Source organism: Amblyomma mixtum, chromosome 10 (genome assembly GCF_055824585.1).
Source record: "Amblyomma mixtum isolate Tamu chromosome 10, ASM5582458v1, whole genome shotgun sequence".
Taxonomy (NCBI): Eukaryota; Metazoa; Arthropoda; class Arachnida; order Ixodida; family Ixodidae; genus Amblyomma; species Amblyomma mixtum.
Genome location: NC_143021.1, coordinates 55,002,867 through 55,074,698, shown reverse-complemented (window position 1 = coordinate 55,074,698; position 71,832 = coordinate 55,002,867). Strand labels below are relative to the sequence as shown.

At 46.5% G+C, this 71,832-nt stretch overlaps 2 protein-coding genes and 1 long non-coding RNA gene across 3 annotated transcripts; 2 read left to right on the top strand and 1 right to left on the bottom strand.

Annotated features, from left to right (window-relative positions):
- Positions 1–42,424: 42,424 nt before the first annotated feature.
- Positions 42,425–43,856, top strand: LOC149325831 (uncharacterized). The gene is made up of 2 exons (XM_089565085.1): positions 42,425–42,750; positions 43,280–43,856. The coding sequence occupies exons 1-2, from the start codon at positions 42,425–42,427 to the stop codon at positions 43,854–43,856; spliced, it is 903 nt and encodes a 300-aa protein (XP_089421211.1).
- A 14,962-nt stretch (positions 43,857–58,818) lies between these two features.
- On the top strand, positions 58,819–65,600 carry LOC149325830 (uncharacterized). The gene is made up of 2 exons (XR_016285945.1): positions 58,819–59,162; positions 65,474–65,600. It is a non-coding gene; the product is annotated as an uncharacterized LOC149325830 (long non-coding RNA).
- A 1,018-nt stretch (positions 65,601–66,618) lies between these two features.
- On the bottom strand, positions 66,619–68,704 carry LOC149325829 (uncharacterized). Its single transcript, XM_089563552.1, has 3 exons — positions 68,234–68,704; positions 67,213–67,348; positions 66,619–67,006 (listed from the first exon to the last, which is right to left on the bottom strand). The coding sequence occupies exons 1-3, from the start codon at positions 68,485–68,487 to the stop codon at positions 66,704–66,706; spliced, it is 693 nt and encodes a 230-aa protein (XP_089419678.1). The 5' UTR covers positions 68,488–68,704; the 3' UTR covers positions 66,619–66,703.
- Between the last annotated feature and the right edge of the window lie 3,128 nt (positions 68,705–71,832).

Here is a 71,832-nt window from a genome sequence, read left to right as displayed (position 1 = left end):
ACTTTCTGCATATATGGCCACGAATCTTTGCATTTTTGGTTTGTTCAAGCTCAAAGCCGATAGCAATCGGATTTGTCATTTTGGTTGTGAAGCGAGATGCGGCGAGACTTTTCTCGAGTAATCGTAGCCAGACGCGACAGCTTCCACATTGTTACATATTTTTATATAGTGGGTTTAGTACGTATCTGGGTGCTTCCTTGACAGTTTGAAGTTGAGCCTGGCCGAGAGTGGCAGGCATTCTGTTCGAAGACCGCCGAACACGCTTGTTGCTAACGCCGTTGCAAAGTTATTCAGTTCTTTTCGGGTGGAGTCAGCCCAGTATTAAGTTCCTTTTGGGAGCACTTTTCACTGTTTTGCTCACTTCTGGACTGCCGTCATCGCTAAGTGAAAATATATTCTAGCATATTTACATATGGAACCTATGTAGAGCATGTGCTTCCTGGCAGTGGTTGTTTCAACCAAATAATATGCTTTTCATTGGTCTCTAAAAGCCATACACAACCGCACTTTTAGCACACAGCATGTGTGCTAAAAGGTTAGCTTTTCACTACTGCCACTACAAAAAGAGTCTGTTCTCCAGAGTGATTGAAAAAAAAAGAACTGCGCTTATTCTGTTAGAAATTATCCGAGTATTTTGACTGTAGTAATCGGGCAGCTGGCCCATAGCTCTTGCGTTTATTTTGTATGCGCACAATTAAGGAGGAGTTATATAAAATCTGTTCGCAGCCCTGCTGCGCGTTGAATCTGAAAAAGGTTTTGCCTTGTACGCGGAGCTTTATATTAAGCTAGATATATCTACCGTCTTTCAGCAGACCTTTTGTCACTTGACTGCCTGTGAAATTCACAACGTGCATGATGCCAAACGTTTCCGTATCCCTTCTTTGGTTAGGTCAGTAATTTGTTTGTTGGACTCATATATGTATCTGTAGATTTCTCTCGTTGGCCTCATATCAATGTAGTCTGGTGAACCAATCTTCGTTCTCTTTATTTGGCTTCGCCATGCCATTATTGATAGAGACTTCTTTCTATTTTACTGCGTAAGCCTGCCTAAATGTGTCTGCTAAAAAGCGGACTCTGTCCTTATTGCATTCTGGGTTCCACTAGCCGTTCTTGCTTCCAAATGCTTTTATTTAATTTGGTTAACAACTTAGTCAACAGTGTAGATTGCCTTTTACTTAAGAATTCACCTTAATAATTCGCTTCTGAGTCTACATCCCGTAATAGTTCAAGTTGTTTACATTTGAGGATCTTTAGTAAAGATCCTGTGTGTTATAGGAGCCCGGCATCCCGCCAAGCTCCCTTATCATCTACTTCTGCCGTGCACTATCGTATCACCTTGCCATGATAGCGATCATTTGCTCCTAGGTCCCTTCTTCCTCCTTGGATAAGGCAGAATAATTTTTACAGCTCAGTTCTTGGGCGCACACTCCTGGTTTGAAGGGTTTCCTGCGTGTCTTGTAAGCGAATGGGGAGGAGAGAGGCGAGGAGGTAATGAAGAGGAGCGCATGAGCGAGTGGAGGCGGTTAAATTTACGGCAACCAAGTCAAGTCAAGTCAACTTTATTCCAGACATGTAAAGAAAATCACATGGCTGAGGAGGAGGGAAAAAAAAGAAAAAGATGGCGTAGGAAAGTGTGGAAGTGGGCGCAGTGATCCCCTGCTCATGCGAGAACATGTGCTGCATTCCTCGCGTTCGTAAATCTACATCGCTCACTTCTATGAAAGTTTATCAACAGTATAAAGAATTATAAAGAATACAAAATTGATTGAGCAACTTCTTGGACCATAAGGGCACGTTCCCTGCCATTAAGGGACTAAAGGAAAACTGGCTGATATTCGCGGAATATAAAGGAAACCTCTCTGCACCCAATGCCTCCTGCAATTTCTTTGCCTCAACAACTCTGCAAATAGACCGATTTCACAAAGCCTACTGCGCATGCGCGCCTTTAGCGGAAGTAGCCAGCCGCCATCTTGGTTGTAGTCCTTCGTGTTGTCGTCTGCACGACAGCCCACATTACTTTGCGCCTTGATTGGCAATATACCCGGCCACAGTAGCTTTGCGCTGCTTTGTTTATTGCGTTGAGCTCTATAAAGGAAACAGAGACGCCAGGACGGAGTTTCGGGGGGTGCAATGCTAATCGCGGTAGGAGCAGCGCAGAGAGGATGGTCAGTTGCCGCATGAAAGGGAGTGACTGCGGTGGCGACGGTGCGCTTCTTACTCGAACCTTGTTTAGGAAAATGCTGCAGGTGACGATGAAAACGAGCTTGACCGCAACTTTCGTTAATTTTGTCAGCAGAACATTTCGACGCATAGCGATGCACGTGGTTGGACGTCTTCAGACAGTGCTTATATTTCTTGCCACCTCGTTTTGCTTTTTCTGTATTCGCTGAATTCGTCTAGGCATTCGCTATAGGCGTGTCACACAGCGTTTGTTGTCTTTATTTTTTCATCATAGCCCTTGTGCAAAACTGGCCACGCGATTGTTTTTTTTCTTTATTCACGTAAACACATAAATGTACTCACGACGTACTCGGCGGGTAACCAGCTGGAAAGGTGAGCGGTTCGAGCGAGCTATGCCATTTTTCTAAATGGAGTTGTGAGAAATGCTTGTGTTCAGTGCAAAATCAGAAAAGGAGAAGCCAATCGGGGAGGTTTGGAGTACGCCAAATTGGGGTTTAGGGGTTTTTAATTTCGTGACCAATAGTTTTATTTTGATTATTGCTACAATAATTACTTTTTGATTTAGGTTAATGTAACCTTCTGCCAGGGCGTCTCCCGTACGACTCACTCTCGCTATTTTCGCAGTACGTGTCTGAACACGTTGACTGATGGATAAGCACTGGATGGCCTTTTTTTTCGAAAACAGCGAGCAAAATGTGGTTGATATGCCGGCATAAATGGCATGTGGCTGAAACTAGAATACTATGTATGCTCAACGACTAGTGTGCAACAAAACGTTAGGAATTATTTCACATTTCCACGGCTTTATGGCCTCGCTTTCTCTTTCCGTGAAATAGAGAAAGCACTACCGCTAGTATGACAGCTCTGGATATCAGGAGTTAATACACGCATCAAACGCACATTGTGGACTCCTGAATATGGCGATAAAACTGAGCACACTTGTTCGTTTGCAAACTTACATTGTGCAGAAATCGTTTCAAAGATGGCTTGACGACGCAGCATGAAGGTAAATCCGATCGCCTTATTTCTAATAATTTAAGGGACTGCCTCAAAGCTGAGGGGAGCGTAAAAGGCATTTCATACAGTTTTGGAACTTTGAAATTTGTGATTTGCCAATGTCCACTGATCAACAGGAATAAGACGGCTAAATATGCTGAACAGCACTTAGCTGCCTCACGTGAACAGCTTCTACGCAATGCCTTGGGGACTTTTTCTCTTCTAAAAAAAGGAAAATCCGGGACTCTCTGCATCGCACAGTTGTCGGAGCTCATGACACCCCTCAGGCGAACACACCTGTCCCGCAAACCCAGCATTCATGCAAAGAACCATTGTGGCGACGCAAACAGGACTATACATGGCTGGCGGCTGGGGTACCACAACTCCCAGAGTGCGTCGAGGCGGCGGTGGTCTAGCGCAACTGCCGGTGAAATCGGTCTATTCTAAATTGAAAAAAATATCGCAAAATTGCAACAACCGGCACTTGCGCTGTAACTCTCCGTAGCTGCAAGCGTAACCGTCCAGAAGCTTTTTCTACTCCGTCTTCGCAGCGCTCTATCATACCTGAGGAAATTTAGACCTCACAATCCTTCTGCCAGAATAAAGGCCCCTCCTCAATAAGTGGCAGATTTAGTGTTGACGATGTAAAAAATAGCGCACAGGGAACACACGGGACGGAAAGTAAACGACGCGGACAAGCGCTTGTCCGCGTCGTTTACTTTCCGTCCCGTGTGTTCCCTGTGCGCTATTTTTTACATCATGAACGTTATCCAACTTGCCCAACTTTCAGCTTTGTTGGATTTAGTGTTGACGTTTCGAGAAGAGCTTGGCCAGTTCTTGGCGCTTAAAAAAGTACTCCGTACTTCCCTTTTAGAGTTTTTTTGGCCGACACAATACATTCGAAAGGACTGGTGCGTATAGAAGGTAAACTTCTGCGAAGCGGGTCTGCAAACGCAATGCAGTTACAAGGGTACTAGCCGTGTCATATTCACTTGTTTTGAGTGCATAGTCTCGTATATGCAGACTATGAGCAATAGCGGTGAATAGGATGCGTTGATGATCGAGTTGGTGCCCGCAGCTACCACGACGCTTCCTGCGATGACCGACGATGAATGGCACAGGTTCCCGCGTGTGCGTGAAAGAAATACACTAGCCATTATATGCGCTGTAACTAGGACCGATAATTTTGGCTGTTTTTAATTCAAAGCCGATAAGCGCTGATGTAACCCCTTTGGAAGTTTCATGAAGCTAAAAAACAGCGCGAAGAAGATACGAAACCTCACATGACGACAGAGACAAGCGCTTTCTTAATTCTTTTGCACTATTTTACTTAGCCTCGTGAAGCTTTCCTAGTGGCAGCGGGCACAGCACTTGCGCTGTATACCTGACCCATTCACTCTGCACATCGCAGGTTGTTTGGATTCCTGATAGCGAAGCATCACCGTATCACGGAACTATCCCACGGAACGCCGACTGTTTCTGCCCGTGGCCAGCGGTAGCTCTCAACCGTCCTGCGGCGCTGCCAGCCGGCAGCTGAAACGCCCATTGGCCCTTGCAGTGGGTGGCATCTTGGACTGCCGCTATATAACCGGAAAATCTACCGTCAACGCTTCTTGGCAGCAGTGGCAGCGGGCACAGCACTTGCGCTGTATACCTGACCCATTCACTCTGCACATCGCAGGTTTGTGACCTTATATTTACTCTGTCTGTTTTAGTGCACCTTCGCCACTGCTGCTGCTGCTGCTGCCTGATTGTGGTTCCCTGTTACTTTCTGTGCATAGCCTTTAGCAGCCTCCACGCACATCAAACTCTTGACAGTGTTGTGTGAAACTTTCTTACCTGCTGTAGACCTCTAATATTTCGAAGGCTGCTATTGCAGAGTTAAGGCTTGAATTCGAGGAAAACCTTAAACAGGAAATGGAAGATAATATAGCGGAGCTTAAAGCAACAGTGGAATTCCTCAGTGAAAAGTGCGAGGAAAGTAAAACATTGCTGGAGTCTACGCAAGCAGAAGACGAAAAACCGCGAGAAGAAAATGAATCCCTGAACGCAAAGCATGAGGCCTTCGAAACGAAACTGGAAACTGATGAGGACAGGCTGACTCAGTGTGAGCAATACTCCCGAAATTGCAACTTAGAGATCAAAGGTGTCCCTGTGCGACAAAGGGAAAATCTTGCAGACATTCTTTGCAAGATTGGCGAAAAGGCCGGAGAGCCAATCGATGCATCAGACATCGAAATTGTGCACCGTGTGCCAGTTGCCAAAAAGTCTAGCCATGAAAACATTGTTGTCCAGTTTGTACACCGCAAGAAACGTGACGCAGTCTTGGAAAAGGCTTGTAAAGCTAACATTGTGGGAACTGACCTTGGTCTAGACACTTCTGACACCGTCTATGTCAATGAGCATCTGTGTCCTCAGCTGAAAAGGCTCCTCGGAAGCGCGGTGGCGCGAAAACGCGAGGTTGGGTGGAAATTTGTTTGGGTTAGAAATGGCCGCATTTTTGTACGAAAAGCTGAAAACTCGCCATTGCTTAAAATTTTTCGTATGTCTGACCTGTCCAAGATCATTTAAACAACTTCCGGGTGCCACAAAGCGATTTCAGAGTTCAGTCTTATCAGTCATGGAAACATTTCTTTCTTGTTACCCTTGTTATCATGGTCTCATGACGGGAAGGCCACTTCTTGTCCGAAGAGCAGATACAGTTATCACTCCCAAAGTTACATGCGCAAGCTTGTCCGCCAACGTCACTCTTTTGATTCATGAATACCATTCAGCCCATCCTAATCATTCAGGCTTTCACTCAATAGAAGCCATTTTTGGCAACCTGAATACGCCCCCCAAAATTGATCACAGGATGAAAAGTGTTCGTGTGCCCGATATTTCTACCACCGTATATCAGTTCTTTCTCGCGGCAACAAAACGTGCATTATTCCTAAGCCCGCCATGATTGAACCACATGACGTTGTTTTTCCCCAGGTAGGGGGGAACTTTGGTTTTTTCCATTGTAATGTACAATCAGCAAGGAATAAGCACGATGACATATCGCAATTTCTTAATGAATTCTTTTTTAAATTTCAGGTTGTAATGTTAACTGAAACTTGGTTTACAACTGAATATGATGTCTTGACCCTACCTGGGTACACTACCTATTATTTAAATAGGCAAAGCAAACGCGGTGGAGGAGTACTACAACTAGTGGAAGCCGGCTTGCCCGCAAGCTTACTATCAGATTTTTCAATCTCAAATGAAAATTATGAGGCACTTTCTGTCGTTTGTGGCTGCAATATGTTTACAGTTATATACCACCCACCTTCTGGAAATCTAGATGCCTTTTACCAGTTCCTGGAAAACATGTTCTCTTTTGTCAATAGCAGTCAATTAAAACTAGTTATAGGTGGTGACCTAAATATTAATCTCCTTAAACATAGTACGGCATCACAGGATTTCACATTACTCCTTGAGTCACACGACTTCAAGAACGTCATTACAGAGCCAACACGCATCACAGTAGAATCAGAATCACTAGTAGATATGTTCATCACCCAACGTTACATAGACGATATAAAGGCTGGTGTTATTGCGACTAGTATAAGCGACCACTTGCCAATATATATGTTTTGGAATGCTAATACTCAGAATAAAAGAAAAGCTATTCTAGAAACGGTCACAGTTGAGGACATATCTCCTAATGCGCTTGATAATTTTCGGACTCAAATTTCCTTAACAAACTGGGACGCCGTGTTCGAATCTCGCCAAGCAAATGAGGCATATGATATTTTCCTCGATATTTTCAAACGCGTTTACAGGGATTGCTTCAAAATTAAAAAGGTTAAAAAACCTAAAAAAGTACGGAAGCCTTGGATTACGGCCAAATGCTTTGCTATGATCCGTAAGAAGACGTCCATGTATGCGCAATTCATAAAAAATAGGAACCCAGCAGACCTCGCTAATTTTAAAAAGTACAGAAATTTCGTGACGCGCTTTCTTCGGAATGCAAAACAGGCTTATTTTAACATCTTACTTGGCAGGGCAAATAATCGCACCGATGAGCTATGGCGCGCTCTAAATACCATCATGAACCGCAATAAATATTCATATTCAAGTAACACAAAACGGAAAAACTCTCGAGGGCCTTCAACTCGCAGACGCATTTAACTCCTATTTTGTTAACTTAGTAAAAAGTGGTCATGATGAACGTGTGACGAGCTACTTGCGTAATCGTAACGAACATACCGCTTTTTTTTATCCAAAATCTGAGAATGAAATACGTTCGCTCTTTACATCACTAAGCAATAGCAACACAAGAGATATTGATGGTCTTAGAATTACACCGATAAAGTTTGTCTTAGACTACATTTTGCCTGTGCTCAATCACATATACAACTTATGTTTGTCATCAGGTGTATTTCCCGATAGCATGAAACGTGCTAAAGTGACTGTTATTTATAAATCAGGCGATAAAAACGCATTTTCAAACTATCGCCCCATATCTGTCCTTCCCGTTCTCTCAAAACCGCCTGAGAAGTTAGTATTGCTGAGGCTGGACTCATTCTGCAATCAGCATTCATTAATTTCCGCTTTCCAGTTTGGCTTCCGAAAAGGTATGTCCACAGAGTTAGCCTTACTAACACAAAAAGAAATCATCCTTAATTCATTTTTGGATAAGAAATTAATAATGGGCATTTTCGTAGATTTCACAAAAGCATTCGACAGTTTAAATCGCCAAACGCTGAGAGCAAAATTAGAATTTTATGGGTTTCGAGGCATTGCCTTGGAATTTCTCAAATCATATCTTTCAAACCGAAAACAATGCGTTGCTATAAATAACAATTTTTCTTCTCTGAGGAACTTGAATGCAGGCGTTCCTCAGGGCAGCATATTGGGGCCACAGCTTTTTAACTTGTATATAAATGATATAGGGAATATAGCCGAGGAATCACAACTTATTGTTTATGCCGATGACAAGTATTTTTGTTCAGTCAGATAATCCCAGTTATTTGTGCAATAACGTAAATTTGACACTACAAAACCTATACGAATGGAGCAATAGAAATTCCCTGCAGATCAACAGTGCAAAAACCAAAGCTGTCCTGTTTACACCCTATCAAAAGCCAATTATCTACAACTTTAACATTCATATCGGCAATAATCCTATTGAAGTGGTTTCAGAAGCAAAGACACTTGGTGTGACATTTCATCAGCACTTATCATGGAACTCACACGTGCAGCATATATTAACCAATCTTGCCAAAATATCAGCAGTACTCTGGAGGCTTCGTTACATTTTACCACTGAAATTTAAGCTATTAATATATAACGCGTTGTTCTATGCTCAACTAAATTACTGCGGACTTGTATGGGGCACAACATCAAAAGAAAACATAAATAAGATTTTTTCTCTGCAGAAGAAAGCCCTTCGTCACGTAGTCAACATTCTAAGTGAAAGCCCATTACATAATACCTATTATGAATACAATGTTATACCCTTTTCAAAATTGTATGACTCTAACCTGTCGATGAGATATAAACATAGCTTAAAAACTAATAACAATGCATTTTTGTCTTTATGTAGTTTAAAAAGCCTTCCTGACAGGGGGTATGTATTTCGGAATAAGGGAACATGGCACGTACCATTCACCAGGCTAACACACGGGCTAGATAGCGTCGAAAATCGCCTTCCGAGATTATTGAACAATTTATTAATGATGGAAATCGACCTGCAAACAGCCACTAAATGTAATATAAAACTTCATTTCATCAACCAGTTTCATGGCGTTTAACAGTGTCAACCATCTTCATAACCAAAAACAGAGCTTTTGTAACACGTCATTTCATCCCAGAGTACTGTAGTTGTGTCCATTTGTCTTTACTATTTCTTTTCCCTTATATTCAGGCGAGTTTGTTTATTAACATTGTCATTTTTCAGGTCTGCTATCACGTGAGCGTTTGTTGCATTTTGTTGTATTTTTTATATTGTAAAAGGCTGCATTTGTAACATTATTCATTTCCTGCTCGAAAATCGCATGTGCTGTAAATTGTTCTCTTTTAAACATTTAACATTTCATGCATAACTGCTGCACAAACTGCCATGTAAAGCGGCTGGGGACCCAGTCAAGCTTGCCTCAGAGCAGCTTTTTCTCCCCACTCCCTGCATTTTTATTTGTACTAAAAATGCAAAATAAAGATTGATTGATTGATTGATTGATTGATTGATTGATTGATAATTAAGTCTATTTGAAACAAATGCTATCTTTTGTGCAGTTCTTTCGGCAAAAAAAAGTGTTGTACTCCCGCCACAGAGAAATCTGTTCTCGGGGCAAATAAGTACAACAGGAGCTATTCGCCCAACGACTAGCGCGATGCGAACAGAAAACTGAAAGGCAACCAACCACTTTATTTCTTTATGGAATGCGGACACGAACATTGTTTCCTTATTCACAATCACAATCATTACGAGAAAGACCACTCTATGTACATATAATAACTGCAGTAGTTCAACTCAGCCGAACCGATCTGCACGTAACGAAAGCTACATAAGCATGACTAAACATGGTTTATCTTTGGTACACCTTTTATTGTTTCTTAATTCCCCCAACACTTCACAGCCGCGTATTCGTCTTCATTGATTGGCTTGATGGACACCAAAGCTGATCAGCCGCCGCGGTGGCTCAGTGGCTATGGTGCTCGGCTGCTGGCCCGAAAGACACGGGTTCGATACCGGCCGCGGCGGTTGAATTTCTTTGGAGGAGAAATTCTAGAGGCCCCTGTACTGTGCAATGATGTCAGTGCACGTTAAAGAACCCCAGGTGGTCGAAATTTCCGGAGCCCTCCACTACGGCGTCTCTCATAGCCTTAGTCGCTTTGGGACGTTAAACCCCATAAACCAAACCATAGACCAACAAAAGCTGATCGAAGGTCAGGCCCATACCAAGGACTAAGATCTTGACGCCGTTACAAGAACCTGGCCAAGGGAACGTGAATGGTGGCACGCGCAGAAGGATTCTTAAGCGCGCTCTCCTTCCTCCATAGCGGTCAATTAAGTCAAGTGAACAGCTATGGTTATACCCCATACCTGAAGTCACAACTGTGAACTGAATCACGTCACACAGCGTGATTACCGCGCGGTTTTCTTACCACATCTGCCGACAAATTGCAAGGTCAAAATTCAATGCTAAAGTGTAAGCTCTAAGTTGAAGTTCAGAGTTCAAGATGAAATATGCAAGGTCAAGGTCAAAGTTGAAGCCCAAAGTTCAAGATCAAAGGTGGCCTGCTAAGTGGACCACACATGGTTAGTATCATGTGCATACCACTACTACAGCCGTGACTTATCTCAAGGTCGTTTCAAGGTCATTCTAAAGCTCACGGCGAAATGCGTCCCAGCTGTAGTAGTGTAGCTTTCGCTACAAAACCCTGCTTTAACCAAAGCGTGCGAGCCACCATGCGTGGAATAGCGTTGGTGTGTCTGACTAGCAACACGATGGCCATGCATACGAACCCTGTATTGCCTACATAGGGGCGCTTTCTAGGAATACAGCGATCGGTCTTAAGGTTAGTCGCCATCTGTTCCGTGTATATGTGGGGGTGAGGAGCAACACCCCGGCCGAGGGCCTGTGCGCTTGGCGCACCGCGCCAAGCGCAAGGTCCGGTGCTGTGCACCGCTGGTGTCGCTGGCGCCATCCATGGGAACCTCCTGTAAAAATCGCCTGTTCGACGAACCCGGAATTTTCCGTCACACTGATGGCATGCGACACCGGACTGTCCGTGACGCAGGGCCCTTAGCTTTGGCATTATATGCAGAAAGCGGCTTTCTCTGTAGCCTGCAGATCGGAAGCATGCTCAGCGCACTGGAAACGATGTCGGTTCGCACTTCCGTGCATGACATAAAGCACCGGAAGCTTGTGCGGGGAGGATGTTTCCAACGTGCAAGGTTGCGTTTGCACAGCCTTACTACATTTTACGATTTATTGAGATTTATTGAGGTTGATATTTGTTGTACAAGCAGTAGAACGTATTGCGAGTTTCACATTCGAAGATTTTTGGGTTTTCAGCATGCGGCTGCTTTGCACTTTAGCCAAAGCTCTTACCAGTACTTGAGTTCCCAGGGCCTAGATTTTTGGGCCTTAATCATAAATAACTTCCTGCACTATTCTTCACTCCATAGCGAGCGATTTTCGTAGTTTCCACGAGGTTTGTTGTTTTTTTTTTGCCTCGACTATTTTTAGGTGGCTGCCTAGCGTTTTCTATCCTAATTTCCGTCATTTTATTTATTTGTACAAGTCCCTGCAGCACCTCAAGGTCATCATTGCGGGGGGGGGGGGGAGGGACTGGTTGAAAATCAACATGTGACAAAAGCTTAAACCAGCTATGCACAGGTGGTAAAAGCAAAAAAGTAACAAAATACGTAACAACGATCAGTCATCTCGACAGCAAACGGTCTTCAGGGCACCCCGGTACAAAGTTCACAACACAGAAATGGAGAGGGCACACTATCGCATGAAGCGCAATGCTATCCAAAAGACATGAAGTGAATGGGATGATATTAATCTACGGCAGACTTCGTGACAATTAAGACAGAAACTAGGAACACGTTTTACCTTCACCAATGCTCTTGGGAAGCCCATGCCAGTGTGCGGAAGCACGCGGAAAGAATGAAATGCGGTAGACGTCAGTAGGACACCGCATTTCAAAAACTTTCAGCTCGTGATCACACCGTTTAGAGATGAAGTGTTGAGGGAAAATGTGCAAGTTATTATTTGTTCCTTTGAGATCAGAGTAAATTCGGGAAAAATGTCCTAATTGCGCAGTTAATCGGCTGCGTGGTACTGTTTTTTAACCATGGTTCTCTTTAACCTATTTAATAACGCTAGGGAAGTTATAATTACCGGGAACAAATCTTGCAGCGCTGTTTTGGATGCGTTCAAGCTTTTTCATAAGATTAGAGCTTTGAGGGTCGCATACCACGCAAGCGTATTCGAGTACCGGATGAGCATTCTTTATGTAAACCAGTTTTTTAACGTTCTCGGGGGCTTAAAAAAATTACGTCTGACGAGGTTTAGCATAGGAGATATCTTTAGAGTTAAGTATTTAATATGTCTGTTCCATGTGAAATTTTCTGAAAAATAGACCCCGAGATATTTGTAATGGACCTTTTCAAGAAGTAGTCTGTACAATTTATAGACTGATCTCACAGGAAAGCGTTTACGGGTGAATGACAAAAGCTGACATTTAGCACAAAAGCTGACTGTTCAAAGACATGCACCATTTAGTGCACCAAGCCGGAATTTTGTTCCGATCATTATGCAAACTGCTAACATCACAATCATTTGCTACATTCCTGTATATGGCACAACCATCAGCATAAAACCTCACTTTGAATTCCAGATTGTGGACAATGTCATTTATGAAGAGTAAAAATAACAAAGGCACCAAAACGGAACCTTTGGGCACTCGAGTGGTTAGGGTGACATGTGTTTAGTTCCGCTTATTAAAACATGCTGTGTTAGCCTAGACAAGTATTATCTAATCCAACCTGCTGAAGGATGGTGAAATTAATCTGTGGATGGTGAGAGTCAGTCTCTCCACAATCCTTCCGCAGATAATCCACCGTAAATTTCTCTCCATTGCTCTCTTTTTTACAGTGTTCTTGCGTGCCAGGAATGTGCGTCGAGTGAATGGTCGAAAGCAGGATTAGCTTTATAGGGCCTTTGCCATCGAAGCTTGGAAGGGTCCTGGTGGCGAAGCACTTCCGAGCCGTGCGTCACATCTGGCACCAAGAAACTCTATGAAGTAAAACACTGACTATGGAGTCTCAAGAATATTGTGTTTGGTACGCATTCAATAGCGGTCAACAAGTCTTAGCTCATCTCTTTGTTAAAAGGAGAAGAATGCAGTCATGGGAAGACCGATGGCACACGGACGTACGCTGGTTTAGCGGCGGAAAAGAGCTGAAGAGATTTTTTGACCTCCGGAAGAGAATAGACAGCTTATTGAAAGAGAAAGACAACACAGTTACAGAGGCTTCAACTTCGAAGCTACTTCGTTCCCTTACATTTCTCATAGACATATCTGATCACGAATGCTATCACCTGAACACAAAACTTCATTATATCATAAAGAAGTTAGTGTGTAGATTGATTAACCTCGAAACAAATTACAACTCTTGAAGCGCGACATTAGAGCGAATAGGCAGAACCACTTTTCAGCTTTCAAGTGACGAAGCACGTTTGCCAAGACTCTTGCGATTTGGTACGCAGTTTGCAGAAAGAATTTGAAATTCGGATTCAAGAGATGCCAAATTTTCTCTACCCTTCGTTGTGCGAGTGAACAATGTTCAAACCATAGTTCTGACAAGCACGACATGACGACAAAACGTTTAAGATGTAGGTGTCCTGAAATTTGTCTATTTTTTTGGATAAGACAATTTTTAAAGCTCTGCTGCAGCAACCGCTACAAATCATTGCTTTGTTCGGGAGAACATATTTGCGCGAACATCTACTCCTTTTAATGGAAGTGAATGAGTCCAATCTGTGTTCAACGATGACAAACAACCAGCTCACAGCCATTATGCTCATCTTCTCAAAACGTAACCTACCGCCTGATACTGAGTTCCTTGTCGCTGCTAAGCTTTGTCGAACCTGGAGCCCTCGCAGGTTTCGAAACGAAGGTCATTTCCTGCGATTAAAATATACAACCACTTCTTCATCCTATCAATGGTCTTTGTTGTTGATTTTATTTATTACAGTGAAAAATTACAGGGTACGCTTCATATCCACCTTAAGAATATGACGAGACAATTTTGATGGGTTAAGGCCCGCATATGCTAAATTGATCATTCTCGACTTTACATTCATATATCCATCGGAGTCCTCGTGCCACTCCTGGTGCAGTGGAGTACGGTTAAGTGATTTGCCTGCGATGGCAGGCGCTGGTTTCGGCGGGACTTGTGCGGTGGGGTTGCTCCTCCCGCGCAACCTCTGACGACCGATCACTGCACTTGACTGGCACCTGCCACGGTGGTCGGTAAACTCACAATCCAGTGGGCGTGTTGTGATGAGTGCAAAAGGTCACGTGACCTAGGCTGCTACTCAGGGGATCTTTCGCTCACAGTGGCGTCACCGACTGCGACGACGACGATGCCTGATTTTCTACACAGCGAGAGCTTTACCGCTTTCTTGTTAAATGCTTAATCTTGCGACAAGATTCCCCATCCTCCTTCACCACCTCCCCCAACTTTATTGTCCGGCTCCACACCCACGGGAGACGAAATTTGCTGAAAATAGTCGCACAGCAGTAGGAGTGTGAGCCCGCAGCTTTGAGTTTAAGCTCTATTTCCGTCAGCAGTCCTGGACGCTCATATCAGCGCCCACTGGAACGTTCTACAGGAATAGTAGAGCGCTAGCTGCAAATCCAGCGTGATGAAGCAAGCCGTGAAGTGTTCGCATTTGATTTTTGTTCCACTGCCACCTGATTTTCGAGAGGCTCGAATACCAGTAGTTCAAGTGTGGGGGTTCCTAAGGCACTCCGTGGTAGAGTTGGTTCACACCGCCCGCATATAGTTTTGAGCGTCGCTGCTGTCATAGCAGTGGATGTCCGTACAGACATTGCCGCAATCCTTTGGTTTGCGCGTCCACCTCGTGTCCCTATCCGCAATTTAGTTCTACGGCAGGTCGGGGCTATTGTAAGCGGATTTAAACCTCTCACAGCACAGGGTCAAAGTGTCTTCCATACGAACGCGAAGTTGCGCCTGACCTCTTTTGGTGCTGGTTTTCATGTGTGGTTGGTTAACTTTATCGGTGCGATTTCACTACCGAAATCAAAATATGAATTTACGGCATCAGATTTGTGAAGCTCACTAGAGATATCATCGCGATTGTGGCTACAGCGCACAATCGCGCTGTAGCCACAGTAGAGCCGACGTCGCAAAACTACCCGAGTTTGAAGCCGAGCCTGCAGTCAGAATTTTGCGAGCCATTCCAAAATGGCCAAACAGAGCGCGATCGTGGGTCTGTTGGGGCATCTTGAAATAAGGATTCAATGACGCGAACAAAATAAAAGAGGCGTTAGACGCGAACGGGCGCCCGTCCGTGTCTAACGTATTTTTTTTCTGTACCCGTCTTTGCATCCGCTGGTGCCGCTTTTTTTCCTAAATGGTTTGTCCGAGCGGTATGCAGGAGATTTGTTTTTATTGCATCTCACAGCCCCAGGGAAATTCGATCAAAGAAGAGTGCAAACGGAGCATCACTGTTTCCCGGCTCACCATACTGCTCAGGCACCGTCCCTGCGTCTTGCAATGTGGGCTCTAATGCATGTAGTGTACTTGGAAGCAAATAAATCTTCGTCGTCGTAATGCGTGATTTTTAGAGCGAAAGCTCTACTTCTCCCGTTCAAAGCTGAAGGTCATGTGGCTATGAAATGTGACCTTAAAACAGCTGGGCGCGTTCAGCTGAAGGCGCTCGCCGCCTCGCTGCTATCGAATCCCGTGACCCCTCGCCACAGTTGCGTGTGCGGAGCTGGTGGCACTTGCAGCAACGGGACATCACTCACAACTATCGGAAATCGAATGACGCGCAGTTCGCTATATAAAAATGTGTGACCTATGCCGTCGTCATCAAGCGGAATCTAATGATCTTTACGACATGAAAAGTCGTCAGGTCGGATAACCACGCTTAAGAGAGGTTTCACTCATCTTTTACTACGTTCTGCCGGGTTAAACCACAGCTATTTTTTTCCTCTGCTCTTCCAGATGCTCGATGAGAGCAGCGCTGTGTTCGTAGCCTTCTGGCGGAGCCGCATGAGTGAAGAGGTGGGAAGGCTCGCCTGTGTAGCCAACGGTTGGTTCAAGAAGCTGCACACAAAGTCGGGAAGGTGGCAACTCCTACTGAACTGGTCCATACAAAACGACAGAACAAGTGCTCGGGAGCGTACTGCGCGTCAGGCATCGAAAGCAGCGAGGGGAGCGCAGCGTGCTAGCCAGAAAGCAAGACGAAGACGGGTGAAATCGAAGGTAGCAAATTTCTGAAATCGGCAAAGTAACCCGAGTGCCTTCTCCAGGTGAAAGAGAAACGACCAACGGCGGCAGCTTCTGCTGCCGAAAAACCAAAGTGAAAGAAAGCACGGCCGTGAGGGTGCCCTGCTCGAACAAAATGCGGTAAAGCGGACCGTTCAGAAGAGACCTACCTAATAATGCAGTGCGGCTGACACCATCTCTGTAAAATTCTTTGAGATCCGTTGCTGCAATGCCTTTAATGCTTTCAAGTAATCTTGAGAAAGGTATTATTAGACGCTTTTTACTTTTACCCTGTTTCACAATGCGGTGACCTCGGCGGAAAAACCACATTCGTGATAGGACTGGTAATAAAACAACCGCCAGTTCACTTTACATTTCTTCAGGTAAGTTCACGAAGACCGCAATTTAGACACAATTCGCGCCTAATCTAGTTCCCAACGAAATTATTTCAACGGCATGTGAAACTAAATGCGTACGCAAAAGCCGACCTGCCAGGTAAACGAGCCGACTCCGACGGACCTCCATAAGTTTCCTCCCAAATTGGTGCATTTATAATAACGTCACTGGTCACACTGGGGGCTTCTGCTCGAGCCTTAGTTGATGGAAAGATGCCATGCACGGTTGCTCTTTAGTCGCTGCAGCAAGAACGCAGGGCTGCTTTTCGTTTCGGTTCAGCCATGTTCGTATATGCGTGTCAAGTGAAAAGAAGCTGCGATCATTCACTGTTCCGGTCCTATGGCAATGCGAAATAGCTTTCCGGTTGATTTGCGCACTCAATAAAGCCTGCTTAGATTGTTTTCCTTTTGTTTGTGTATGGTCGAGGTTTTCTGCTGGTCTGCCTTGCAGACAAGGAACTCTTCGCATTGCTGGAATGCCACCTAGAGCTCGTTTGAAGAGGACTCAGTTGAGACGCCGTGTAGACGAGAGACTGCAATAAATGAATTCCAGTTCCGTTTGTCGGGTGATAGAGATCAAGCACTGGGAGAACACGTAATCAGTACCTTTCGGAAGAGTATAGATTCGTCTTGCTTCGCAGACAGCTCAATGAAGCCGGGTTGTGTGCCCCCCTTTGTTTTTCCAACTATCGGGTTTTCAGCGCAGGTACCTGTCCAATAAAGATCGACTCAGCTTCCTCAGAAGTAATGTTTTGCTAACTGAGCACTACTTGTGGTATTTTTATTGTTTGGCCTTAATGCATTCAACCAGAAATACAAAGAAGGAACACACGCAGTACGCACACAGGATGTAAGCCTTGACAACACAGGGGCTTCAGATTCTGTTCTGGGCAGAGGCCGAGACACAGTAGAAGGTGCGTTTTGGGGGATCATGCTCTATAGTGAAAGGGAGAAAAGAGGAACAGAAAGCTGGGCGAGTTGGTGGTTACCCATTTTTTGACAGCGCGAAAAGCGCTCGTGTTGTTGTGTCCGTAAACTTCGTCATCTTTTCGTGTTGTTAAAAAATAGAAAAGAGGGGCGAAGGGGTATGACGAAGAGGCATGGGTCACCTCCGTCACCCTTGCGCCGACTTTCCCGCTGGGCTTTGCAGGTACAAGAGTTCAACTTCACTGTCGTGCACAAAAGTGGTCGTCAATACGCCGACGCTGTCTCTCGCGCTTGCCGCTTCTGACGACGGGTTGTGACGGCGACAACTTCGACGACTACCTCGCTTCTGCATCACCAATGTTTCTTGATCCTAACCAGTTCAAGACTGAACAGCGCAAGGACGCGACGTTAACGGCGCTCTTCGACGCCGTCAGTCATTCCTTGCCGCCGGTGTCTGTATTCGTGCCGATTCACTTTGCAAGAAGAATTACACGCGCGCATCACGTTTTCTACTCGTCGTGCCGGAAAGCCATCGCATCACTGTCCTTCAACTGATGCACTCCGATTCCACGTCTGGGCACTTGGGAGTTGCCCGGACCTTTCGCCGAACACAAGAACGTTTTTACTCGCCCAAAATGCGTCAAACGATTAAACAATACGTAGCCAGTGTCCATCGTTTTAAGCTTCCTACGCCGTGTTCGCCAGGGCAGCTGCACCCTATCACACCTCTGACCACACCGTTCGAGCCAGTGGGCATCGACCTGTTCGGCCCTGCTCCCCGGTCTGCGAATCGTAACCGCTAGGTTATCGTGCGTGTTGACCACCTAACACGATACTGTGAAACGGCCGCCACACCGTCCGCCACTGCTTCCGATGTGTCTATTTTTCTCCTGCGCTTTCTCATTCTCCGTCACGGACCTCCTCGCGTTCTCATCAGTAATCGTCGGCGCCATTGTGTACCGCGGGTGTTGTCGAAGAACTACTTCGTCACTGCAAATGCAATTTTCGCCAGTCAACACCGTATCACCCACAAACGAACGGTCTTGTCGAACGCACAAACCGCACGCTCACCGCTATGCTATGGCAATGTACATTCTGGCCACAAGAACTGGGATGGCATCCTCCCTTTTATTACGTATGCGTACAAGACTGCAGAACATGAAACACTTGGTTGCAGCCCATTTTACCGTGTGTACGCTCGCGTTCCACGCCGCTGTATCGACACTATTATTCCTTGTTCTATCTACGACCAGCCTTCCATCGCCGCCACGCTCTGCCGATCCCAAGAAGCACATCGAATTGCCAGCCTCCGCATTTTGCACTCACAGCAGCGCTCTAAACACTGCTACGGCTCCGTCGTCAGCCCATCTCCTATGACCCTGGCAATCGAGTGCGGTTGTGGACGCCGCTCCGGAATCGTGGCTTGGGTCACAAGCTTCTGGCCCAGTACATACACTGGTCCCTTTGTAGTGCTTAAGCCCACCACTGATTTGAACTACGTTGTCTCGCGCCTTACTGATAGTAGCCGATGGTCACGAAAGCCCCAGGTGGTGCATATTGCTCGCTCAAACGATTCAGCTCTCGGGACACTGCTTAACTCGCCGAGGGAGGCTTCGTCTGCGGAGGGAGATGTGTAACGTGCTTTGTGTTGACGGGGAAGCGGAAGAAATGGAGGTTAGAGGAAAAAGAAGCTGGTCGACTTGGCCGGGTTGAGCTCTGTGCCCCGTCAATAAATCTCTTAAATAGACGCCCCAGACGTGCTCAGTTCGAGGTGCGCACGTGTGTGTGTATACCGGGTGTTTTTTTTAGAAGGTCCAAAATTTTTAAAAAAAGGTAAATTGCTTCAGATTTATTTTAGCACTGGGGCTATACTGGAGGCTACAGCGTACGCCAGGCAAGAGGCAAACTGCTTTAATTAGTTCGCTGATTAACTAAATATGTTAATTAACTTTTCTAATTTTTGTTTTAGGGGATATGTTGTATTCGCAGAATTGGAGATCGTCCTCTAAACAGTCCAACCGAGAAAAAAGCAATTTCAATTAAAAATTTTTCACGCGCGTTACGAGGCGCGAAAAATTCACCCTGGTAGGCATCTTCACACCGTAACGCAGCGGCGGGAGCGCCTCTGACGTAGTTCACTCCGCCCTGCGCTTTGCGTCACGCGTCCCGGACAGGCGGCCTGCGCTATCGCTGCTTATCTCGATTCGCTCCGCGGCCTCACGGAATGCCGCGCTGGAACAAGAACGCATTGACACAAAGTGCAGGGCGGAGCGAGCAACGTCACAGGCGCTCACTGGGCGCATTTGTTTTTCAGTCCGGAGTGTCCGGGACTACTTGCGGACTCGAGTCCGGTATTTGTTTTTCTCGGGCAGCCCGAAAGCTCCGCCCACCTGCCTGCATCGCCATAGCAACGCGTTCGTTTTTAGCCTATGGCAGTCCACGGGCTGCTGAGAAGGCAGCAGACGACAGCTGCGCGCCGCGCTGGCAGCCATATTGAGTTAGACTCCGTGTGCATTTTGAGTGCTTTTCGTGTTCCTGGAGGTCGATATCATGCGTTAAACCTTCAAATGAGCTCCGTAGCTGCTCTCTGAGCCATCGCAAGACTTTTTGTTCTTGCATCTTCGTTTATTTTCTTGAAATCCACCGCATACGGACGCGCGTTCGAAGCTGCGAGCGCGTATTGTTTGCTCGCGTCGTCAAGAGGTTCTCGTTCGCTTGTTTTGCGACATGCTGTCTGTACGCTTACCTGAAAGCATCGCAGGTGAACCACTCGTATACTGGAACAGCTATAGAGCTTGTTGTCAACATTTTTGCGAAGGCTTTCGTCTATGTGCCTATCCGCAACGAGTTGGGCTACTTTGTGCGAACTTCGCCGCAAGCAGTAGCGGCGAGCATACCTCCGAAGCTGAGTTCTGTAATGCACCTACGCTAAGCTGACAGTACAGTCTTTAAATCGACTCAGTATCATTATCGAGCGCACGGCGTTGCTTCGGCGTCGTGGTGGCCGTGGCTTGCATCGTCTGCTAGCAGATGACAGCGTCCTTGTACGGTAACCGAGGGGGAGCCCGGCTCTGGCGGCGAGTTCGAAAGCAGCCTATGGCATGCCTATGGCAAGTAGGTCATGTGACCATGATGCTTTTCCTGTCCGGGCGGAAGCCGAGACCTGCCAGCAAGTAGTCCGGGACTGGAAAAACAAATGCGGCCGACGCTGTGTTACAGTGTGAAGATGCCTACCAGGGTGAGTTTTTCTAGCTTCGTTACGCGCGCAAAAATTTTTTTCATTAAAATCTTTTTTCTTGGCTGCACTGTTTGGAAGACGATCTCCAATTCTGCTAATACAACATATCCCCTAAAATAAAAATTATAAAAGTTAATTAACGTATTCAGTTAATCAGCGAACTAATTAAAAGAGTTTGCCTCTTACCTGGTGTCCGCCGTAGCCCTCAGTATAGCCCGAGGGTTAAAGTAAATCTAAAGGAATTTACCTTTCTTTAAAAATTTTGGACCTTCTAAAAAAAACACCCGGTATATATATATGTATATATATATATATATATATATATATATATATATATATATATATATATATTGGCTGTTGGCTTCTGTCATATTTATAACGAGCCCCTCATTCCCCTTCTCTAGTTTGCTTAATTGCTTAGCGAGGGCCTCGGTTCTGGCAGCCTTGACGCCATAGGAAGCATAAGAGGGTTCTCACGCAGCTTCCACCCTCGTCGTTCGATGACGTTCTACGTCACACCTGCGGTAACTCAGGACGTTCCACGTCCGCCGCTTATGAACGTGGGTGGCGCTGATGAACACTCTCAAGGTTAGGTTACTTGTAAACATAAATACCCCCGAAAGCAGAAGATTTGACAGCCGTCGCCGTAGCTCAGAGGTAGAGCACCGGACGCGTAATTCGGAGGTCGTGGGTTCGGATCCCACCGGCGGCATGTGGTTGTTTTTTCTTCTGCTTTTCTAATCAATTAGCATTAAGCGATAACATATTCAGTAATATTCTAAATTGATCAACACCACAAATTAAACACATAAATTAAAAAAAAATCCCCTTTGCCCCTTGGTTTCTGTGGCTGTTGGCTTCTGTCATATTTATAACGAGCCCCTCATTCCCCTTCTCTAGTTTGCTTAATTGCTTAGCGAGGGCCTCGGTTCTGGCAGCCTTGACGCCATAGGAAGCATAAGAGGGTTCTCACGCAGCTTCCACCCTCGTCGTTCGATGACGTTCTACGTCACACCTGCGGTAACTCAGGACGTTCCACGTCCGCCGCTTATGAACGTGGGTGGCGCTGATGAACACTCTCAAGGTTAGGTTACTTGTAAACATAAATACCCCCGAAAGCAGAAGATTTGACAGCCGTCGCCGTAGCTCAGAGGTAGAGCACCGGACGCGTAATTCGGAGGTCGTGGGTTCGGATCCCACCGGCGGCATGTGGTTGTTTTTTCTTCTGCTTTTTTTTTCTTCTGCTTTTCTAATCAATTAGCATTAAGCGATAACATATTCAGTAATATTCTAAATTGATCAACACCACAAATTAAACACATAAATTAAAAAAAAAAAAAATCCCCTTTGCCCCTTGGTTTCTGTGGCTGTTGGCTTCTGTCATATATATATATATATATATATATATATGTATATATATATATATATGCGAAATTAAGAAACGCTTCTTTTAAGTGAACATTTATTGGGAGTCGACGTTTCGGACAGAGCCTGTCCTTTTTCAAGACTGAAGTTACATGGTTCTTGCTTCTCTTCTTAAAGGGTCTTCATCTGTACAGGTGTTCGACACATGAGCCAAAACAAGCAGACGATGCAGGAGGAAGAATGGCTCAAGGGACAGAAAAAAAGAAAAAATTAACAAAAGTACACAAACGGAGCAGGGAGGGGGAAGAGGAAATGTCGTCGCCCGCCACCCACGTATGCGGTCGCGGGGAGAAAAGACGAAAAAAAAAGAAGAAAAGGAGAGAAAAATCTCTGCCTCTCCCAACCGAGAGTAGAGTAAGCATGAAATGTTTACGGGCCTAATGTCATCTCGGTGGACACCCGAACCGCACCGTACAGGAAGGGAGGAACGCCACCACCCGTTCGGCGCGATGCATTGCCCTTTGAACGCAGCGCTTCTCCCCCGGGCCCCTGTGCGCCTGCGCGGCTTTGCTTCGATGCGCGAAGCCCCTAAGAGATCACGTATGACAACGAAGTGTATCGTGGCATTTATGTGCTTTTTGCACGCGTTATTAGAAATTGGAAATTATAATTCCGTGCATTATCAAACGCACAGCTCGACTGATATCTTGATACGTATAGAGAAGGCACTGGCAGCAGTTATTTTTTGTGACTCGTTTGGAGACCAACCGGCGCTTGCATGCCGGTCGCGTAGGAGGGCTTAGAGAGTCTCATTAAATCTCGTTAAGTCTCGTACGGTGCCCGGATGTTCTCGTTTCATACATTTGTTTTGCCCTCAGTCATGAGTGTGTTTCCAATGTTTTGTTTGTTTGCACTGTTGAATAAACTTCCCTTTTATTCAGAGCTCGGATGACTGGAATTCAGTGCCCGTATGATGGCTCTCGGTCTCCGCGTGACGTCACCGCACTACCGACAACGGGAGCTAAAAGCATTTCATGCTTAAAAAAAAGCGGGACGGCAGAATGGACGGCGAACCTGAGTCCCAACACAGCGGGCAGCTAGTAAAATGTATGGAGACAGACAGTGCCCGAAGCATAGATTTGAGATGCACTCAAATGTTGTCCACTTAAGCGAGTAAACAAAATACAAAGAAGCAAAGAGGGGGGCGGGGGAACTTCCGCCATGTGTAACTCCTTTGGCAGGATGAGTCAAGGCGGGCAGAGTGGAATTTAACTAGACACAAGTGGGGTGTAGATACGCTCACATGCGCACACCCATAGAAGCAACAACAACAAAAAAAAGAAAAAGAAAGGAAAAGAAAAGGCCGGAAACGGAGGCGACTTTGGGCAAGAATAGACCTTTCCACAAATTGCAGCGCCGCGCCATCCCCTAGCGGATCCGCGCAAAGCATGATGGGAGAAAGGAGCGGTCGCCGCCCGCGTCGTCTGCTGTCAAGCGTGTTGCTGTGTTGTGCCGCCGTGTTCAGGCGTTGTGCGTCTTCTCGTGCGCGTTGTAAATGTTGCAGCGCACTGCTGTGGTGGTTCTCTTAGTCTTTCTGCAATTATGTGGGGATTTTTTTAGACATTCGACATGTCTGCAGATTAGAATCGCGGTGGCGGTCAAAGGTGCTGCGTGCCCGGCTGTAGTAACAACACGAGAAAGGACAACATTTCATACCACGCATTCCCCAAGGACAAGAAGCTGAAGCTAGAATGGGTGCGCAGGATAAATCGGCAAGGTTCGCAAGGGCGATTTACCCTGTGGAAGCCTTCGAAACACCACAAAATATATGGTACGCATTTCAACCCTAGCGGGCGCAAAGGATACATGGATCGTCTCTCCACGATCTTCCACACCGAGTGTATGCGGAACGGACGCCTGCTGTGATTACGCAGAGCAATGGGCACATGCGAATCTCCAACTTCGGCTGGTGACCGGGGCAGAGGGCGTCGCGACTAGGTACGGCGGAAGCCACAACCGGCAGCCTGAAGGCCGCCCGCAATGCTGCTGCATAATTTTCGTTTTTTTTTTTTTTTTTTTTTTTGGGGGGGGGGGGGCTTTTATGAATAAAGTTATTCATCACCACCATGGGCACATGAGCGGCGAGGGCTCTGTGTATACATGCATTGGGAGAACGCCGGTCTGCGTCTGGTGGTGCTCGGCTGTTGATCCGCGCCGCGGAACGCAACATCCGACTGTGCCACGCTTACTGTGTCAACCAACTGTGTCATGTTTAGCAAATAGCTCGTGTTCTGTCTAAGGGAGTGCTTGAAGATTATATATTACAGCAGTGAACATTTACCGCGTCAGCATGAAATTTCCCCAGGAGTGCGCCGATGAGGACAACTGCACTCATACTGTTGTTTACATCGCTGCGTACGAACAGTTAGTACGCGTTTTTATGACATAAAACGCAATCGGCGCTTTAGTTCTATTAATCAACCTGTTTTCTTTTTTACCGGCTGTAGCCGTGCTTGTTTACGCAGTGCGATAATGTGTGGGAAGCGATGGTGCGATCGCACGCCTGAAAAACACTTAAATATCGCGCAGGACCGGCGCTTCTCGTTTTTTGTCCCGGCTTCCTCCGACGTGATCAGTACTTTATTTTAAACTACTTTATCCAGAAGTATGTTTGGCGACCGTTCGCTTTAACTGAAACGGCCTGACTTGTCATCCACAAGCTAGCGACGGCGACGACTGCTGCTGGCCGTAAAGCACGGCTTGGCAGTCTGGGTCACACCGGCGTTTCACGTTCATCATATGCGTGCCCAGCGATGTAAGCAATAATTAATTTCAGGTCACTATTGCCAAAACTACACTCGGTGACCATTTTCATTCGCTAAAGCTAGTGATTCGCTCATCACAACCGCCGCAATCACAGATCATATCCCACGGACCCGCTAGGCCTATAGTCGTCGCGGAAGGGAAGGGAGTCGTCGTCGACTGAAATTAATTTGGCAAGCGCTTATCGCTGGTGACTGTTCAGGTGTGCACATGTGAAATGTGGCCGTTCGTTTCGCTCATTTAGAAGCGCGAACATATTTGCACCGCCGCCTCATCACCGTGCTTTCGCTCAGCCGCTGACAAGGCTGACCGTCCGCCGATCGGATACGTCGGTGTCGTTGGCCTGAAAAACGTGTCCCACTGCAATCATATTATAGTAAACTAGATATTTCACTATAATCACATGCTGCTGTTGACCGTGATAGTGTCGTTGTCGGAGCTGTGTGACCACCGCCGTCGTCATCGTTGTACACTGAAAACGAGCTGAGGCTTTCGAATGCGCTTGGAAGGTTTCGTCCGTCGAGTCCGAATGTCATTCCAGTTTTCGAATGTCATTCGAACGTTCCCGTGTAGCACAGGTATAAGAAACAGCGATGGCGACGAGATGGCAGAGGAAGGCTTTCCGGTGATCAGGCGCAGTCGCAGAGACGGAACGAAAAGACGCGAGAGCGGCGCCGCGGGCGCCGCGGCGCTCCGTTTTCCCAGAGTGCTTTGCGCGGCCGCTTGGTGGCGCGGCGGAATTTGTGGAAAGGTCTATTGTCTCCTGGGTCCACTGTGAATGACGGGAGTGCTTAAGGTTCTTTTTTTTGCGCCGCTCTCGTCAAGATGGTTTAACGGGGGAAGGTAAGAGCGCGGTGTGCGATGAAGACATCGGTGTAAGCGTATGGGGGAAAGGAACGGCCGAGGTTTGTCAAGCCGGTACTGCAAGGTCAGCGCTGGATTTGCAAGGGGCGTATTGAAGACAAAGCGCCCAGGTTAGCTAGAGACAGGGCATGAGCGCGGTGGTTATTAAAGGGCAACTCCGGCGTTTTTCAGCCATTTTAAGTTAATGGCTGTTTTGTGTTCCTAAGAACCTCCTGTAATATGTACGATACAAGGTTTTCAAAAGCAACCGTAAACTAATTTTTAAACAGCAAAAAACGCAAACCTCGAAACCGAAACCTTAAAACCGAAACCGGGGAGGTGCCTTCGTGCGGTATTGACTGTGACGTCACGAGCGGGTTCGCCCGCGCTGTGAAGTCCCCGAAGATATCACAACTACCCTGAGCCGCGCTGTCGACACGACTGAAAGCGTGGAGGACAGCTTTTCCGAGACCAGCGAGTCTTTAAAAGACGACTCATTCGACGATTTTGGACTGGACGAGTCGCCTTTCAGGTATGATCCACAGCCGCGCGAGCCAGCCGAGTCACACCACAGGCCGCGTCACCTGCAGCACGGAGACGGTCTGAACTCGAAGTGATTACTTGAGTCATTTCTCGTGCATGCATTTGTGACAGAGTCGTCAGAACAAAAGGTAACGTGATGCTCCCGCGGAAGGCTGTTCGTGTGGCGAGTGCCGGCCGACCCAGCCTGATGAAAGAATGTGCTGCCGGAACGTTGCCGCGGTGCACAACGTCCTTACAGGGGCATGCATCACCAACAGTCCTCTCTTTGCGAAGCTTTGTCTCGACGGCGAGCTTTTGGAAGTGAGTTCACGCCAGCTACAGTTCTACAAACCAACTTCCCTCTTCTTCTTGATGGCCGAGCTTCGTTCAGCTGGCCGCTGCTATAGACGGTTGTACTAGAATAACGCTGGCACAGAATCTGCCTTCAAGCGCCAGTTGAACGAAGCCTTAGCGAGTCCAAAGCTCTCTTTGAAGTACACGCTGTCTTCATAGCAATCTGGCGCGAAATGTTCCGAGCACAAGCGGGAATGCTTCCTCGGAGACCAGTTTACACGGCGGACAGCTCTCACCAACTTGTCGCGAAGGTTCTTATCGCTAGGAAACCTATGCTAGATAGACAGACAGACAGACAGACAGATTTATTTGACATCATGTGTACACAATGTCGGGAACATGGGCAAAAAGCCGGAAAAAGCGCGGCTTGACAGGGCCCATGTTCCCTATTAATAAAGGCTACATATGTTATGAATTCTGGTAACAAACACAATTTGACAACAGCAACGATTAGGAAATGGTACAAAGATCACCTTTAAAAAAACACAGTTTAGTATTCAATTCGACATAGGAGTATGAAGTAGCAATGAGGGTTATTAAGAAAGTCAATTTGGAATACAAGTGATTAAGATATTTTACAATAACAATGCTTAGTAATAGTTTACTATACAATTCAACATAGCAATACGAAGTAGTAATCAAAAATGCAAAACAGAATTTGGAAAATACAAAACTATCACAAATTACAACAGTTCAAATCAAACAGTATGAAAAAGTTTACCACACAGACATTTATCGCTGGACACAAATGATCACGTAATGTTGCCGAGTGAGTTGAGTAATGATGGCAGTCTGTAACTTAGTGCCTGGGTTCCGTAGTTAGTTCGTGTTTTTGGAATGTACCATGTTTCGTTATGCCGGGTATCGTAAACGTTAGTATTTCTTGTGAGGTTAGATAGCTCTTGAAATAAATTGTTACCCTGTTTTTTGCTTCCTATAAATCGCCTAAGGAGTAAGTCATTGTATATGGAATTCATGGTGGCTATGGAAAGTCTGTTAAAAAGTGGTTCTGTGTGAGCGAGGCGTGGTGCGTTAGCAATTGCACGGACAGCTTTCTTTTGTAATAATAACAGCTTAGTAATGTTAGTTGCGTTGGTGGTACCCCAGACCAGGTGGCAATAGTTAATATGCGATAAAAATAGTGAATTATATATTAGCACCTTAATGGCCTGTGGTAAGAAAAAGCGTAATCTTGTTAATATGCCAACACCTTTCGCAAGTTTTTTAAGAATGAGTTGGACGTGATTATTCCATGTTAGGTGTGCGTCAAATATAATTCCAAGACTTTTTATGTACGGAACAAGTTCAATGGTCGATGTACCTATAACGAGGTCACTGTTAATGAAGTTGTTTTTATTTTTCGCTTGAAATAACAAGCCTTAGGTTTAGTGCTATTAATAGAAAGTGAGTTGAATGTGCTCCATTCGTGTAATTTACTTAGGAAATTATTGCAGCGTGGCACAAGATCAATAGGATCGGAAGAAGTAAAAAACAGGCTAGCATCGTCAGCATATGCAATTAATTTCGCAGTATTATCAATGTTTGTGATGCCGTTAATGTACAGATTAAACAGTAAGGGCCCAAGAATACTTCCTTGTGGTATCCCAGAATTAATTTCCATGATGTCAGAGGTGTAAGTGTTGATGATAACCCGCTGGCTGCGATGCTGTAGGTATGATTTCAGTAGATCTAGAAATACTCCTCTAAACCCATAAAGCTCAAGTTTCTTCAATAACGTTTTATGATTAATGCTATTGAATGCTTTTGAAAAGTCAACAAAAATACCTAGAGTTAAAAGTTTGTTTTCTATTGCCTTCAAAATTAGTTCTTTTTGGGTTAAAAGTGCCAACTCTGCTGAACGACCTTTGCGGAATCCAAATTGAGAATTCGTCAGTATGTTATGTTTATCACAAAATGTAGTCATCCTGTCATTAATTATCTTTTCTATGCCTTTTGAGAATACTGGAAGGATACATATTGGTCTGTAGTTGGACATTACTTTTTTATCGCCACCTTCAAAAAGAACGCTTACTTTTGCTAGCTGCATTGCTTCAGGAAATATGCCTTGCGTAAAGCAGATATTATAGATATGCGTAAGGACGGGAGCTAGGATATGTATGACGTACTTGACTGGTCCGATTTGTAAATCATCGGAATCTCGGGACCTGCTGTTACGGAACTTTAGGAACGTGTTTTGGATTTCATCGGCACAGGTAGGTTCCAAAAATGCACTATCACAAGTTGTATCTCTGATATATCTTAGGCTATGTGAATCATGTCGACTGTCAATTGATGTTGTGAAAAAGGAATTAAACGAGTTAGCTATAGATGTTCCTGATTTTAAGATACCATTCACAGCTATATCCGGAATGTGGTCTTGGTTTGTGTTATTCCTGCGGAGTACTGTGTTAAGTCTCTTCCAAAGGATGTCGCTACGTTTTACTACTTCCGTGTTAAAAAGATTGTGAAGGTAATGCGTTTTCGCTTGCCTAATAACTGCAATCAGTTTATTTCTAAATTTTTTAAACGTCTTAAAATCATCTAGTTCCCGCGTTTGCAAGAAATGCCTGTAAAGTGAGTCTTTCCGTTTGATCATTTTTAACATGCTTTTGGTAATCCAGGGCTTTCTCGATTTCTTGGTCTGTATCTTTTTGTGTTTAAAGCATTTGTTGTAGCAAGATTTGACCAAAGTTATGAAGGCGGCATAAGCGTGATCAGGGTCACATATTTCGTATACCACTCCCCGATCAATCTGCATCAATTCCTTCTGAAATTCTTCTAACGTAAATGGGTTTATATCTTGAAATACTACAGACTGACGATCATTAAAAGGTTTGGTTTCAATACCTGCCTCAGTAAAAAGAAAAATTGGCAAGTGGTCGCTTATTTGTGCACCAATAACTCCTGAGGTAGTATTGTCAGGGCACAGATTAGTGATAAAAACATCTATCAGTGTACTAGAATCATTTTGTATTCGAGTAGGTGCAGTAATTAGATTAGTACAGGCATTTGACTCCAAGAGTGTTAATAACTCACACTGGTACCCTGATTCCTGCAGCATATTAATGTTTATATCTCCTCCTACTACTATGTTGTACCTATTTTCATTTGCCCAGCTCAAAAACTCCTCCAGAAATTAAAAAAAAGCGGAAGTGCAACCAGTTGGCGGACGGTATACAACGGCGAAAAGGTTACTATTAGACACTACGGTTAGTATTTCAAAATCAGTGCTACTTCGAGTGTAGGGCTGACAGACTTCACCATCAAGAAAATTTTTTAACATCAGCAGAACACCACCACCTTTCTTCTCAGAGCGGTTTAAATAAAATGTGCGATAACCAGAAATATTGAGTATGTCGTAGTCGTCCTGATACCAAGTTACGGTAAGCATGATGACGTCATATGAAAAACCAAAACAAGAAAATAATGCATGCAGCTCATCTTGCTTGTTCCTGGCGCATTGAGTGTTCAAGTGAAAGAATGACATGACATTTCTTTTAGCTGAATAAAGATCTGTTACGGCTGATGGTGCTAGTGCAATGTTACTCATAGCCATATTTGATGATAGGGATGATAGCCAGAATCAGAAATGCTGATTATTGCATTTTATCTAGGTCCTCGGGGCAAGTCACACGAAGCACGTTCGATGTCTCGGTTTTCCTAGCAAGTATTTTGCCTTCCTTTACCCACGCATACTTCCAACCTATTTCCTTCTTTTTGGCAACGGTCTGTCCAAGAAGCTTTTTAAGGGCCGGACACAGGTGCTCGTTAACATAGATGGGTGATCTGCCCGAAAGACCAATGTCAGAGGTAAGGATGTGCTTTGTGCGGGATTTTGAAAGGAGTGCATCGCGCTTGGCCCGTGCCCGAAACTGGACAACTATGTTTGGGCACCCTCCATCTTTTCTGGTAACGCGATGGCAAACTTCAATGTCATCTTCATCGATTTGTTCGTCGCAGGCATCCCCGATTTTCTTTACCAAGTCTGTCACGCTTTCATTTTCAGTAGACGGTATGCCTTTCAGCTCGATATTTTTATTTCTGGAATACTGTTCCAGACTTGTTATTCTTTGCTCTGAGCTATGCGCGAACTGCCTTAGCTCTACGAGTTCTTTCTTGGTGTCTGCTAGCGATTGTGCTAGTTGCTCTTTTTCTTGTTTTAGAGCCGTGTGCTCTTTCTTTAGGGCTTCAAGTTCGTCCCTTGTCGTGCGAAGGGCTTCAAAGGTGTCACTCATAAAACTGATGCTTTGTTTCAATTCATCTACTTCCTTCTTAAAATCAGCGTTTTGTTCATTCACATATTTCAACAGTTCTTTGATTGACGTGGGTGCTTTCTCACCCATTGTGAACAGCGAGCGATCAAGGCGTTGAGCGAGTAGCAAATGCTATGAATGCTTATGAATTGTAAATGAATGCTACACACCTGCAAAGAAATGCAGAAGCGGTAAGGCCTTGGTCGATGCCCTCGCTCCTAGATCACGCCCGTTGTCGCAGATCAAGAATTTATGCACCCCACAGCACAACAGAAGTTGCCCTGACCCATCACTCTGGCGTACACATTACATCAGGCACGCTGAGATTAGCGCGAAATTGCGCAGGTGGTCGAAATAATTCCGGAGAGCTGCCCTACGGACCTCTTTCTTCCTTTCTCCTTTCACTCCTCCCTTACGTCGCGGTTCGGGTGTCCATTACTGCGCCATTTACTTTGCTCAAAACCAATTTTCAGTTTTCCCCTGCACGGCCAGCGCCAGCGCGCGCCCAACCAGCTTGACACGCCGCCCCGCCAGTGACGTCACAGAACAGGGTGGCCTGTAGAAGTTGCTCGATCAGTGGGTGCCGCTCGCGTCGAGGAGCGCTTGTCTTCAAAATTCGCTTGCGGAAAAACTACGCCGGTTTCAGGTGCGAAATTTTGCATGAGGCATCAGACTATCATAAAGAATACACACTTAAAATTTAATTTCAATCGATGCACATCGAAAAATCGCCGGAATTGCCCTTTAAAGCGAATTCGCTTTAATAACCACCACGCTCATGCTGTCTCTACCTAATCTCCCCTTGTCAAAACACATTAATGACAGAAAACACCCATTTAAAGGATTTAAACTAACAGTCTTACAGGGTGGGTTCAACAACACACGGGAACGGGAGCAACGCGAGTCGTACTTTATAAGTTTGGAACAATCGCCCAAGGCATTAATGAGAACCTGGGCGCTTTGTCTTCAATACGCCCCTTGCAAATCCAGCGCTGACCTTCCAGTACCGGCTTCACAAACCTCGGCCGTTCCTTTCCCCCATACGCTTACACCGATGTCTTCATCGCACACCGCGCTCTTACCTTCCCCCGTTCGACCGTCTTGACGAGAGCGGCGCAAAAAAAGAACCTTAAGCACTCCCGCCATTCACACTGGCCCCAGGCGACAATTCTTCCCCAAAGTCGCCTCCGTTTCCGGCCTTTTCTTTTCCTTTCCTTTTTTTTTTTTTGTTGTTGCTTCTGTGGGTGTGCGGATGTGAGCGTATCTACACCCCACGTATGTCTAGTTAAATTCCACTCTGCCCGCCTTGACTCATCCTGCCAAAGGAGTTACACATGGCGGAAGTTCCCCCGCCCCCCTTTTTGCTTCTTTGTATTTTGTTTACTCGCTTAAGCGGACAACATTTGAGTGCATCTCAAATCTATGCTTCGGGCACTGTCTGTCTCCATACATTTACTAGCTGCCCGCTGTGTTGGGACTCAGGTTCGCTGTCCATTCTGCCGTCCCGCTTTTTTTCTCTCCTTTTCTTCTTTTTTTTCGTCTTTTCTCCCCGCGACCGCATACGTGGGTGGCGGGCGACGACATTTACTCTTCCCCCTCCCTGTTCCGTTTGTGTATTTTTGTTAATTTTTTCTTTTTTTTCTGTCCCTTGAGCCATTCTTCCTCCGGCATCGTCTTTTTGTTTTGGCTCATGTGTCGAACACCTGTACAGATGAAGACCCTTTAAGAAGAGAAGCAAGAACCATGTAACTTCAGTCTTGAAAAAGGACAGGCTCTGTCTGAAACGTCGACTCCCAATAAATATTCACTTAAAAGAAGCGTTTCTTAATTTCGCATCTTATTTCTAGCAACCAAGTACTTTTATCTTATTGTGCTATATATATATATATATATATATATATATATGGTGGTTTTGTTTGGTTTATGGGGTTTAACGTCCCAAAACGACTAAGGCTATGAGAGACGCCGTAGTGGAGGGCTCCGCAAATTTCGACCACCTGTGGTTCTTTAACGTGCACCGACATCGCACAGTACTCGGGCCTCTAGAATTTCTCCCCCAAAGAAATTCTAGCCGCCGCGGCCGGGATCGAACCCGCGTCTTTTGGGTCAGCAGCCGAGCACCATAACCGCTGAGCCACCGCGGCGGCTATATATATATATATATATATATATATATATATAACGTGGCTAACGTGGTGTATATATATATATATATATATATATATATATATATATATATATATATATATCAATCGCTTTCGCAAAACTTCCATGGAAGAAGCAGAAGATGAAGATAATGGTCGGATGGACCGGTAGAGAAAAAGGGAAAGGGCAGAAGGACGATTGTAGGCTTCGTCGCCGTCGTGCTTCTATAGAACCCCTCTGTAAATTAACCCCTAAGCACGTAACAGCTTTGGTGAGAGGTGCCGGGTATCTTGCAGGCTTGCACTACTGCCATTGGACATGCCTGAAGACGACAATACCAAGCAACCAGGACCATCGAGGGCGAACAACTGGCCACATTATCGAGAGCTCCGGACATTCTTTGAAAATCCTGAGGAGGACGTTGACGAGTGGCTGAAACACTACGAAAGAGTGAGCCAATATAATCGCTGGAACGCTGCTTCTCAACTGGCTAACGTGGTGTTCTTCCTTGCCGCCACTGCATTCGACTGGTTCGACATAGTGAGGATTCACTAAGTTCATGGGCTACCTTTGCAAGCGAGATGAAAAAAAATGGCTGAGGCTTAACTTGGTTAACCCTGGTCAGATGCGAAGCATATTGATGGCTAGGCTTGGTAATACATGACTTTCCTTGGTTGAATACTTGGTCATTTTAATACAACCACTAGAAGCCTTCGTCGTGGGGGAAGACAACGGCATGGCTACAGCGGAACGCCGACTAACCCCGAGACGCGCGTTGGGTGGGCGCCTGGATTGCCACGGAAGCCGCGTCCGCCTGCCCGGTGGAGCGAGCGTTTCACCTACACCGAGTGTGAACGCGCGTTCGAAATGCGCGGGAATGCCGCTCGAGGACATTCCGGTGTCTGTGCGATGGCATCGTTCTCCCTCTCCCTGCGCGTGACGGCGATCTGTCGTGACGTCATGTGTCACGTGGTATATCACGTGGTGTGAAGTCACTGTACCACGTGGTCTGCACGGCGTGCAACCACAGCGACGGCGCGAGGTGGACCCCCATCTTCCTCTGTCGTGACGTCATGTGTGACGTGGTATGTCACGTGGTGTGACGTCACTGTACCACGTGGTGTGCACGGCGTGTAACCACGGCGAAGGGCTGTAGTGTACTTCAGTCTTCCTCTGTTGTGACGTCATGTGTCACGTGGTATGTCACGTGGTGTGCACGGCGCGTAACCACGACGAAGGGCTGTAGTGTACCTCCGTCTTGCTCTGTCGTGACGTCATGTGTCACGTGGTATGTCACGTGGTGTGCACGGCGCATAACCACGGCGAAGGGCTGTAGTGTACCTCTAGTAATATGCTTCGCATAAAAATTCTGGGGACGAATCGGCAGAGAAGAAGCGAGCGGAACAGACATAGCTCCACCGCGCCCAAGTACCCGGAGAAACTAGCACTGCATACATCGAAGCTATCTTAAAGGGGTGGAGACACCAAATTTATGGTTCGCGCGTTCTTAGTTGCAAACGTTTCTTATGGCTCCAGGAAGCATGATACACACTCAAAGATTCATATATTCACAGTGAATAATTTATTATAGCATTTTTAGGTGAACGATTTTCGGTTTCGGTTTCGGAACGCCGAGTTGTACAGTGACGTCACAGAGGGGGAAGATCAACTGCTTCGCTTGGTCACGTGGGCCCACAAAAGTTGTGACGCACCTACTGCTGCATCGTCTGCTTTCCCACACACGTGCTGACCAGCGCATATGAAAACAAACAACTGCACGTCTAGTCCCAGCAGCTCGGATTCTGACAGATCTGATTCCAACGAGTGAGGACATCGACTTTTTTTTTGTTCGCACGCTAATATCGCCTTCGCGGGTTCGCGTGAGGATGCGAAACACTTTGCAAAATGCCAGTAAGCATCGCTGCACCGCTCTACCCAAGCTGCGCCCACAACCGGTGTCACACTTCGCTGCCGTGCAGCAGTACCTGAGCGCTGCTTGGGATGGTGTACAAATATCACAAGAAAAGACAAGATCACCTTGTTATCAGAACTGCCAGCTATACTCGAGCAGCGACAAAGCATGTCTGCTTATGTTGGGAGCTTTCGGCAACGGCACCGCTCGCGGGCGCTCCGGGCGACGAGCTCTGCTGCTGCCTGGCTGCCGTGGTCGTCGCTAGGCCTATAGCCTGTTTAGCAAGCGGCCGGCGCTTCGGAAGTCGCCTGCGCTATAATAAAAGGCCTACTTTTCACAAATAGCTGTAGTGTTAACAGAATCATCTCACAATGAAATAATAGTATGGTCAATCTCCTCGACGCCTTCGGCAGCGGAGCTAGCGGGCGCCAGGCGAGCCGGACCCCGACGTCGCGCCAGCGGCAGCTGCTAGGCGCGGTTGTGAGAAATTTGCTCATATCACAGTTGTTACCTCTACTAGCAGCTCAGTATTGGTCAGCGATCCTCAAAAATGACACTTTTTTCACATTTCTTGTCCAATGGTTTATTATTTACGTCAAGAACACTCTTTAGCTCGCTTTTATGACGTCGGCAGACGGTATCCAGGCTGACCTACCGGCCGGCAGACTCGGCGTACTTCACGTCCGCACAAGAAAATACAAACAGCCATGCCACCAGAAAGGATGCTTTCTAGATTCGAGATACGACAGCATGCATCTGTGCTACAAGTGGATCTTTCGGCAGCGACACTGCCTGCGGCAACGCCGGCCGACGACCTGCGCGCTGGTCCAAGACTGCCCTAGTCGTCGCTAGGCCTAGCTGCTTTCGTTATCGACTCCGCAGCTGAGGGAGCTTCGGGACTGGCCAGCGCTCAGAAACGTGCTCCGCTCGGCACCCCTTTACTGTGAACTCGTCCCATAATAAAAGATATGCTCGATTTCCGCGACGTCTTCAGCAACAGAGCTAGCAGACGGCAGGCGAACCGCACCAGGTAGCAGCAGCACAAAACCGGCTATGGGATGAAATTTGCTTGCATCGCAGTCATCACTTCTACCAGGAACTCGGTATTTGCCAACGATCGTCACAAACGATGCATTTTTGATATTCATATATCCCAGGGTTTGCTATGAACGTGAACAAACAATACTATCGCGTTCTTCAGATGCCGGCGTTCGGCACGAAGACTGGCGCAGGCCGCCCGGCTCCAAGGAGTGCGCCCTATGTCATCATGACGCTGCCGCTCTCCGCGCTCGCATTGGCTGCCGCTTCCCGTCGTTGTTGCCGCGAGCGGCCCGCCGTTGACATCTAGCAGGCCGGACGCAGGCAACGAGCTGCAATCGGACGTTGCGACGCTGTTCGCAACGGCGCGCCGCAAACCGAGCGAGTGGCGGTTAGCAGCAAACGCGGCTCGCTGGTGCGTCGACTGCGCTCACGCGGCTGTGCCCCGCTCATCGTACGTCACTGTATTTTGGTATGACGTCACTAAAACTTTATTTTTCTACACCCCTTGTGACGTCATGGTTGATGGCGCTAGCGAATGGGTCTAGGTCGTGAGAGTGAGCATTTAGGTAATCTTTGGAACCGAATTAAAATATTTTTTAAACGTTTGTTGCGTCCAACACCTGGCAGTGACTGCCCTTGCATACATAGGAATCCCATAGCAGGCTTTTTATAGCTTCAAAATTTGGTGTCTCCACCCCTTTAAAGTTATGTAAGCTAGTGAATTTCAGTATGCTTCAAGCAGACAAAGTCGGCCACTTTCTAAAAGGAATTGCGGAAGACGTTTATAATTTCCTGATTAGCAAAGAGAGCCTGAGCACCACGGCTAACGTTTTAAAACATTTCACAACATTTGAAGCTCTTAAGCTGCGTGGAATCACTCCTAAATTCGGAAGACTGGCCAATGTCACCTCTATAGCCAGTGTTGAAGCCTGTCCTCCACATTCAATGGCTGATATGATAAGAGAGATTGTGCTCGAAGAATTGTCCAGATCCAGGGACACCTTCTTCCGTGCAGAATGTCTGCGGCACAGTTGTGCACCGCATGCAGATGTTGCCGCCCTGTCCACTCCGTGGGCCCAACCTAACGGCGCTTCGCCTATGGACGATCGGAAAAACATTGCCCAACGTTGTGGCGACCAGCCGAGGGGAAGGAGGCCCACCTACCCTGAAGACGTGGTTCGTCAGTAGCGAGAGCGTGGCTACAACCAACGTCGCGACTTTGTTCGCCAGGACTCTTATGATGGCCGCTGGCGCTCTCAACCTTTGTGCTACTGGTGTGGCAATGCAGGGCATATCGCTAGAAATTGCCACCGTCGTTTGCCGACTGCTCAAGACTACCGACCCCCGGCGAAGATTCACGAACAACTGCACACTGAACAGCAGCGATCCCCGACTATGTCCGCGTGGGACACGTACCATTCGACACATTTGCAGTGTTCATCACCTGCATCTGATTGCAACGTGACGCCGCCACCTCGGCACCAACGGCGGTCACCTTCTCCTCGACGTCGTGCTTCGCCTCCGCCTATAGAAACTCAGGGGAGCGAAAATAACGACACGCACCACCGTTGGAAGTGAACAGAAGACTGATGTTTATTGCATTGCGATTGTTCGATATGGATTCAGAATGTCCATGGTTGCCCGTAGGCAAAATTACATCCGTCGAAGTTTCTACATACTCCCCTCCCCCCCCCCAATGAGCCTTAGCTCATTCGTAGAGGGATTCGAGGAGTTGCACTGGTCTTCGAACCACAGTTCCACTCGGTAGGCGCACCATGCAGGCCCGGGTCCGTCCGTCACGTCCGACTAACACCTCGATGACTTCTCCCATCTTCCAGAGTTGCCGTGGCAGAAGAGGCTCGTATACTAGTACCAAGGCTCCTTTCTTGATGGCGTTCGAGGCTGTCGGTATGTTTAAATGTGCAGTGCGCAGACTGTTCAAGTACTCCTTCTGCCACCTACGCCAGAAGTGGTCAGCCATCCTTTGACGATATCTCCAACTGCTGTCAAGGTTGTCTGACCGAGGCGGCTCAGATGCGGAACTAGAAACGGTGGGTATGGAGGTCAGACGCTTTCCCACCAGAAAATGCGACGGAGTGAGAGGTTCCGGTTCAGTTGCTTCTGCGTACACGTATGTGAGTGGTCTGGAGTTGATGACTGCCTCAATTTCTGTGAGGACTGTTGCAAGCTCCTCAAAATTGGAGTAGCTGTTCCCCAACACTTTTTTGAGTGAAGACTTCACAGATCGTACCAATCTCTCCCAAAAGCCGCCCCACCAAGGAGCTCTTTCGGCGATGAAGTTCCTTTGGATCCGATGGTCCGCAAAATATCTTTGCAGCTCTTCTCTATGAATGGTTTTCCACATCTTTCTTAGATCCCGTGACGCACGTTGAAATGTTTTTGCGTTGTCCGAGAAAATAACTCGACACACTCCTCTTCTTGCCACAAATCTTCTGAATGCCTTCAAGAAGTTGGAGGCAGACATGTCTGTCACCAATTCAAGATGTATCGCTCGTGTGACAGCACATGTAAAAAGGAGAATGTAAGACTTCTTGTTTTTTCCTTGATCTTTGGTGTTGAGCGGACCGGCAAAATCTATGCCTGTCACCTCAAAGGGCAACGCTTGTGTTACCCTTTCAGGAGGTAAGGGAGCCACTGCTTCAGTGGCTGCTCGCCTGTTGAGGCGGTCGCAGGTCACGCATTTCTTCAGCACCCTTTTTACCACTTGTCTTCCCTTCATTATCCAGAACTGCTCTCTCAGTTCTGTGAGCGTTTCAAGTGGTCCAGCATGTAAAAGGCGCCTGTACGTTCCGTCAACTAACAGCTCGATGAAGCGATGGCTCGCTGGGAGAACAATGGGATGCTTGGCATTGTAGGAAAGCTCGGCATACTTCAGGCGTCCCCCAACTCTTAATATTCCGTGATCGTCTAAGAAGACATTGAGGTCACGTATTGGAGACGCGTTCAGTATTCGCTCTGAGCGACGAATGCACTGGAGCTCTTCGGGAAAAGCCTCGCGTTGTACATCTTTGATCAGGCAAATTTGAGCGTTGTTCATCTCTTCTGCTGTCAGATATCCGTTCCGTCTCTCGGTGGGATGTCGTGAGTTATACAGATATCGTTGCATCCAGGCGACAACTCTCACCAGCTTAAACACTGAACTGTAGCGTTTAAAAGGTAGAACAGATTCTTCCACTCCTTGTGTCACACTGTGAACATGAACTGGCTTCCTTTCTTCATCGCCAGTTGTATCTCCAGAGTGATCTCGCTGCGTGGCCAGTTAGCGCGGGGTTCGGTGAGCCAAGAAGGTCCTTGCCACCAAATCTTGGTTGACGTGAGCACCTCAGGGGAAACTCCTCGGGTAAGGAGGTCAGCAGAGTTTTCCTTTCCTGGGCAGTAGTTCCAGATGTCTGGATCAGTCAGCTGCTGTATTTCCAGCACGCGGTTGGCGACGAATGGTTTCCACTGTTGAGCAGAACCCCTCACCCAGTGAAGCGCTATTGTCCAATCTGTCCACAGAAACCACTCTTCCACTTGGAGACTTGGCGATCGAGTCAGGTAGTCTTTTAGCTTGGCGCCCATTAGCATTCCCATCAGTTCAAGTCTTGGGAGAGAAAGCTTCTTCAGCGGGGCCACTCTCGATTTCGCCAAGAGCAAGGTTACTGTCGGCCTGCCTTGTCGACATGCGCGAAAGTAGGCAACGGCTCCGTATGCCTTGGGGCTTGCATCCGTAAAGATATGGATCTGCAATTCGTCATCGGCAGCACTGAGGCACCATCTTGGAACAGTTATTGCTGTTAAGTTATGCAGCGCTGTGTGCCACTGCGTCCACGCTGTTTGTACCTCTTTAGGCAACGGTGCATCCCAGTCAACGCCTAGTTCCCAGAGCGTCTGAAACATTAACTTAGCTGTCACAGTGACCGGGGAGATCAGCCCCAGGGGATCGTAAATGCGCGCCGATGCCTGAAGGATAAATCTTTTTGTGTTGCAGTTCCAGTCTAGAAATTCCAAGACAGGTTCCACTGAAAAGGCCAAGAGATCTTCTTCTTTATCCCATACAAGTCCTAACACGCGCGTGGTGTTGGCTGTGGGACATTTAACTTGGCTTGTCGCACACCCAGTTTTTTCCTTCTGAAAAATCTCCTGTAGTCTTTTGGAATTTGAATTCCACTTTCGAAGAGTCATGCTTGCCTCTTTCATTATGCGCACTGTCTGTCGATAGAATTCTTCAGCTTCTTCTTCTGTATCTGTGCCTGTGATGAGGTCGTCGACGTAGAAGCTCTCTTCAAGCGTGGTTGCTGTGCCAGAACAGTCGTTAATCGTATTTAGATGGTGGCGTATTGTCGCGGCAAGTAGGAATGGACTGCTGGTTACTCCGAACGGGACCCTTGCCATTCTCCAGACTTCTAGCGGGGGGTTCGGGCTTTTCTTTGTGGGTACCTGCTCATACCAGAAGAAGCGTACAGCGTCACGATCGTCTTTTCTCAGTGAGATTTGCAGAAATGCCTTTTCGATATCTGCACTGAGTCCGATGCGGTGCGTTCAGAAAATCAGCACCATTTTCAAGAGGTCCGGGTTTAAGTGCGGTCCCGAATCTAGTGCTTCGTTGAGTGCCACGCAACCCGCATCACTCGATGACGCATCGAACACGACTCTGACCTTAGTTGACAGGCTATCAGGTCGTAGCACCGCCCGGTGCGGCATATAATACACTCTATTCTCCGTCTGGCTGACTTCGTTCTTTGGAAGCTTCTCAGCGAATCCGTGTTCGAGGTACTGACGTATGGCCTCATCGTACTTATTCAGCATTGTCTCATCTTTCAATAGTTTCTTCGTGAGACTAGCCAAGCGTTTCCTCGCGACTGCTTCGTTGTCGGCAAGATGAAAATTCACTGGCTTCCATCGAAGAGCCACTTCGTACCTCCCATCGATATGTTTAATGGAGGATTCAAAAGCCTTATGAACTTCTTCATGTTCTTGCTTATGTGGAGGGGGTTCGGAAATACCCATGCTTTCCAGCTCCCAGAATGACCTGAGCTCGGTGGCCAGTGCACTGGTGTTTTCCCTTACACTGGCTCGAAGGACAGCTACGGTTGCACTGCCGTTGCTGTGGGGAATGGCTCCCTGAAGTGTCCACCCGAAGTGTGTCCTAATAACCACCAGAACACCCTGCATCTTCTGTACTTCGCCGGTCACTAGAGTCCAATAATAGTCAGCACCGATCAGAATATCAATGCCATTGCTTGTTAATTGTGCAGGTGGCAAGGTAACATCAGCAAGCTCAGTCACTTTATTTCTGACTTCTTGTACCACATCCTCAGGGATCAGAAGCTCGTCAGTACAGATTTCAGGTATCTCCAAGGCTTCCAAACAATGATCCCTTCGGTCGTACTGGCTCCTTAACCAAATTCGCACTCGTCTGCGCTTTTCTTTGATAATATTGCCTGTTCCACCGAAAGGATAGATGGTAATATCTTCCTCACCCAGTACCTCTATATGTAGCTGGCGTGAAAGTTCCTCTGTTACAAAGGTTCTTTGACTTCCTCCATCAAAAAGCACACGGCTGAGGACTCTTCGTTGGCTACCCTCCGCCCAGACCTGAGCTGTCTGGAGCAGCACGGCGGACGTCATTTGTGCCCTATTGTGCGTCGCAGAGTGAAACTCATACCTGTGCTACACGGATACGTTGGAATGGCATTCGAGTCGAACGGCATTCGAAACTTCGAATGGCATTCGGAATGGACGGACCCGCGCGGTGCTACACGACCGTTTCCAAACGCATTCGAAAGCTTCAGTATTCTGTCGCCATGCTTCAGGGGCGCTGCTGCCGTCAAGTTTTGTTTTGAAAAGTATAGCAGCAACATTTAATTTGTATAGTTGTAATTCATTAGAAAACTGCACCCTTCTGCAATAAAACGCCTTTTCGAAGAAAATTTTGTATTTATCTATTACTAAACGCTTCTGTGTTAGAAAAGAGGCAAGAGTCCACAGGCGTGACGTCATATGTATATATATTTTTTGCGGTCTGTTGGCTACACCGGTCTCTCACTACTGCGTTGCTCGTGCTGGTCGCTCGCTGTTTTCTGCAACCGTCTGAAAATGAGTGACAACGAAGATTTTCAGCTAGCTTTAGGGGTTGTTAACATCATGCAGCTGGACTCAGAAATAGAAGCGGCAAAAGCGGAAGCCGACGAAATTGAGGAGCGGCTACATTTCCTGAACGGCCTGATCACTGGAGCTGCCATGGCATCTGCACGAGTAGAAAGGAGTGTGTGGATGCTCCCTCGCAACGAAGGTTGGTTCGAGCGAATTGTGCCCCAGCTCAGCGAACTGGAATTTAAAAGACACTTCCGTGTGACACGCGCTACGTTTCGATATATAGCTGACAAGTGCCGACGGATGCTGCAGCGCATGGATACCAATATGCGCGAGGCTATCTCTGTCGAGAAGCGGGTTGCCATCGGACTTTTCAAGTTGTGCTCCTCGGCGGAAGACAGGACTGTCGCTCTCGTTTTTGGTGTCGGGCGGTCGTCGGTAAATGCAGTGTTCCACGAGTTTTGTTTGGTCGTCGTGGAAGTTCTGGATGCCGACTGGATCCGGATGCCCACTGCGCAAGGCATGGAGGAGCACATGCAGGAGTTTTTTGCCGTATCTGCATTCCCGCACGCAGTGGGCGCCTTGGACGGGTGTCACTTCCCTGTGTCGCCACCGGAAGAACACGCTAGCGACTACATGAACTACAAGGGGTGGTAAGCAGTTTCTATAATTTCATCACATGTTCAAATGTATGACATTCGTTTTAAGAGGATATGTTTTAAGAGGATATGATTGCATATGCAACAGACAAACTTTTATGCCGCCTGGCTTCCTGCTCAGTACCTGAATTAAAAGCTGTGTTTTATTGCTGCTAATTTGTTTGGTACAAAAGCAGCGACAGCGCGTACAAACAACCATGTTTTTAGCCTCCTCAGTTCTTTCACTTAAGCTAGTTTACTCTTAGCCCGTTTTGACTTCTGTGGCAGTGCTGACCCATGGCGTACTTATGGGACACTCTTGGAGGAAGCAGTGGAGTAGAGAACGGTGGGAGGGTCAATTTAACTCTGTATGAAATATTTTTAATTCTAAGAAATTGGGCTTATGTAGTGTCCTCGTACAGGGAGGGGGATGACGTCCCTCCCTCCCCTTATCTGGCCGTATATGTTTCATTTTCACTTTTTGGAAGTTGTGATATTTGCACTTTATTCATGTCACCTCTTTGCTTGTCCTAAAACTGTGCAGGTACAGCATAATCCTGCTGGCCCTGGTGGGCCACCGATACAAGTTTATGTTTATAAGCGTTGGTTGGCCAGGACGGTGCCATGACTCCTATGCGTACCACAGGTCAAGCCTGTCGGACATCGTCGACGCACCCTTATTTCAGTCGCCAGTCGCCATGATGAGCGGCACAGCAGTGCCACCGCTCATTCTGTGCGACCAGGCATTCCCCCTGACTGCCAACCTAATAAAGCCATTTAGCCACCGAGGGCAGCTGAACGAGGCAAAAAAGACTTTCAACTATCACCTGTCCAAGTCCAGGCGGATAGTAGAAAACGCATTTGGCAGGATGAAGGCAAGGTTCCGGTTTGTTATGAAGCGCATGGAGTGCACAATTGACAATGCTCGCCTTGCCATCCATGCAAGTTGTGTCTTGCACAACATATGCGAGCATTTTCGGGATGAGGTGGTCCCACAGTGGCATGCTGAGGCTGAGGCTAACAGCATGGTCCTTGAACAGCCAGCGCACACCACTGACGTTGTGCTAGGCACTGGCGAAGCTGTACGGGAAGCAGTTGTAGAATTTTATCGACAGCAGTAAACATGTTGTGCCGGAAAACAAAACGTACAAAACGTGTGTACTCAGGCTATGAGGGACACCATAGTGAAGGTCTCTCGAAATTTCAACCACCTGGGGCTCTTTAACGTGCACTGACATCGCACAGTGCACGGGTCTCTAGATTTTCACCACCATCGATATTTGACCGCCGCGGCTGGGATCGAACCAGAGTCTTTCGGGTCAGCAGCCGAGTGCCATAACCGCTGAGCCACCATGGCGGCTTGTTAGTGTGTGTGTGTGTGCTCATCAGTCTACCGGGGAAAGACAGGATTCATCAGCATGCTGTGAACAACCGTGTGTGTGCATATGAATGTGGGAAGGTGTAAATATCTGTGTATGCTTCGGCCTGCCAAAGAGAGAACACTCGTCTTGCCTTCTTGTTAAATGCCCTGCCAATGCCCAGTATTTATTGATTTTGACCAGGTCAGCAGCCGAGTGACATAACCGCTGAGCCACCATGGCGGCTTGTTAGTGTGTGTGTGTGTGTGCTCATCAGTCTACCGGGGAAAGACAGGATTCATCGGCATGCTGTGAACACCCGGGTGTGTGCATATGAATGTGGGAAGGTGTAAATATCTGTGTATGCTTCGGCCTGCAAGGAGAGAACACTCGTCTTGCCTTCTTGTTAAATGCCCTGCCAATGCCCAGTATTTATTGATTTTGACCAGGTCAGCAGCCGAGTGACATAACCGCTGAGCCACCATGGCGGCTTGTTAGTGTGTGTGTGTGTGTGTGTGTGCTCATCAGTCTACCGGGGAAAGACAGGATTCATCGGCATGCTGTGAACACCCGTGTGTGTGCATATGAATGTGGGAAGGTGTAAATATCTGTGTATGCTTCGGCCTGCCAAGGAGAGAACACTCGTCTTGCCTTCTTGTTAAATGCCCTGACAATGCCCAGTATTTATTGATTTTGACCAGGTCAGCAGCCGAGTGCCATAACCGCTGAGCCACCATGGCGGCTTGATAGTGTGTGTGTGTGTGTGTGCTCATCAGTCTACCGGGGAAAGACAGGACTCATCGGCATGCTGTGAACACCCGTGTGTGTGCATATGAATGTGGGAAGGTGTAAATATCTGTGTATGCTTCGGCCTGCCAAGGAGAGAACACTCGTCTTGCCTTCTTGTTAAATGCTCTGACAATGCCCAGTATTTATTGATTTTGACCAGGTCAGCAGCCGAGTGCCATAACCGCTGAGCCACCATGGCGGCTGGTTAGTGTGTGTGTGTGTGTGCTCATCAGTCTACCGGGGAAAGACAGGATTCATCGGCATGCTGTGAACACCCGTGTGTGTGCATATGAATGTGGGAAGGTGTAAATATCTGTGTATGCTTCGTCCTGCCAAGGAGAGAACACTGGTCTTGCCTTCTTGTTAAATGCCCTGCAAATGCCCAGTATTTATTGATTTTGACCAGGTCAACATAAGCGCTGAGCCACCATGGCGGCTTGTTAGTGTGTGTGTATGTGTGTGCTCATCAGTCTACCGGGGAAAGACAGGATTCATCGGCATGCTCTGAACACCCGTGTGTGTGCATATGAATGTGGGAAGGTGTAAATATCTGTGTATGCTTCGGCCTGCCAAGGAGAGAACACTCGTCTTGCCTTCTTGTTAAATGCCCTGCCAATGCCCAGTATTTATTGATTTTGACCAGGTCAGCATAACCGCTGAGCCACCATGGCGGCTTGTTAGTGTGTGTGTGTGCTCATCAGTCTACCGGGGAAAGACAGGATTCATCGGCATGCTGTGAACACCCGTGTGTGTGCATATGAATGTGGGAAGGTGTAAATATCTGTGTATGCTTCGGCCTGCCAAGGAGAGAACACTCGTCTTGCCTTGTTGTTAAATGCCCTGCCAATGCCCAGTATTTATTGATTTTGACCAGGTCAGCATAACCGCTGAGCCACCATGGCGGCTTGTTAGTGTGTGTGTGTGTGTGCTCATCAGTCTACCGGGGAAAGACAGGATTCATCGGCATGCTGTGAACACCCGTGTGAGTGCATATGAATGTTGGAAGGTGTAAATATCTGTGTATGCTTCGGCCTGCCAAGGAGAGAACACTCGTCTTGCCTTCTTGTTAAATGCCCTGCCAATGCCCAGTATTTATTGATTTTGACCAGGTCAGCATAACCGCTGAGCCACCATGGCGGCTTGTTAGTGTGTGTGTGTGTGCTCATCAGTCTACCGGGGAAAGACAGGATTCATCGGCATGCTGTGAACACCCGTGTGTGTGCATATGAATGTGGGAAGGTGTAAATATCTGTGTATGCTTCGGCCTGCCAAGGAGAGAACACTCGTCGCCTTCTTGTTAAATGCCCTGCCAATGCCCAGTATTTATTGATTTTGACCAGGTCAGCAGCCGAGTGCCATAACCGCTGAGCCACCATGGCGGCTTGATAGTGTGTGTGTATGTGTGTGCTCATCAGTCTACCGGGGAAAGACAGGATTCATCGGCATGCTGTGAACACCCGTGTGTGTGCATATGAATGTGGGAAGGCGTAAATATCTGTGTATGCTTCGGCCTGCCAAGGAGAGAACACTCGTCGCCTTCTTGTTAAATGCCCTGCCAATGCCCAGTATTTATTGATTTTGACCAGGTCAGCATAACCGCTGAGCCACCATGGCGGCTTGTTAGTGTGTGTGTATGTGTGTGCTCATCAGTCTACCGGGGAAAGACAGGATTCATCGGCATGCTGTGAACACCCGTGTGTGTGCATATGAATGTGGGAAGGTGTAAATATCTGTGTATGCTTCGGCCTGCCAAGGAGAGAACACTCGTCGCCTTCTTGTTAAATGCCCTGCCAATGCCCAGTATTTATTGATTTTGACCAGGTCAGCAGCCGAGTGCCATAACCGCTGAGCCACCATGGCGGCTTGATAGTGTGTGTGTATGTGTGTGCTCATCAGTCTACCGGGGAAAGACAGGATTCATCGGCATGCTGTGAACACCCGTGTGTGTGCATATGAATGTGGGAAGGTGTAAATATCTGTGTATGCTTCGGCCTGCCAAGGAGAGAACACTCGTCGCCTTCTTGTTAAATGCCCTGCCAATGCCCAGTATTTATTGATTTTGACCAGGTCAGCATAACCGCTGAGCCACCATGGCGGCTTGTTAGTGTGTGTGTATGTGTGTGCTCATCAGTCTACCGGGGAAAGACAGGATTCATCGGCATGCTGTGAACACCCGTGTGTGTGCATATGAATGTGGGAAGGTGTAAATATCTGTGTATGCTTCGGCCTGCCAAGGAGAGAACACTCGTCGCCTTCTTGTTAAATGCCCTGCCAATGCCCAGTATCTATTGATTTTGACCAGGTCAGCAGCCGAGTGCCATAACCGCTGAGCCACCATGGCGGCTTGTTAGTGTGTGTGTATGTGTGTGCTCATCAGTCTACCGGGGAAAGACAGGATTCATCGGCATGCTGTGAACACCCGTGTGTGTGCATATGAATGTGGGAAGGTGTAAAAATCTGTGTATGCTTCGGCCTGCCAAGGAGAGAACACTCGTCGCCTTCTTGTTAAATGCCCTGCCAATGCCCAGTATTTATTGATTTTGACCAGGTCAGCAGCCGAGTGCCATAACCGCTGAGCCACCATGGCGGCTTGTTAGTGTGTGTGTATGTGTGTGCTCATCAGTCTACCGGGGAAAGACAGGATTCATCGGCATGCTGTGAACACCCGTGTGTGTGCATATGAATGTGGGAAGGTGTAAATATCTGTGTATGCTTCGGCCTGCCAAGGAGAGAACACTCGTCTTGCCTTCTTGTTAAATGCCCTGCCAATGCCCAGTATTTATTGATTTTGACCAGGTCAGCATAACCGCTGAGCCACCATGGCGGCTTGTTAGTGTGTGTGTATGTGTGTGCTCATCAGTCTACCGGGGAAAGACAGGATTCATCGGCATGCTGTGAACACCCGTGTGTGTGCATATGAATGTGGGAAGGTGTAAATATCTGTGTATGCTTCGGCCTGCCAAGCAGAGAACACTCGTCGCCTTCTTGTTAAATGCCCTGCCAATGCCCAGTATTTATTGATTTTGACCAGGTCAGCATAACCGCTGAGCCACCATGGCGGCTTGTTAGTGTGTGTGTATGTGTGTGCTCATCAGTCTACCGGGGAAAGACAGGATTCATCGGCATGCTGTGAACACCCGTGTGTGTGCATATGAATGTGGGAAGGTGTAAATATCTGTGTATGCTTCGGCCTGCCAAGGAGAGAACACTCGTCTTGCCTTCTTGTTAAATGCCCTGCCAATGCCCAGTATTTATTGATTTTGACCAGGTCAGCATAACCGCTGAGCCACCATGGCGGCTTGTTAGTGTGTGTGTATGTGTGTGCTCATCAGTCTACCGGGGAAAGACAGGATTCATCGGCATGCTGTGAACACCCGTGTGTGTGCATATGAATGTGGGAAGGTGTAAATATCTGTGCATGCTTCGGCCTGCCAAGGAGAGAACACTCGTCGCCTTCTTGTTAAATGCCCTGCCAATGCCCAGTATTTATTGATTTTGACCAGGTCAGCAGCCAAGTGCCATAACCGCTGAGCCACCATGGCGGCTTGATAGTGTGTGTGTGTATGTGTGTGCTCATCAGTCTACCGGGGAAAGACAGGATTCATCGGCATGCTGTGAACACCCGTGTGTGTGCATATGAATGTGGGAAGGTGTAAATATCTGTGTATGCTTCGGCCTGCCAAGGAGAGAACACTCGTCGCCTTCTTGTTAAATGCCCTGCCAATGCCCAGTATTTATTGATTTTGACCAGGTCAGCAGCCGAGTGCCATAACCGCTGAGCCACCATGGCGGCTTGTTAGTGTGTGTGTATGTGTGTGCTCATCAGTCTACCGGGGAAAGACAGGATTCATCGGCATGCTGTGAACACCCGTGTGTGTGCATATGAATGTGGGAAGGTGTAAATATCTGTGTATGCTTCGGCCTGCCAAGGAGAGAACACTCGTCTTGCCTTCTTGTTAAATGCCCTGCCAATGCCCAGTATTTATTGATTTTGACCAGGTGAGCAGCCGAGTGCCATAACCGCTGAGCCACCATGGCGGCTTGTTAGTGTGTGTGTATGTGTGTGCTCATCAGTCTACCGGGGAAAGACAGGATTCATCGGCATGCTGTGAACACCCGTGTGTGTGCATATGAATGTGGGAAGGTGTAAATATCTGTGTATGCTTCGGCCTGCCAAGGAGAGAACACTCGTCGCCTTCTTGTTAGATGCCCTGCCAATGCCCAGTATTTATTGATTTTGACCAGGTCAGCAGCCGAGTGCCATAACCGCTGAGCCACCATGGCGGCTTGATAGTGTGTGTGTGTGTGTGTGCTCATCAGTTTACCGGGGAAAGACAGGATTCATCGGCATGCTGTGAACACCCGTGTGTGTGCATATGAATGTGGGAAGGTGTAAATATCTGTGTATGCTTCGGCCTGCCAAGGAGAGAACACTCGTCTTGCCTTCTTGTTAAATGCCCTGCCAATGCCCAGTATTTATTGATTTTGACCAGGTCAGCAGCCGAGTGCCATAACCGCTGAGCCACCATGGCGGCTTGTTAGTGTGTGTGTGTGCTCATGAGTCTACTGGGGAAAGACAGGATTCATCGGCATGCTGTGAACACCCTTGTGTGTGTATATGAATGTGGGAAGATGTAAATACATAGCTTGCACGTGACGTCACTTCCGCCTCCATCAAGCGCTTGCGGCCATGCTGCCGAACCATTCGGCCGTCTCCACCCGTCCGCCCTGCGATGCCTGACCACTCCTCGGACGCTTTCGATGATTTTTTTTTATCTTTAGGGCGCGATGCCTACTCTACAGAGGAATGAACCATTCAGTGCAGGCTACTGGTCTGGACTTATTTGATCGCCGCGCGTACGCTACGCACACAAGGTGAAAATTTGCGACGACATAGGTCCGTACATGCTGCGACCGGGAGTCGATGCGGCGATGGGCGTTGATGTTTTCCCTGAAGTGAACCAGGGGGATATCGTGTACTCTTTCCAGCTTTGTGAAATTGGAACAGATGAAAGCCTTCTAATCAATGGAAGCACACAACGAATTCTACAGTATAGGTAGGTGAGAAGCCTGTCTGCGATGCACCTACGAGCCGAAAAGCTCGGCCTCGGCACGCCGCTTTCTCTGCCGTCATTGCTCGCGGCGGTCGTGGCGATCCGAACCGGCTTGCCTAGTGCTGTAGCTAGGATGCAACGACGCGGGACCCAGTCTGGGTTTGTGTTGTCAGACAAATCGGATGGGGTCAATCAAAACAGCAACATTCACTTCAAGGTGTAACCATTGCTTCCCACGTTTTCGCAAACATTTATTTGACGACTCAAGCCTCTTACCTGTCACAAAGTGGGCTCCGCACACAAGTAAATTTCAGTTATCGGGGTCCAAATTGTCGCGCTTAATGCGAGCCAGCCACAGCTCGCTCAGATTCGTACTAAGTCATGGAGCGTTCGCACTTGCATGCCTACGATTATCTGACGAATGGAGGTGAAGTTCGTGTTAATCGGCTTCTCGTTTCACCTGGACCTGTCGCTACGGTTGGAGCAGCCAAGGATGGCACACAAAACCATACTGAATCTACGGATGGACGAGAACCAACACGATGCGAGCTAACACAGGCAGCGGTAAGCTAGAAGCGGTTTGGCGGTGGTTCGGCAGGATGGCCGACTAGCAGCCGACGGCCACCGGATGTGACGTCGGTGCAAGCTATGTATATTTGTGAATGCTTTGGTCTGCCAAGGAGAGACAACACTCGTCTTGCCTTCTCGTTACATGCCCTGCCAGTGGCCTTTATTTATTGATTTTGACCAGGATATCATTAACCCAGTCCATTTGTATTTTCATGGCTACGAGAAAGGTTGAATGTACGTCTGATTCCAAGCTAGCATGAATCTTGTTCCGCGTGGATGGCCTGTTTGCAATGTTTTTTTTTTGTCCTGCATGAAGGGGTGCAGTGCTCATACAACAGAAGTGGGAGCAGGTAACGTTCTTGCTTCATTGACACTGTGTTGAAAGATCTGCTTTGGGTCGCATTGTGGCTCCGCAGAACAGTGACACTTTCTTGCCCTGGTGCCCTATTGAAAAAACTCTGCGTGAGCTTGCACGAGAACAGTGATTTTTGTATGATCACGTTCATTTTGCACACGAATGCGCAGAAATTGTGCGTTACCTGTACGCATTCTGTGCGTCCTGTGTGTACATATGCGCGTACTGTGAGCTGAAAGACGTACACGCACACTCTTTGCGTGTAAAAAATCGTGGACTCTCGTGGACAACTCTCTGTGCGTGGACATGTGCGTGCTTATGTGCAACTGAGCAAGCTCAGTGAGGCTGCGTGTGGCCATGTGTGCGTTTGCTTGCTTAGTAGCAACTTGTCGAGACTGTAAAGGCCCATTTAGGGTGAAAGCAAACAAAGTTCGAGCATTCAGTTAATGATTACTTCTCAATAATGAGCAATAAGCTCACGTTTTGCTGTTTTATAATTTTCGTCTTGGCGTAAGTACCCATTAATCATTTTCAACTTCAGCAAACAAATAACCAAAAAATTATCTTTTAGTGCAAAATGGTTCCCTTCGATACTGCAGGGACCTGTACATGACAACATGCACACTGAGCAAGAACTTGTCAACATTGCAAGTTCATTGTAAAATAATGTAAAAAACAAGCTTCTAATGACTCTTACAGCATCCTTCAGTTCTTCCTTTAACCAATTCTGAAAGTTACAGATATCTTATAGATGCATGATGAAAGCCATCCAGAGCATTTATGTTGTTGCCCGTCATGCAGACAGCCATATTTCGAAATCAGAAGCAACACAACCATTTGTTGCTTGCACTCGAAAGGAGTCAATCAATGGAATAACTCTGAAAGGGCAACAGTGTTTGTTAGGTGCAACAAACAAGCTTGGGGATATAATCAGGTTCAATCAAACATGACGTGCAGAAAGCGAATTGTGAGCTGTAACAGGAATGTTACGAGGCAATTTCTAAAACCATTTCCAAAGCAATTTCCAAAGTCATTAGCATAAATTTACATACACGTAAAAAGGCCGTGTAAGCCTACATGAAAAGACAGTTTTGAATTCACAGTTGGTGTCAAAAGTTCAGAAATTAGTGCCCTCTCTCAATTTCAGTGACAAATCACAGATCGATTAATTAATTCCCAGTATGGCTCCAGAACAAATCCAATGAATCTCAAATGTGCGAAGTATATATACCACACATGTTGCCTGATTAGCACCAGCATTGCATGATGCATGACGAAGTATCACACTCTTCATTCTTCTTCAATCTGTTTTGAAATTTGCACTACCACAAAGACCATCTGGATGAACTATGATTCCATCATATTGCTGAGAGTCACATTTGGAGACCAAGAGCAACACAACAGTGTGCTGCACATGAGTGGATATAATGCACTGGGACAACTGTGCACAGTAAGGAACGCTTGTAAGGCGTCAGGTATTTGCTTGGGGAATGTAATCAAGTTCAGTCATGTTTCATGTGAAGAAAGGAAGATAAAAGTTGTAGCAGAACTATGAAATCCAACATCCAGTACTGAACTTCCCCAGGTGATCTACACACACATAAAAAGCACGAAAGGATAAGCTCAGCGGTACTGTTAAGTTTGATGCCCTTTGAGGTTTGACTTGCGCGTCTGTATGCAACCATCAGATACCATCTTGAAGTTACCAGAATGCCCAAAACAACTTTGTTGAACTGTTCTACTCTAAACTGAAATACTTTTCCTTAAACATTTTTTTTTGCAACATGCTGTGTAGCTAATTATAAAATAAAGAAAAGAAGCTGATAAAATTTTCTCATATCAAGCATACTGATAAGTACACAAATCTGAGTGCTTTCAAGAGAGGTGACGCACCCGGTATTCAGTGTCCAGAAGCATACATAATGCTGCAGAATCCTATAGCAAGAAAATTTCTTTTAGTTGACAGATGGCTATGTCTGGTCACAAAGTCAATACCAAGTAAGGCGCATATCCTAACCTGCAATTACATGAAGCTGCACGTGCTTCATAGGCTGTAACTCCGCCAATAACTGCTACATATTTTCCACCTCTAGCACGAGTGCGGAATCAATATACAGCATGGAAACAGCAGTTTTGTTGCTTTAGCTTCTTTACTATGCTGTTTAGGCAAGGGACGAGTTGAAATATTTGCATGGGCAGTTCTCGATTGAAGTAACGTAAAAAACATCCGCACTCCTTTCTGCTGAAGCGACTGGTGGACCACTTTTGCATGTCGCATCTCGTATGACTTGCTAAGGGTCCAGACTGACACACGCACTTCGTCAAACCTTCACAGAAAACACTCTTCGCTTTTGCTATAAGCTCCGGCCACAGGCAGTAAGTGTCCCGTCACCGTTCACATCGCAAAAGAAGGCAGCGCTCGCAGGCGGTCAGTTTGAGCTGACAGCGACAGGCGTTGCAGGCACACCGCCGACTAAGTTTCCAAGGAAGCCACACTGTAGAAGGGCGCCGTCTTGTAATCGAAACACACCACAGAAACAATGGCCACTGTCGCTGCTTATGAGCCAGGCATTTTTGCAACGAAGTTAGCAGAGCAATAGGCCGAAAGGTTCGACTCATCAAACGACGGCACCGCACTGCTGACCTCATTATCGTTGTCGACCAGACATCCATAACACATATGCCCCGACGGATCGCTTAATTGGGAGCTGCTACTACTCTTGGATGAGAGCGCGCCCACCGGCAGCACACACCGGTAATCCTTCTTCTTTTGCGATTCCAGCACAGTAACAGCGGCGCACAAGACCGCCCAGCAGCAGCACGAGAAAACAAGCGAAGCTCACGGCGGTGATCTCAGAAACCATGCAGCATGTCGGATAGGCTTTGGATTTGACGCGCTAGACCATGCCCACTCAAGCACGCACGCACGCACGCATGTACCGACACGCATATTCATGCGTCCACGCGTCACAAATTTCTCAAGTTTTTAATGCTAATATGTGCACAAGAACTTAATTATTTTTGTAACGAAAGATTCATTTGGTTTTAATCCTTTGCTATCGCACTGCCCAAACGCCACGCCAAAAGCATAGAGCCCGAAAGAGACGACCTGGAGGAATGCCTGGAGGCGATGCCTTTCTAAATGGGCCGAAGGAAGCCGGAACTGGCCGAAGCGCTAGCCAACGAACGCAGCGTCTGGGGAGGGACAACATGGCGGTCAGCGTTGCTACGTTTGTCGTGGTTATAGTGAATACATTCTAGTTCACTATAGTCGTGGTCCTCCTTTGTGGTGTCGAGGGCGTGAACCATCGCTGGCATGAGCATTTGTCACTCTTCCGATATGTGATGTGCCGACAGCAGTGAAATTCGCTGGTGCGATGTACGAAAACGTGAAGGTGCTGAGTAAACCTGTGTTTATAGCGTGCGTCAGCGGGCTCGACGGATAGCGCGTCGTCCTTTGCGCGCCTTCACTGGAAACGCTATGCTGACGGCGGGGCTCATTTCCTCCATGGCGGAGCAGCTGGTGGGAGACCACTACCCGGGTGACATCTCGCATCTTGGGGGTAAGTTAATTTTCTTCGAACCTGTTCATTATTTCAAAGCCTTTGCGCACAACTGGCCACGTCAACACAGCTAGTACAGAGACGCGAAGACGCAGTGCCTATCGCGGCAGCACGCAGCGCTGAAAGGTTGTTTGCTGGCGGCACACGGGCATGAATGCGCGTGTAGTGTTAGTGGTCACACGGTCATGGTCAGTATGCCATGCAAATATGCACTGCTGATCCGATCGCGGGGTGCACGATATCGGCGCCGTACTGCCGCCGTACTGCCATTCATCTCTCGCCGAGAATGGAATATGTGCCCGCCAATAGATCTTCGGCCCGGGCTTTACATTCTCGCCGCATGTTACGCTGTAATTGAAGTAACAGCGCTCGAGCAGTTTAACTACGTAGACTGCGATTCAGCTGTATCCGTTAGGATTGAGCTTCCTCCTCTTTCACATGTATTTCACTTGTACTTTTATAAATTGTGTATTTAAGGTACGAAGCTCCGTATGATCCAGCTGCGTTCGTACTTATAGCCGAGCCAGTGTAGTCGAGCCTTGAATAGCAGAACGGTGAGATAAAAACAAATTGCTCTGAAGTTTTTCGCCTCTATTTTGGCATTCGCTTTTTCATACTTTGGCTCGGAGCTGAAATGGTACAAACAACTGCAAAATGCACACAGGTGCCCTAGCTCCATTTGGCCTAAATCCCGAAGTTGCAGTGAAATTTAAGGGTAATTGAGCCTTTAATATGTACGAAGAATAAACTTGATTGTTGCATGATTATAACCAATGGCGCAAATAAATCTGACTTTGACTTAAATATGCTGAGGTACCTCTCCAATACCTTATTTGATGTTAAAGGAAAAAGTGTGGGTTTTCTGCAATTGGCACTATTAATTCATCATACCTGTGAGAATGTGAAATCAGTGCTAATCATGCCAGATTTCAAATTGAGGGACGCATGCAGAATTTGAAGCAAACCAGCCTTCTACTGAAAATATCGTTCTGCTGTGGTCTGTTCTTTTGAATGGTGGTATGTATTGTAGAAACGATGCTGGATATCGATATGCAAGTGATGTCTCGTCTGAGGCTAGCTTGTGAATGACTGCCGTGGTTATGAATTTCTTGTTGCCTGGCCCACTTCGAAATGTGGTTAAACAGTCGTGTTCCATTCTGCGACCGGCTCCTTTTTGTGCCTTGCATTTTGCCTTACATGCTTGATTCTAGTCCATTTTTTGCACTCTGCTGCTGTTAAATGTGTCTTTTTACCTTGCAGCAAGCTCCACATAGCTTTACCAGCAATGCCTCTTCCAAGCTCTCCAGTATAGCTGTGCCAGCCTTTCACTTGGTGCTAGGATGCCCAGCAAGCAAGGAGGCTTTTGAGGTAAGCACTGAAGACATCTTCCGACACAAGTAGCTTTTATTTTCCTAGTCCACTGCTACTTGTGTGACCCCTCGTTATGTTTATTTTGGCAAGTTAGGTTGCCTATTAAGGGCTCTCTTTTGTTTTTCACCTGCTGCTGTGGCCTACTGCATTGGTGTTCGGCTACTGAGCCCAAAGACGCGGGATTGAATTGTGGTGGCTTCGTTTCGACAAGGCGAAATGCATATTTGCTCGTGTGTTATGCAATGTCAGTGCATGTTAAAGAATCTTTGGTGGTCGAAATTTATGCACAGCCCTCCTCTATCAATGGAGCTATTGTTCAACTTTGAGGCATTAAAGGGACACTGATGGCAAGCTGAAGTTGACCTGTGATGATGAAGTTCCGCATTCTAACCACAAAGACGACACTTTTTCTGAAAGTGGAGCTTTATAAGCCAGAGAAAGCAAACATACAATTGTCATCAGCACCGGCTGATTTCGGAAGTAAATTGCGATGCGCTGACTCCGTTTTTTTTTTTTTGGCACAGATTCCAGAGGCTAGGCTCAGAACGGTCAGAACCTCAGAACGGTTATCATGGAGTCCTTTGTGTAGACTTCATGAGTTCAAATCGAGTGTCGGGAAAATTTTTAAATGTAATTTTTGCGCCAATCATTGTGTTGATGGCCTTTGCGCTGCTGTTAAAACCCGGGATAGCAGTATGGTATCCCATAAAACTAGGTTCAGGACTTGCAGGAAGTGGTTTATCACATTCTGCTAGCTTGTGCAAGAAACTACTTCAGGGATATGTGCAGGTGTCTTTAATGTGTTCCTGAGTGAGCACTAACTCGTTAGGGGGAAGGCAGCTTCTGATCTGGCACTACAGTGCCAGTGTCGTGAGTGTAAATCATAAGATGACCCATCAGTGTGTACGCCTGATTTCTGTGACACTTCAGTGGTGTGTAGAAGTGGTAAACAAATCTGTAAGGTATTTGATGCATATCTCCAAGGCAACGGCTGTATGAGTAGCGAAGCCATTAGTCAATCTTCAACGGAAAGAATTTTCTCTTTTAGATGACGTGCTTGTATATCAGTGACAGTTATTTGTTGTCCTGCCTTTCGCTGGTGTGGGTCATGTGTGGCGCATCTTCATGCGAGCCTTCTTTTCCTTCACAAAAAATTAATTGATAGTCCAACCTGTTTTCTTCTCTTTTCCTGTGTTGCATCTTTTGGCTGGTTTTAAATCTGTAACTGAGCTCAGACCGTGATAATTACAGCCGGAAAACAGGGCTACTGAATGTGAGCTTGGCATACATGCGTACTGTATGTGTGAAAGTGCAGTTTACAATAGTCAGAAATGCTTGATAGCCTTACAAGAATCTAAAATTTTGTTGGAATTCCTATTTGTTCTCTGTTCAAGTGTCGAGAGTTTTTCCACTTCATCGTGTGATTAGAGCCACTTTGGTACTTAAGCTGAAATCTTTTCTTTAGCCTGCATGTTTCTCACTTTTGGGACAGAAACGTGGAGGCTAATTAAAAGAGTTCAGCTTAAAAGAGTATAGACACCTAATCTTGGTGGCATGTTTTCTTCTATATAATGATGCGGAAGACACTACTATGCATGAATCACCATCTGGTATTCGCGTGAGACTGCTAAATAATTTATAATCAACTTTTTCTGCCATCCTGTTTCGGTGAACAATTTGACTATGGCTATGACATCAAAGAGAGGTTATAGGTCACGTGAGGCGTGGAAAAACCACTTATAATCGCTGCTTCATCATTTTAATTCGCTACAGCGCTGACGCCAGCATTCCTTAAGAGCCAGAAGTACCAATTGTATTGGAGTTTTTCATGCCTCACGTGACCAATAACCTCGCTTTGACATCAGAGCCATCATTCAGCTGTCGAAACCGAAACAAATACAGCAGGAGAAAGAAATTTGATTATAAATTATTTAGCGGTCATAGGAGGATGCCATGTGGTAATCCGTGTATAATACTTTATGCCTTATTACAAAGAAAAAAACACGTGCCAAACGATAAGGACAGGAAAGTGAGCTATGGAAAGAAAAATGATAAGTCTAACATTAAGAGACCAAAAGGGGGCGGAGGGTGAGGGAACAAACACGGGTTAATGACATGCTACTTGAAATTAAGAGGAAGAAATGGGCCTGGGCGGGGCTTGTAATGGGAAGACAACATAACCGCTGGTCCTTAAGGGTAATGGAGTGGATTCCAAAAGAATGCAAGCATAGCAGGGGGCGGCAGAAAGTTAGATGGGCGGATGAAATTAAGAAGTTTGCGGGGATATGGTGGCCACACCTAGCAAAGGATAGGGTTAATGTGGAGACATGGGTGAGTCCTTTGCCCTGCAGTGGGCCTAGTCAGGCTGATGATGATGGTATGTGTCGCACCTGCTGCTTCGTGCTATCAGCTGGCCCATGCTTGGCCGACCAGACTAGCCAAATTTGTGATGTGGGTTTTCTATTGCACCTGCATTTGTGTACACAGAGGACTTGAATGGTAGCAGGCGATCCTGTGCATGTGTTCACGCCACAGCACACATGACCCACACTGAAAGCTTCTCTGCCTTTAGTAAGACAGCTGCATCAGTCTGGGGCATAACGTATCCCAGTGCTAGAGTATGAGTAAATTGCTCTCGAATATTAATCTGGTATCAGGTAGCATAGCGCAAAAGAAGGCTAGCGCGGCTGCCTAATATTCTCTTGGGCAGCTGTATTGGATTTTCAGTGCCTGTTAGTGTAATCCGTGAAAGTTCACTGTAAACCATTCGTTTCGATGTAAATTAGGAAGTTCTTAGAGCCCTGTACTTTTTAATGATAATAACAAGGTAATGCAGTAATTCAATTGTACCTGTTCTCTTTCAACACAGTAAAGTGCTGCTGGGTCGAGTTCACAGTTTTACTTTGTAGGTGTGCTCTGGCTGTCATCATCATCATCAGCAGCAGCAGCAGCACCAGCACCAGCCTGACTACACCCACTGCAGGGCAAAGGCCTCTCCCATGTCTCTCCAATTAACCCTGTCCTTTGCCACTTGCGGCCACTGTATCCCCACAAACTTCTTAATCTCATCCACCCACCATTTTTTCCTGTGTGTGTGTCTTTTTCGCCATTCTGAAATTCAATCATACAAATGGATTGATGCACGTAGTGTCAGGTGCGTAATGTGATACCACCAGCTCACCCCAAGCTGTGCTCAGATTTGCCTCAGTGCTGCAAGAGCAATAAGGCAGGCTTGAGGCTGAGTGGTGCAAAAACATGATTTTTCAAGAATGTCTTTGTGGAAATTGCAATTAATCATGTGAATTTGCTTTCATTTTAGGAGCTGCACACAAGCTGTGCGCCTTTCCATGCTGATCATGCTGGCCAGGTACGCTTATTTCATTTCATTTCATTTATTTTTTCCCTTAAAGGCCCGAGGGCATTACATAAGGGGGGAGCAAACTCAAGATTTGTACGAACAAGACAAGAACACTACAAAGAAAGAAAAAAAATAACATTGAAAAGGAATAGAGATGTACAACAGGTAAGGGGCGTCGAAAAGGTTATACAATATGTAACAAGTAAAAAAAAATTAACACATGAGTAAACAAAGGCTAAGGAATGAAAAAAAGCAAGGACACTTGTCTGTCTCAAGCACAACATATAATTGAAAAGATTGCACTCACGAAAAATGGTCCTTTAGTATTTCACGGAATGATTTGCGATTAGTGCATGATACAATGGTGTTTGGCAGGGCATTCCATAGAGCTATTGCGTGCGGGAAAAAAGAAGAACTGAGTGCTAACGTGCGACAGTTGATGCGAGCGATGCTATGATTGTGGTTCAAGCGGCTAGACGTCCTATGGGGGGGTTCTAGTTTTGCGTGGCGTGAGCGCGGATGATAATAGAAATGATGCAGAAGACAGAGGCGAGATATGATGCGGCGTGACACGAGCGATGGAATGGAGACGGACTGTTTCAGTGCAGTGATGCTGGTTTTTCTTGAATAGGAAGATGTTATAAAGCGGATGGCGCGGTTCTGTACGGCTTCGAGGTCGGCGGCGAGATAAGCTTGCGATGGATGCCAAATGGATGACGCATATTCTAATTTCGGGCGAATGAATGTCATGTATGCTAGTTTCTTTATTTCAGGGGATGCGTCCTTCAAGTTACGTCGTAAGTAGCCGAGTGTGCGTGAGGCTTCTGCGCAAATGTTTTGAATGTGGGTTACCCATGCTAGTGATGGTGTTAGGTGGAGGCCAAGATATTTGTATGATAATGTGGGGTCGACAAGAAGTGAACCAATGCTGTACTGATGCGGATTCATAGTGCGTTTTCTCGTGAAAGACATAGATTTGCACTTGCTAATGTTTAACGACAGGAGGGACGTATTACACCATGACGCGAGTGTGTTAAGATCGGTTTGAAGTAAAGATGAATCATTGGCCGCCTCAATAACTCTGTATATGACGCAATCATCTGCAAAAAGCCGTAAATTAGAGTTTATGTTACAAGGGAGATCATTAATGTAAATGAGGAATAGAAGCAGTGACAGTCCAGCGCCTTGAGGGACCCCTGATGTTACGCTGGTGAAGGGTGAGTGGCTATCGTTTGCGGAAGTGAACTGCTTGCGTCCTGATGGTTACATTACTAGGTTGTTTTCATAATGGCAGTTGTGGATTTCTGTGTGGTTTTAAAAAAAATTGTATAAGTATTTGGCCTGCCACAAAAGTATAGTGGTGCATTCAAGGCCAGTGTTACAAAGGGATGTTTTGATTGCTGCAAGAACTTGAAGGCCCCTGTGTGGTCACTGTGGAAGGCCCCCTCCCTACTTAGGAATTGCTATTTGGGTTACTCAGTCATTTGGCAGAGGAATAGTGTATAGAGATAAGGGATGGAAGAATGCTTCCAACTAAAGAAAAAAATCCAGCAAGCAGTCATAGAAGCAGAAGTACAAAAATGGCAAGGCTTTCTCTAATTTACATCGAATCTTTTTCACTTAGACTTCTTATTGCATAGAACGGCTGATGCTTGGCATACACACATATTTTCTTTAGGTATGCAGTAGCTCTCACATTCTTGTATGATATGGTCACGGTGCCAAAAAATGATGGTGGTGTTAGAAAACTCGGAATATAGAGGAATGTCTTACAATCAGCAGCGAGACGTGAGGCCAGTGTTCCTCGAACTAAGTTTGTACACCGTTCATGTCTGGCTGATGCAGCAGCTGTTCTGGTTATACAACTTCATGTAGAAGTTAGATACAGAGCACCAATAGCACTATCTATACAAGTTGCAGCGTGCTCGACATTGCACTCATTTCACTTACATGCTCCCATCTTTCATTTGTTAAAAAGTGGCCAAAAGTGCTCAATAAGCTGAGTAGGCATCAGAAAGGCACTTCGACCTCGTATATAGCAGTAGAGTTCTTACAGAATAATATAACTTGTGTAAGTATGGAATGACCACAATTGAAAGGCCACATTTCTTTTCAACTAAAGTGGCTGTTTGGACTTGTTGGTCAGTGATCATGGTTAAAGAATGCAGTGTGAAAAAACAAGGACAAATGAAAAAGTGGACAGGACTGGCGGGTGTCCATTTCTTCGTTTGTTTTTGTCTTTTCACACTGCATTCTTTAACCGTGATCACATTTCTTTGTCCTTTACATTTTTTTTACAAAGCTCGTGCTTGCAAATGTTAGAACATACGAAAAAAAATGAAGCCTGGCTGATAACCGCCAGAAATTTTGACCTGCCAAATATACTCACGAATGCAACAGTGAGACAGGCGGGCGAAAAACAGCAGTACAACTTTTTTTAGATTTTTGACAGTAGTGGTGCTTGTACTGCAGCTACTGCTAGGATAACATGTCTTGCCTCTGTAGCTCTGTTGCCTTCGTGCATATATTTTGTAAATGAAAGGTTTTTGTGACTTGTAGCCGGCCTTCAAGGTGCTGGTGTTTTGGCATCTGTTTTAACCTCTGTATGCAAAAGCCTTGCCAAAAATAGCTATCAGGAAATGCGTCCATTGGAGGAAAAGTGACATAGGATTGCGATCATTTCGTACATAGACCAGTTATCTCATTCTTTGAAGAATGCTGGAGCCAGGTGCAAGGTTCTGAGGGCCTTTTGGCCCCTAATAAGCTTGAGCACCTTTGCCCACTCATTGATTAATGGAAGACAGGCATTAGTAAGTGAAAAAAGCACTATGTCAAGCACAGCTTAACAAATGTAAACTGTGCTCGGTTGTGTTTTTTCTCATTTCTTTGCTACATGATTGAAGATAAAGGTGCTATCAAAGTAAATGAAAGTAAATGGAAGGCAGTATTAGTGAAAATTTTTGATTTCATAGCCTAATTTAGATTGTCCAAATTATATAGTGCACCAAGAAATTTCGCACATTACGGTTTGAAGGCAGGTGTACTTTGTCCAGGCCGGCTGTTGCATCAACCAAATATTAAGGGAGTAGAACTTGCATACCTAGCTGCCTCATCTCCACAATCTTGTGTGTCATTGTAACTTGTCCATCTGGACTGGGGAATGTTTCCAATGCTGCCTTTGTTTTTCGGCACCATGTCTAGCAGATGCAAGGAACTGCCAAGCTCCCGACCGCTCAGCTAAAAACAGTGTCATGCGCAATGCAAGTATCAACCTTCCTACATGATTACAATTGCAATTACGATTGCAATGAGGTTTCTGGCAGTAAATTCAGTTGCGAGTCATTGCTCATGCTGTGTACTTTCTTTGCCCCTCATCTCTGGGTCCTATTCCTTCTTGATAGTCTTCCTGGTCTGAGCTTCTGTGATAGCCTGTTGACATACACGAGAGATGGCATCTATGAATTTAGAGTGTTATTGGCTCTGACTGAAAAACATGCACTTTCCAGGACTACTACCTGCAGATGTGCCATATCTGTTTTCATTGCCACTGTTGTGCTGTAGTTTTGCTATCCACTTCCCTATTTTGTAATGGAAGATTTCTAGGCTGTAGCAGGCCAGACACATATAACTGTAATGCATAGAGTGCTGTATACATTAGTTAAAATTCATCGTCATCAGCCTGACTACACCCACTGCAGGGCAAAGGCCTCTCCCATGTCTCTCCAATTAACTATGTCCTCTGCCAATTGCGTATCCCCGCAAACTTCTTAATCTCATCCGCCCACCTAATTTTCTGCCGCCCCCTGCTACATTTACCTTCTCATGGAATCCACTCTGTTACCCTCAAGGACCAGCGGTTGTCTTGCCTTCGCCTTACATTCCCTGCCCGAGCCCATTTCTTCCTCTTGATTTCAAATAGGATTTCATTAACCCGCGTTTTTTCCCTCACCCACTCCGCCCGCTTCCGGTCTCTTAACGTTACACCTATCATTTTTCTTTCCATAGCTCGCTGCGTTGTCCTTGAATTAAGCTGAACCCTCTTTGTTAGCCTCCACATTTCTGCCCCATAGGTGAGTACCAGTAAGATACAGCTGTGTTAGACTTTTCTCTTGGGGGATATTGGCAAACTGGCTTTCACGATCTGAGAGAACCTGCCATATGCGCTCCACCCCGTTCTTATTTTTCTAGTTATTTCCCTCTCATGATCTGGATCAGTGGTCACTACCTGCCCTAAGTATACATATTCTCTTACTACTTCTAGCACCTCGCTACCAATTATGAACTGCTGTTCCCTTGCTAGACTGTTGAGCATTACTTTGGTTTTCTGCATGTTCATTTCTAGCCCCACAATTCTGCTCTGCCTGTCTAACTCATTCATCATGCTTTGCAGTTCATATCCTGAGTGGCTTAGCCAGGCAATGCCATCAGGGAATCTCAAATTACTTAGGTATTCTCCAGTAACTCTTCTCCCCAACTGTTCCCATTTCAGGCCCCGGAACACCTCGTGTAAACAGGCGGTGAATAGCATTGGTGAAATCGTGTCTCCCTGCCTGACACCTTGCCTTATTGGAATTTTATTGCTGACCTTATGGAGAACTATGGTAGCTGTGCAGTCGTTATAAATATCTTCCAATATTTTCACATAACACTCTTCTACACCCTGATTCCACAATGCCTGCATGACAGCTGTGGTTCCACCGAGTCAGTTGCTGTCTGGTAGTCAGTGAAGGCTATATATTGGGGTTGGTTGTATTCTGCCCATTTCTCTATCACCTGATTGATTGCATGAATGTGGTCTCTTGTTGAGTATCCTTTATGAAAGCCTGCCTGATCATTTGATTGATTGAATTCGAAGGTTGTCTTGAGTCTATTAGTGATTACCTTAGTAAATACCTTGTAGACAATGGATAGTAAGCTGATCGGTCTGTAAATCTTCAAGTCCTTGACATCTTCTTGCTTATGAATTAAAATAATGTTCGCATTCTTTCAAGCTTCTGATACGCTCGTGGTCACGAGGCAAGCGTATGCAGGGTGGCTAGTTTCTCTAGCATTATCTCTCCTCCATCCTTCAACAAATCTGCTGTTACCTGATCCTCACCAGCTGCTTTACCCCTTTGCATTGCTCCTGAGGCTTTCTTTACTTCCTCCCTCGTTACTGGCGGGATGTCCCATTGCTGTGCTCTACTGCCTCTCTCTGTAACGTTCTGATTACATTCACTACTGTAGAGATTTGTGTAGAACTCTTCGGCTACTTTAACTATCTTATCCATATTGCTTATGACATTGCCCTCTTTGTCTTTTAGCGCATACATCTGGTTTTTACCAGTGATTAGTTTTCTCTTCACTGATTTTAGGCTACCTCCATGCTTTAGAGCATGCTAGGTTTTCTCCATGTTAAACTTTCTTATGTTGGCTACCTTGCACTTATAAATAACTTCGATAGCTCTCCTAGTCCTATTCTATCTCTGAAGTTAGACGTCCTCATGCTTTGGCGTTTCTTCATCAGATCTTTCGTCTCCTGAGATAGCTTGCAGGTATCCTCTCGAATGATCTGACCACCTACTTCTGCAGCACGCTGCAATGAATTTAAGTATGTATTTAAAGATATCAGGGTGGGAGATTGAGCTTTGAGATTTGCACTTCAACTCGGGAGTTATGCCGCTGCTACACAGAATACTTGATCGCCGTAGAGATATTTCATCATCTCGCACCAAACTGCTGTGGCGCCACTGTCACAGTTGATAATTTTTCTGGGAAGCTGTTGTAGCACTCACGCAGTTTTGAAAAGGTGGTATTTATTGTTTTTGTGCTATTGGCAACAGTGATAATACGCTTGCTGCAGTGTTTTGTGGCCAGCCTTCTTTTTTTTCAGTGAAATAAGTTGTACATTTCATGTTGAGTATTCTTTCAGCGATTAAATTGCTTTGATTTTATTCCTTACCGTAAGTTGCGAGTGCTCCATGTCTGAGTGCAAATTTCTAACACTGAAAAGCCTTCAAAATCTTGATAGATGTCCACACTGTTCTAGGGACTCTGTGGCTATTGGAAATGCCCATTTAGCTGCATTCAAGTGCCACTGAGCTGATAGCCATTTGAAAGCCTTGAAAATGCCTGTGTGACACGGTTATTAGATTTTGTGCAGGTTTGATGCTGAGCAGCCTGCGTGCTTGAGTCGGGTTTTCCAATGTCTGTATTTCAAACCTGATACTTTTCGAAATCATCATTAGTTCATTAATGGAAGGACTACTTGTGCCCTTTTCTGGAATCTCCAGAAAACAAATTAACTGAATTTTTTTGCATATACTGCTACCTTTTTGCAGGTGCTGCATAGTGAGAACCTGGATCAAGACGCCAACCTGCTGGACTTGGAGAAGCTGAAGAAATTGTTTAGCCACTGTGTGGCACCCGTCATGAGGGATGTGGCATTAATAAAGCCAGTTAAGGTGACCTTATCTATGTCCTTTTGCAAGCATGCTACACACATGAGAGCCATCCCACGAAGCACCATTGCTGCAAAGCTTGTTATCTCACAACATGCATGCTGAATGAGGCAGTGACAGACAGATGAGGAGGCCTTAACGTAGGGCATTGGCATAATGTGTTGAGCAGTGATGTAGGAGCCTTGCAGCCATGCAAGGTATTATCGGTATCATGATGCTAACTCCATTTGACACTGTCTAGTGCTCTGTGAGCCAGACAAGGCTCTTGAACATTCTGGGACTCACCCTTGGCTCTCGGACATTCTGGAAGCCCCACCCGGCTTGCGCATATCACGCGAGGATGTCTCCTGCTGTACGAGCCTTACGCGGCTTGCGCACGTTATGTGACAGATGTCTCGCGTTTGCGAGCTTGCTCGGCTTGCGCAAATTGTGTGAAATATGTCTCGCGTTCTGCGACCTCGCTCAATCGTCACAATGTGCGTGGCAATAAATACGCAAAGATAGGCACGCAGAATCCACGTTCAATATTTTCAATAGGGTGCTCTCGAGTGCAAAAACTTTTTGCATTGTTCCCCATTTCCGACACTTGCGGCTCATCTCGTATGCTTTTGAAATTGTGCGCAGCCTTGATAACCTGAGCTTTCTTCTTGCATTATTCGTTGTGAAGCTTGTTGCACTTTTCTATAATTTTGTCTTAACTTCCACTTCACTGTTGACCGCTACGTACAGAAGAAAAGTTGAAGCATAAAGTGTTTATTCCGTGGAAAAGATTTTTCCTCACAATTCGTTATTGGATGGCTTGCTTTCTGGACGCGTTTGTTGTGGAACAAACATGTTGAGATCAACGAGGCACCACTGTGCTTTAACCTTATGTGTCCGTTCAACCACTGCTGTGCATTGTCGTCATGTCTGTCCTAAATACCCTGTAATTTTTATTGCACTGCGAGCCATGCACAGATTATTGTTCTTTGAATAAATCATTCGTAGCAACATCGTGGGGTAAATGTTATTTTCTTTTTTTTTTCATTCTTTGTTGGCTCTTTCAAAATATTTTGTCATTGCGCTATACAGTTTCTCTTGCATTTGAAGCTGGCGCTCCCGCAGGTCAAATTATTTCTGTCTCGCTGCCCGGAGGTCCTCTCGTAGACTCTTTTGCTCTTCTAGTAATGCAGCAAAATCAACAGAGGCTGGCCTCTTGCGGCCTCGTGCTGGCTGCCGTTGCCTACACTGCTGCATTTGCTGCGCACCTCCAGCTGAGTGGGCAGCAGCAGGGTCTACAGAAGGCAGCTGTGAGCAGCTCTCTCCCCCCTCCAGGTCGCTGCGGTCGTGGACCACAGATGACTGGACCACAGCTGAGCACTGCGGTTCGTCATCTGTGGCGCTGTGCTCTCCAGACTCCATGCCCCGAATGATCTGCACAATGCAATAAAATGGATGCACAGTGAAAAACCTGACCTCAAGTTTTAAAAACACCTTTCACCATATATAAAGCTTCCCTTGAGGAGCAGCTCCAGCAGAACATGAAACCTTGCATGTAACTGTAAGCGTCATCTGTGTCACACTGCAAAAAACAGTCAAGGAACAGGAAGGATACAACTGCGTGCTTATGACTCGTATACCTGTTCTACGGAAGCAGTGCTTTCACGCACAAGTGAAGCGTCATTCATAGGAAGGCGCCCCAGAAATGTTGCCAGGCGGTGGAAGTGCGGCCACGGGATGGCGCCGGACCCTGTAGTCTGTTTCTTTTGCCAGAAACTGAAATAAAGGGCAAGAGTACTGTTTGAAAATTGAACAGCATGCCTTCTCGTTTGACAGAAAAATGCCTGAGCAGCTTAGTGCTGCAAAAGGTAGGATGAGGTGGTTTAAAAGCAATAAGCATACAAAGTGCTGCACATTTTGTGTCCTGCACCTAACCAAGCCTATCTTCTTGAAAAACTTTTGAACTGCATTGCAGACTATAGGCCCCCATGGCCCGATTTTGGTAATAACAGCGTATTAACTTGCATCACAGTTCATTCTCCACAATCATAAATGGGTGCAATTGGCAGTACAAACTAGTTTGTTTGGATTAGTACAGTTTGTTTTGAAACGCCTTTTTTTTACTTCCACCTGTAATCCTTGTACTTCTAATCCGCAATGTGTGAAAGGATGCATGCCACAAAGTAATTTCATAACCGCGGTAGTACAAAGTCTGGACGATAAACGCGTCGAGGCCCTCTGCACTCTCTCTACCAAGAATATAAAAAAACAAAAGCACCTGTGTAAACGCCGCAGTGTCGCACTGGGTAAGGAGTTCTGCTGCTGAACGCGAAAGCGAACCTCAAGAGCGGCGGCTGCATGTCGATGGTGCCGAAATGATAAAACACCAGCTTGACGTACGTTTGACACAGTAGACCACTGCAGCGTCCTAACCAGCGACGTTGCGGATGAACGCCTTCGCAACGAAAATTTCCGAAAATGTGTCACCGCTCCCCTTGCTTTGCATGCCTGCCTCTGATCTGCGCGATTCGTAAACGGGGCCGCAAGTACTGGTAGTAATGCAGCAAGTCTGCTGCTAGATAGGGGACAGCTGCACTGTGCCGATCACAATTTGGCCTCCTGTGCGGCGGCAGCGGCGCGCGATGTATAAAAAGTTCTTACCGGAATTTGTGGGACAAATTCTCTATCTTTGTGTGAACTTGCTGTTTTGTCCTCTGGAAGCCGGCAGCTCGAAGCTCAGCAGCAATTTCTGCGTAAATGTTGCTGTTACGCTTTCGCCGACGCAGGTCGGCCAGCCTCTCCTCCCAACAGTCAATCAAGACACTTGTCTCTCGCTCTGTCCAAACCTGCCGCGGTTGAGAAGGCTGCGCTCGTTGATTTGATTGTGCCTCGTTTTCTGCTTCCATTTCATTCATTAAACCACGTCAAAATAAAAAAAATTGAATCGAAAAAGTGCAATAAACTTCACTTAATTTTAAAAAAAGGCTCACTAAACGCACGCACGCACGCACGCACGCACACACACACACACACACACACACACACACACACACACACACACACACACACACACACACACACACACACACACACACACACACACACACACACACACACGCAGACGCACACACGAACACAACTACAAAATGTACAACAAAAACAAAGCAATCGCAACACCACCACAAACAGAAAAACTGGCTCTTCCAATATGGCTTCCTCTCGGTTCTACATTGGGTTCTAGAGTATGTGGTCAATTTGCTTGAAAACAACACTTTTAGCAAGGATTTGTGCATTATATGTAAAAAAAAAATTAAAATTCCGTCGTTTAGCGAACGCATTTGCTCTTCGCTAGTTCTGCTCTAACTTGTGGCGCAAAGACGCTGCGCTCGAGAGTACACGCGCTTGTGCCTCGAAGGCATTCCAAAATCTCGAATGTCTTCGTGGAGCGCCGTCGACTGGAAAGTCATTCCAACCGAATGCCGTTCAAAAACGTCGCGTAGCAGCGCACGTTTGGCATTCGAGTCGAATGACGTTCGGTTGGAAGGCATTCGAAACGCCCGTGTAGCACGGGTATCAGTCGCCGTGTTATCTGATCTCTTCCAGGTTGGGTCGCACATCGGAGTGATGTGTCTTCTCCCACAATTTTCACATTTCACTCTTTTGTTGCGACACTCCTTAGAAGTATGTCCTCTGATTGCGCACCGATAACACCGACCTGCTTTACGCAACTTGTTTCTCTTTTCTTCCAAAGACAGTGATGCCTGGCACTCCTGTGCAACGTGACCCTTCGAAGCACAAAATGCACAGGCCTCAGTCTGTTTGGGTTGGCTAGTTAAGAGAGATGCTGCTGAGCCCCTGAGAGTGGCTGACCATTTGGGAGTTCTGGCCCTTTCCTTCTCTATTCTGGTTTTGTGACTGGCGTCATTGTTTTCCCATTGGCCAACTTGAAGTGCTTTCTCTCTACTCTCGACTTCCAACTTCAGGAACTCTAGCAATTTCTCTATCTTCAGATTGTCATTCGCTTTATCTGAAGAGCGGCACTTGTGATACTCCACGACGAAGGCAACTGGTAGCATCCTAAGCAGTGCAGAGCGCAACATAGCTTCGTAACTGCTACTCTGCACGCCTAGAGTCGTTAGTGCGGCCATATTACGCTGTAGGTGATCGTATAGTCGTCGTAAAGTGCTCACCTCGTTTGCATTTCGTACCGGTGGTAAGTCGAGTAGCTGCGTCAGATGTTCTTGAATCAGGACATCAGGCCGACCGAAGCGTTCTTTGAGGAGGTCGATGGCGGCGTCGTAGTTTTCTCCTGTCGCCTGAATGCCTGCCACAGCTGACAATGCCTTGCCTGTAAGCGTTGATCGCAGGTAGAGAAACTTCTCGGAGTTGGTGAGTGCAGCGTTGTCGTGAACGGCGTGCCGAAACTGTTGCCAGAACGGCTGCCATTCTGTTGTGGCGCCACCATATCGTTGTAACTCCAATTTCGGTAGTTTCACTTTTGATGCAACGCCTATTCCTTCTTCCGTTTGGGGGCATGTCGATCTTTCGGCCACCGATCTCTTTTGTTGTGCCTCCTTCACTTCCTGGTCCAGCTTCGCCATGTATGTGACGATCTGGTCGTTTAACTCGACGGTGCGCATGTAGTCGTCTTCCGCGTCGCTGTCTGGTACGACCTTCTCTATGGCTGCATCCACTTCCGTTAGTTTTTTCTGCAAGGCGTTTAACCTTGCCAACAAAACAGTGAAGCTCTTCTCGTCTGCCTCGCTCTCGAGCGACGAGTCTATGGCAGCGAGCAGCGTCGTCACCTGCGTTCTCAGCGCTGCCCTCTTCGGGCTGAGCCGCTTCATAACTGCGTCTCAGGTTTCATGACGGAGAAGCGCCGCTGGGCCTCGCTGCGCAGTTGCTGGGCGTGCGCCGTTTCGCACGTCTGCGGTGGCTGCTTCGTTGGTGATGCTGGTGGGTCGCGTTTCTTTGCGGTTCACAAGTACATTGCTGATAAACTGGATCGACTCATCCCGGGTTTCGGCACCAAAATATAGAAACTCAGGGGAGCGAAAATAACGACACGCACCACCGTTGGAAGTGAACAGAAGACTGATGTTTATTGCATTGCGATTGCCCAATATGGATTCAGAATGTCCATGGTTGCCCGTAGGCAAAATTACATCCGTCGAAGTTAGAGTTTCTACACCGCCTCCGAGAAGCCAGGAGCGCGGCCGATGGAGGTGAGGCCGCCGGCGAGTCGATGACGTCCATTATACCTCTGCCCGTGTTTATGTAGAACAAGCTGGAAGTGTTTATTGATGGTGTGAAAACAATTGCTCTTGTAGACACTGGAATAACAGTATCCGTTAGGTTTAGGAACCGTTCAGTAGGAAAGTAATGTTTAGTGGTGACCGTGCAGTGTCATTCCGGGCTGTCGGTGGTGAACCTTTAGTTCCACTTGGTGTGTGTGCTTCGGATGTTATTATTGGGGGTCTAACGTTTAGAACAGAATTCGCAGTGCTGCCTCGGTCAACGCATGATGTGAATCTTGGGATTGATTTTCTGCAAGAGTGTGGTGCAACTTTAGACTGTCAGCTCTTGTCGATGACTCGACACCTGATTTTGCAGCATTTGCGGTGGAAGAAGGCACTATTGTACCAGCTTTATTTATTTATTTACTTGAAACACATTACAGGCCCATTGGGCATTGTATAAGGAAAGCGAAAAATACTATACAGTACATTAATAGCCAAAGGAAAGAAAAGGGTAAACATACGATCATGATAAAAATAAATCATCAATACGGTGCATTAATAACAAATGTCACAAAAGGGAAACATACAGTCATGATAAACAATATATCAACGAATTAGAGAAGTATATATGACACGGAAATAACAACACGAAAAAAGAATGCGCGACACAAATTAAAGCACAACAATAAAATGTAATGTTCTCGCGGAACGTTGTAACGATGAGTAACATAACGCGATTAAGGCAAACACGGAAACATGATAGGCAAATATAAGTAAGAAAACATCCAAAAGGTGCGTCAGTAGCAGCAACGTAAAGTACAAAAAATAAGAAATAACGAAATATTTGAACGGAGGGGTGCTGATTGACGCTTTCAGTGAAATGTATGATGGGTTGAATATGGAAAGAATCGAGATTAGACACGGAAGCGATGTTGTCTGGTAGATCATTCCATAATCTGATGGCTCGTGGTAGTGCAGATGAATTGAAAGCGCATGTATCAGCATATATCCTTGAGAAAC

Bases quoted from the DNA above. Each gene is read 5' to 3' on its own strand.
- LOC149325831 (XM_089565085.1), top strand. From the start codon at position 42,425: ATGCGCGAGGCTATCTCTGTCGAGAAGCGGGTTGCCATCGGACTTTTC. The intron at 42,751-43,279 runs GTAAGCAGTTTC...AAAACTGTGCAG, and splicing joins TACATGAACTACAAGGGGTG to GTACAGCATAATCCTGCTGG.
- LOC149325829 (XM_089563552.1), bottom strand. From the start codon at position 68,487: ATGAATGAAATGGAAGCAGAAAACGAGGCACAATCAAATCAACGAGCG. The intron at 67,349-68,233 runs GTAAGAACTTTT...CCTTTATTTCAG, and splicing joins AATTTGTCCCACAAATTCCG to TTTCTGGCAAAAGAAACAGA. The intron at 67,007-67,212 runs GTATACGAGTCA...TGCATTGTGCAG, and splicing joins GCACTGCTTCCGTAGAACAG to ATCATTCGGGGCATGGAGTC.